Genomic DNA, 62,868 nt, shown 5'->3' with positions numbered 1-62,868 from the left:
GTTGTCCTCTTTCAAACACAACGTCCTTGTGGTGCCTGTCAAATGGCCGCGTCTGTTTTTCTTGAGCCAGTCGGTTGTACGTGGTCGCAAGCTCTCTGGCTTTTTGTAGTCGTTCACGCACTACCGTGAAATAGTTTGACTCTTCTTTGAGCTCTTCAAGCTCTCGGCGGCTGATACATCTAATGACAGGACCGGATTCCTACCACAGATCAAGAAGAAGAGAGTTTGACAAACCGTGTCTTGATACCCGGTGTTGTAACAAAATACAATATAAGGGAGGACATCAGCACATTTTTCTGCCCCGGCGGTATTCATGGCAATCATCTGTTTGTCTTATTGGCTCTTTCGCACAAGGCGTTTGCTTCGGGGTGATAAGCTGTAGTGGCAGCATGTCTGATGCCCCAATGTTTGAAGTATGCTTCAGTAGAGCACGCCATTATTTGAGTACCGCGGTCTGTGATAAATGTGGCTGGGCATGCGTGCTTTAAGAAGATCCGTCATTCGACAAACTTTTGGATGGTTGCGGCCCCTACGTTTCGAAGTGGTTTAGCCTCCACTAACTTTGTGAGGTAATCAATGGCTACAATGATGTACTTGTAACCTCTTGAAGTTTTGAAAGACCCTATTATGTCCATTCCAACTGTGTTAAATGGGTTGTGGACTTCTATTGGCTGCAATAGACCGTAAGGTACCAATGTCGACATCATCCTCTGATGAAGGTCACAGTGACGCACGTACCATCTGACATCTGCATAGAGCTTCGGCCAGTAATACTTAAACCTGAGTGCATTGAATGTTCGCCTGATGCCCATGTGGCCAACGTATCGTCCTTCATGCATTTGACGGAGTGCCTCAGCTTGTCGTTGTGCAGGAAGGCAGAGGAGAAATTGGCTGCTGACTGGGCCTTTGTCTATTTTGTACAACTCATCGTTATGTATGATGAACTTCTTCTGCACGCGTTTCTGTTCCTTTTTCGTGTCCAGCGCACCCCTAAGCATATCCAGGACTTTAGCGCAAAATGCATCCTGAGGCTGCTCACCACCAATGTTGTCACAGAATCACAGTGATGGACATGATACTTCAAGAATTCGTTCATCATCATCAACACTCGCGGATTCCGTGAAAAACACTTTGGTGCACTGGGCAGAATTTCCGATTTATAGATGACATCAAAGTCAAATTCTGCAAAATCAATGACCAACAAACAACGCGTTGGTTTCCTTCGTTGTAGCGCAAGACCCAGCACAGTGCATGGTGGTCGCTGATAACTTAAAATTTTCGGCCAATCAGGTATAGTCGTAGCTCTTCTAATGCTCCTTTTACTGCAAGAGCTTCAAGTTCTGTCGAAGAATAATTAAACTCTGCGCCTTTGAGAGATTAACTCAAGTATAGCACTGGACAATATGGTCCCTCTTCATCTTATTGCAGCAATAGACCTCCCAACCTAAGCCGAGATGCAGCTGTGTGTACTTGGAGACAAAATTCTGGTTTTTCAGAGAATAGCTTAAGGACAGGCGGCTGGCACAACGCGCGCTTTAATGTTTCAAATGCCACTTGCTGATCTTCTTCCCAAGAAAAAGTAGCGTTTTTCTTTGGTATTGATCGAAGAGGTGATGCGATAACGCTGTAATATATGTGCTTTGAAATATCTCATATAAACAAGATCAAATGACCAAGTATGATATAGGGCAAATAAATAGAGGTTGCCTATCTAAAGCGTGCTAATGTCCCTATGCAACAAGCTCTGTCATTCAAAATCACATACCATCCATTGAAACCAAGTGTTTTATGGTCGCGATAAAAGTAGTTACTGCTATCTTGCTAAACATTTGGCCTCTGCAAAGGCTATGAAGCAACCAATTTAGAACATCATAAAAATTTTGTGCCTGAAAGAAACATGAGAATATTATAGGCAATACATCTCCCTATTCCAATGAACTCAGCTACAATTTAGACGCAAAAGCTTTAGCTGGCCGTTCTACTTAAAATATTTATTCGTTCTTAAACAATACTTCTTGACAATACCAGCAAGCCAGCTTTGACCTAATGGCAGAGATTTTTAGCCAGAACGACGTTATAGTGGGGAAAATATCAGAGATGAGATCTTGAAAAGAAATTTATGCCTACTGTAAATGCAGCTGTGGCAGTTGCCTTGCGAATATAATGGACAAGTTTGTACACCAACAAGCGTAAGTCTTAGGCATTAAAACAAACATTTGTATTGGTACAGAACATACTTTATTGTGATCGGCTGCTACAGAATATAGAAAAGCTTTATTTCATCATCCTCTGCTTTGCCCTTCGCAAACTAGACGGGGGCAGCAGTCCGGGTAAGTTCCGTTGCCATTGACCTCAACGCAGTTCTCTAGCGAAGGATTGGGTGTACATCTGTGAAGAAAAAAAAGCGTGCTACTGTTACAAACAGTTAACTACAAAAACTATATATGCATTCACATACTTTGTATAAAAATGAAGGGGAAGTGTTCTACGTTCATTAGGCGAGGACTTGTGTTCGGAGAAAGTTGTTAACGATTAGGAGTACCTGGTACTCTCCTAAGGGAGAGTAACAAGCCGTCCCATGGGCCCCACCGGCAACGTGCAGTAGCACTGCCAGGACATTCCCCAACACCAAACACTTCAAATGCGTCGTGTTAACGTGTACTCGTAGATCTACACGTATGCTTACATGTAGGTACCTCCATATGTGTGTCTGTTGAAATGCGCACGTCAATGGTTGCTTTTGTGCACCGATTTGCTATGTATCAATTGTCATTCAATTGTTTTAATTTCTTTTATTAACGCTAAGCATACTTTAATAAATAGTCTGTTTATGAGAATAGAGTTGAATTGAATTGGATTCATTTATTCTGTATATAACAGAAAGGAAGCAGACGCTAAAGACGATGTGGCCAGACAAAGTCTTCTGCTTCGACGACAGTCCGGCGCGCAGGCCATACGTATACAAGTCATTACAAAATATACTGTATGGACATATTCCAACGAATAGTCACGAAATAAAAGAGTGGTGTACAAAAAAGTAAAAAAAGCGAGAATAAACACGTTATGTCTGCCAAGCAACAACAACAAAACGTTACATATTACACTGATAGGTAATTTTGCCTTAGTAAACAACTAAAGTTTGTAATTCAGACACGGATACACAGAGCTGCTTTGTCAGACAACTCAATATTGTGTGAAATGAGCAATGTTTTAAATGATTCATGGGGCACTTTCACAACTGCGTCGTGAAATTCATGTATTCTATTTAGTAGTGAAGATGCTTTTTAACTTTCCCATAATTCGTTCTTATTTTTCGTGTTTTAGATGGTGCTGCCGAAAGCTGTAACGCGGGTTATACAATTGAATACTTATATATTTTTGTGTGGTCATGCCTCGGATTAATATGAAGTAAGTTAGTCGGGAGTAAAATAGTGCGTAATAAAACAAAGTTTCCTGCTGAGAAGGAACCAAAGTTCTCAATCTGTATAGGCAACCAACAATTTATTTAATTCTGTTACAAATTTGTCCAAATGCATGTTCCAGACTAGAGCTTTCTGAAATCAAGCTCCCAGAAATTTTCACCATTTAGCTTTCTGGATTCTTCTGTCATCAAAAACAATAGTCGCGTTGCAGTTCTGTGGTTTATTAGTTGGGGCAAATTTCATATATTTTGTTTTTAATGTGTTCATTTGTGAATCGTTCTGTCGTATCCATGAAAATAGTTGCTTCATATTGTAGTTCACCTTCATATATATTAGTGAACTACTATATAAAGCTTCATATAGTAGTTCACGCCCAGAAAATAGCCTTATGGAAGTAAATGAGGTTTTGTGTTACTGTATTCAATAAAAGCATCCTTGGAATTGTCAAGACAACACAGCTTTCTCTAGGGTCTTTGGTTCTCGCAGCAACGTTCAGCAATGAGTGGCTTGAAAAAGCTGATCCCCTAGCCCAACGTCATTACTAACTACCTGAACAAGCACCATTATCAAAAGCTCATTTGCTGCCTGTGTTGCTCTGCAGTTACAAAGAATTTCGTTCTCTTCAGCAAAACTTCGTTAAGCGTGAACAAAAACTTCTGATATTTTGACGAAAAAAACTCAACCGACGCACACTCTTCCGGCATTCATCTCCTGCTTTGATACCACAGCACGCATGCTGGTTTCTCCAGTGTGGAACGCAATAATTCTGATAGGTGCAAGAAGGAGTACAAAGAGAGGAAGAAATAGTGATATTCAGTGAAATCGGGAGTCATAAAAAGATATAAAAGTAAGAAAGACAAAAAGAAAAGAAACAAAAAGAAAAGAACCTAGAACAACACGTAGGGGTAGAAAAAGATAGAAAAAAACAGTGATGAAGTATGAAGGAGAGAAAAAAAGACAGAATAAAGTAAAGTCAGAGAAAGGTTTAGTAAAACAAAGAGGGAGAAAGAGACGCAACAAGAGAGAGAAAGTAATAGAAAATAAAGAGCGAGAAACAGATGTATGGATAGAGAACGAAATCAGAAGGCAAAAAGAAGAAAGATACAGATAAAACAGCCAGAAAAAAGAACGATAGCAAGAAAGAGAGCAAAAAATAAAGAAAAGAAGGCAAGGCACTCGGCTTCCTTATTCCCTATGGCTCACCACTACTTGGTGGAAGTTCCCTAAATTGTTTGGAAAGTGGAGGGGGGGGGTGTTAAAGAAGAAATAAAAGCTCTAGGACTTTCGTAATTTCTTTTTTTCTTTTTTATTCATTAGCTTATGTCTCTAATACTTCAATTGATTCACAATCCTTTTATTCAATGAGTTGAACAAATTGGTTTATTTATAGCTCATGGATATTTTCAAACTGTATTGTGCGACGGAATGCGATTTTGCTCCTTCTGATGGGCTTCTATACATCAAGTGGGTAATATCTGTACAATTAAGTTAATAATTGAACGAATAATTTTGTTAAATCTTGTCTTTTAAACATGAAGTTTAGCTTCAACACACACTCTGCAGCTTAAAAACTGAAGCCTTTCCGCTGGCAACAAAATTTTTAATAACGTGCATATTATCGTATCAAGCAATTTTTTTCTCCACTATAAATGCACTTTTCTGTCCTGTTTTTGCCCTGAAAAATAGTCCTTGGTTTTGAGCACCAAGAAAGAGATTCTTTTTGGTTATAACCAGACAACTCACCTTCCGAAGTATATTTTATGAAAATCTGCATTGCAGAACCAAGCTTGGCAAGGTGATTCGAACTGTATACTTTGGTGGTGTTCTAGGGTTATGTTCTGGTAGACGCATTTGCCTGAAATGTAACATTTTCAGATAAGCGTCATAAAATCACGTTTTTCTTTTAACAAATAAAAATATAGTGTGAGTAAATACAGCTTAAACAGTAATATACCTTCTTGCAAACACCTAAAGATATAATTTTAATCATTGTTAACACAAACAGAAAGCAGTATCGCGAGCATAACCTTATGCTAATCATGCATGTCGGAATACTGAAGTTTATACTGAAAAACATTACGCTGACAAAACTTCAAGCGTATAAAAGGAAGGCTCCTGTTTGTGTTTCATGATTTCTTCTGCCTAATAATTCTAAACGAGTTTTAGTCCTGAGAAATTAGACGACGGTGAGCAAGGAGAATATTTTTACTTTCGCTTTCAAGATCGCACCCATTTTAGCATGTGCCATTACTAACTGGCGTGTAATGAAAAACACGTTACTACAAATCGTTACATCTGTAGAATCATAAAATCGTTTTCGAAAGCAGGAAACGAGTGACATGCTTAAAATGGAAGGACTCACCATCGACCACTTCTACAAATGTTTCTCCGCTTGTCGTTTCAGTAGGTTGCAAGAGTGTGATGCCCAATACGGCAGTAATAACCAGTAACCCAGCATTGCAGTTCATCTCGACTGGCTATAGACTTCGAGTGTGAGATGGTCAAGACGGGTGCGCTCGACTCATACTCCAGCACAGAACGGCCAACAGTTTTTAAAAAAAGTTGCAGCGATAATCACAATCATCTTTCCCGTAGCGTCTGCATTCGGTATCCTTTCCAGGAAATCACGCGTTGAAATCTAGAAACACGAGAACAGCGTAGCTGTGGTGCTAGGATATTGCCTCACAAACTACTTGGAACGTTGCTTATCGAATGGAGAAAGTCGTACTATCTGCGAAAGATTGCGTTCTTACGAACCAAAACTTGTTTATTTTTTGGGATAATTTTCTGTCACTTTCTAGGAAACACGAGTTCTGGAAAAAGCTGTGACAGCAGAAACACTCTGAAGTGGATGATCCGATTTCGTCTTGGTGATAAAGAAAAAAACGTCGACAAATATTTCAATTGGCGTTTCATATTATTTACCAAGGTATAATTTTCGTGTGACATTCATGCAATGATATTTCACTAACTAAGCACGCAATATTGCCGAAATTAAAAAAAACAGTGCTATATTCAACACAGACAAAACAAAAAAAATTGCCCGCAGCTTCCCTCGGGGGAACACTGAGGAGGATGCGGAGCATATAATTGGTTAACGGGGTGTTAAAGTGCGACTTACTTGGGTCGATGGCTAAATTGGTTAACGTGGTTGTGAAATGGGGTGTTAAATTGCGACTTACTTAGGTCGATGGCTAAATTGGTTAACGTGGTTGTAGGAGGGGGTGTTAAATGAGTGAACACGTACACACGTATGCGAAAGGGCGGCGCTGGTCGAAGGGACGTCGATCATTGTGTTTGTGGATTCGTTGGAATTCATTTCACCGCGACCTTGGACGTCGACGCGCCGTACAAACCAACCGACGAGCGGCAACTGAGCGAGCGAGCGCCGACCTTGAGTATATATACAGCGCGACGGCGCATGCACTGTCAGCTGTTGAATGTTCTCGAAGCGCGACGGCGCATGCGCGTCCACTGGAGAATCAGGAGAATTGTAGATGTCGAACGCGGTGTGTAGAGGAGGAAGGGTGCACAGATGGTGGAGGAGTGAAGCGCGCGCGGTGTGTAGAGGAGGAAGGGATGCACAGATGGTGGAAGAAGGAGGAGGAAGCTTGCGGACGGCGCCGCACTACAAGCCTCGAGTATTAGATGCTCCGCATCTAAAGCATCACACGAGGATGGACATTGTTCTCGCGTGAACCGTCGCAATGATGCAGTCATAAAATCCTTTATTTCGCGTACCCGCAACATGTTTCCTAAAGGTAGAATTTAAGAGCCAATTGGACTGTACTGTCAAGCTGAATTTTCACTCTTATTACAATTTATAGTTGGTACTTTTTTTGCTTTACACATTACACACTTCATACATTTCTAAGCACCATCTGACTGACTAGGCGAAAGTGAAATTACACTTTTTTTATTTACCACTTAAGTTGTTTACACTAAAGTCACCGTAAATAGTTCAAAAAACATGAGACACACAAAAAGGTAAATTTTGCGGTTACCGTGGACGCTAGCCTTGAATTTTAATTTCTTGCTTATTCTTTTGCCCTATAAAATGTACTGGACGTTTCGAATGAATTTAGTCAATGTAGTCTCAGAATGCAGCTAATTTACTACTTTCACCGACCATGAAGAGTTTTAACTTTCGAGGGCGACTCTATAAGTTATATTTTGCGTATTATCTTTACTGCACGTTGATTCACAATAAATCATTTTTAATTGGTTTGCAGCCACATCACTGGATCAATTTTTCACTCAGTCCTTCTTGTATGATTTCAACTTTAGCATCGTTGATTCACTTTATTTTCTGCTATTCACTTGTATCTATTGTTTTTACTCATAACCATTCAGCATAAATACACCTATTTTCAACTTCGGGAGGTTAATGATACCATTTGTGAACGCCGACACCACTCGCCGAAACAGGACACAAGAATTTGCGACTCATGAGGAGTATGCGAATAGGCGTACGCGCGCTGCCTACGAGGACACGAGTTGTAGCTGCGCTCCTATCTACCCCTAATACCTCATCCTTTCCCTACGCTCCCAACATAAGGGCCTCAGTGGGAGAAGTTGAAAAATAGCGAGGGCGATTGATGGACGGCGCTGAAAAGACGTCGCAACATCCTCCCCTCCACCGTGAAACTGTAGAACCCCGCGTGTGCTTGTGCTAGTAACGTTTTCACCTTAATTGATGTAGTGCTCATTTCACTACGTCATCTTAGATAAGTGACTGCACAGTTTCGAGCGACTATCAAAAAATTTGAACACTGATTGTGAGCTTAACAATATCTAAGCTGATTAACCCCACACCTATGTTCCGAAAACTCAGAGTCCCTAGTGTATTCACTTGGTGCGACTTGAAGAAGAAAGCATCTCCTTTTTGTTTTCAGCCGATCTGTTGATATTGCCGTGAAACTATCCATTAAATGTACACATAATAGAAACAGCGATTTGGTTTAAAATAAACAAACTGCACTCTGAGAGCTCAACTTTCATAGGTTCCACTATAATATGGTAATTATTGATTTGATTGATGAGTGGGGCTTAACGTCCTGATTTATATGTGGAGTTTAACTTCCCAAAACCACCATATTAATATGAGAGACGCCGTAGTGGAGGGCTCCGGAAATTTCGACCACCTGGGGTTCTTCAACGTGCGCCCAAATGTCAGCACATGGGCGTACAGCATTTCCACCTACATCGGAAATGCAGCACGACCTGCGGGTCAGCAGCCGAGTACCCCAGCCACTAGACCACTGTGGCGGGGTGGGCTTAACGTCCCAAGATCACCATATCATTATGAGGAATGCCATTGTGGAGGGCTTAGGAAATTTAGACCACCTGGGTTTCTTTAACATGAACCCAAAATGAGCGCATGTGCCTGCAGCATTTTTAGCTCCATCAGAAATGCAGCCGCCACTGCCAGGATTTCATCCAGCGACCTGCGTGTCAACAGCCGATTACCTTAGCCACTAGACCACCACGGCGAGGCCATATGTTAATAATTAGTGGACAAAATCAAGCTCAAAGTTAAAATCCTAAATTTCGTGCATAAATCCCTGCGCGTGACGTCAAATATTTACGACTATACTTTTCGCGTTTTCACAACATTTGGAAGATGGAATATGAAATTTTGTGAAACATCGTAGGCTATATCTCTCGTACCCATGGAGGGCCATGCCTTTAATCCATGATTTTCATAAACAACGAAGGACTCAGTAGACGCCTTATATGTCTATTACGTCACAGTGTTTGGTGCGGGAATCTCACGGTGGCATCAACAGATGCAAGTCCATTTTGGGCGTTCTCTCGCTTAGCAAGCGTCGCATTGAGGTAAAAGTGGTGTTTTGAGGATCGCGAGTGAATGAGTGAAAACATTTATTGAAAAAAAAGAGGAGAGGTGCAGCCCTTTAGGGGCTTTATAGTAGGTGGAGTCTTAATTCCAGGACCCATTGGTGACACTTGCTAACCTAGCCCTCTGTACCGGGGCCCTTCGGGCTTGAAAGTCCGGGCAACCCAGCAGGGTCGCCTCCAACTTCTCTCTGCTTGGATTAGGGTTTGAGGGAAGAGCTGAGTTGAGCTGGCAAGTCCAAACGATGTGGTAGGTGTCAGCCACCTGTCCACAGTCTTGGAACTTGCCAGTGAAGGAGGAATCGAAATGCTGCTTGATTGCTGGGCATAACAAAGTAATTGTGATAAGTCTCAGCAAGATGCGTTCAATAGCGTTCCCCAACCCCTTTGCAGAAAGTGGGTATAGACGATGCTGATTCCTGTAATAGGTCATAATATCTTTGAATATCAGCAGATATCCACCTTCTGGTTGCAGGCACTCAGGATCTAAGCGGGATGCACGGTGAACGAGTGCTCGGGCTGCCGTGTTTGCGGCTTCATTCCCCATTAAGCCGTGGTGGCCTGGAGTCCAGGCTAGGCAACAAGGGGTAGGGTGGATTCCCCGGTTGCTATAGTTCTGCAAAATTCTTTCCGCTAGTGGTGTGATCCAACTAGCTTCATAATTTCGACATGCCCCACGTGAATCTGATATTACACACTGAGATCGATGGCCGGAGGCAGCTAGGGCAATAGCTACTTTTGCGCTTGGGTTGTGCCAGGAGCTTTGAAAATAAGTCCAACTACTTGCTTTTCCTCGTGAATTACCGCTGCCGTATACCACCTCCCGCAGTCAGGACCAGCCACATCCACGTAGAAGGCTCTGAGTTTATTGCCATAGTGACTTTTCAAGGCGTCTGCCCTTGCCTGGCGATGACCACTATTGTCTTCTCTATCTATCTTTGTGGGGAGGGGTTGAACTCTGATTGCGCGTCTCTAGAGTTCGGGTAGTCTGACCTGTTCTTGAGTGTGAAAGTCGTGTTTCAAGTAAAGCTGCTTCAGCAGATGCTGTACCCGACCTTGTCCGTGTTAAACATGTGTATTGGTTCTCAAGGTGTGTTTCCTTAAGCTCCTGAAAGTAGTTCACTACTTCCAGCACGAGAAGTCACGCGTTAGAAGTTGTGACAGGTAGGCAAATGACCCTCTTAATGATTTTGTGGGCGATTGCCTCCACTTTTTCTGCATCATGCTTGCTCAGAGAAAGATAAGGGACTGCATATAAGATACGGCTAATGATGAAGGCATGAGCTAGTGGCACAGCATGCTTGCTTCGTAATCCCCCTCTCTTGTTGGAGACGCGTCGGACCATTTGGTTCACTTGGTCCCCAACCTTGCGAAGCTTTTGTAGTGTTTTGTCAACTCTTCTTTGACTGTGGAAGAAGATCCTGACAATTCGAATCTCCTTAGCCTCACGTATGGGGCCACGAGCCAAAGAGATACGCAGTTTTGTAGCGTCCTTAGGCGATGGCCTAACATGCACAAATTCTGGCTTGTTTGGCGCTTACTGGAGTCCGCAGCGCTCTGCGTACTGGTCCTCTACGTGAACGGCTGCTTTCAGGCTTTCCTCCACCTGCCTAATGTTTCCTTCCGTGGCCCAGATGGTGATGTCGACGGCGTACAGCGCATGCTGCACACCTGCATACCCCTATAACTGGACCGAAAAGTGTATCACCGCTAGGTTAAACAGTAGAGGGGAAGCACAGCACCACATGGTGTCCCCCTAGTACCGAATTCGTAAGGTCCATATTCATTGTCTTGTATTCTGATGAGTGTGACTCGATCCATCAAAAAATCTTCTATATAATTGAATGTGTTTGTGCCAAAATGACTCTCGTTCAGATGTGCTAATATAATGTCGTGTTTTCTGCTGTCGAAGGCTCCCTTCAGATCTAATGCTAGGAGAACCTTGTCGTTGTGAGGGTGCTCTGTTGGTTGTAATATGTTATGACTAAGTTGTAATAATACGTGTCGTGCCGACTTGTGTGAACGGAAGCCGAACATCGTGTCTGCAAATGTGTTACAATTTTCCAAATAATCGGAATGCCTATCTCGCACCATGGTCTCCATTAGTTTGCCCACGCACGATGTGAGCAAGATAGGTCTCAAGTTGCGTGTATTAATTTCCTTTTCTGCTTTTGTAATGAAAGTGACAAGTGATGTTTTCCCATCGAGCGGCACAGGTGTCTCTTCTTTCCATATCGCAATAATGTTGATAAGAAGAGCCTCATACTCGCGTTCAGGGAGGTTGGCCAGCAAATTCACTGTAACCTTGTCCCGACCAGAGGCAGTGTCTCTCTTCATTTTGGGTAAGGCTGCCTTGAGTTCTTAGAGATGGAAAGGCTTTTCCATCTCTTCGTTATCTCTGCCTGAATGGAGATTTTCTTGTCTTCGAGGTTCCTGTTTTATGCAGAGATACTTATCCTTTAACGCCTCTGCCTGTTGTGTTGTTGTGCCTTGAAAATTGTTTAAAGCATGTTGCAAGTGTTTCTGTGTTTCTCCCCGCAAATGAGCCGGATCTATTAAGCTGCGGAAAAGCATTAATGTGTTCTTCCCCGACATCTGTTGGGTTTTCATGTTGCAACCATCGATCAAGTTAGAATCAGCTATCGGAGAGGCATAATCGGCAGCCTGTTGGGTCAGACTTGTTATACGTCTTTTCAGCGTTCTGTTGTGATTTTGCCGTTTCCATCTTTTCGTGAGACTGCGGCGAACTTCCTAGAGATGGAGTAAACGGTTATCTACCACTGGGAGGTCCTCCGTAAACTGTATGCGTTTCTCATGATTCTTCAGTGTTGTCATATGATTTTGAGCCCATGAACTATATCCGTTCTCGATAAGACTGGTCCGTGGAAGGGACTTACGGAAACCAGTCTAGTCTGGCAGTTTGGCCTGACTCAGGATTGCGAAATTGTGCTCTTGAAACAAGCGGCAAGTCGTTTTCTTCTTTAGTGTCCCTTTAAATGCTCTTTACCTAACATAGCCTAGCACTGCCTCTAAGAGTGGAAGCCCTTGTTTTGGTCCTGCATCACCTCCGTGTTCCGATCACTTTTGACAAAGTTACGAAGTAATAAAATTGGAGTCATCATGTGTTGTTAGACTAACTACGCATTGACGTCACACACTTCGGTTACCTGAGACGTCTCCTGACATCAAAAGGTGATGCTATCAAGCCATAATGAACTTTTGCATCGCTTGTTTCAAATGGAGTGGGCACCGGCGTCCGAATTTCTGCTTTTATGAAAAATCTAAGACATTCGCATTAAATAGTCGCGAGCCCAAATGTAGTGAAAAAAATAAAACATCTATGTACACACAAGCCACACTCGGTGACCCGACCCCTTTCTTCATACGCTACCCAATCGTATGTGACGTGACCTTTAAACACTGTTTATCGTGGTGTTATAAGCACTTAGTCTGCTTTCAGTTTTTTTTTTATCTTGGCTTCCTGATACGTACGGAAGTTCTATATTCAGACCTTCAAGTTAGGACACTGCCAGATTCTTACTTTTTTACTGAAGTCATTTCATCAATTCACACATGTGCCAAGGTGGGCTGCGAAATAATAGTTTTAAAATTTTCATTATTCACGAAAACTAGAGGCACCTTCTTCAAATGTTTCGTTCAATAATACGTTGAATATTTGCTTGCATTGCTTTTTTCGATATTTTTATTCAGCCTTCCAATCACCATGTTCAGTAACCTGTCTTGAGGTACACAGTTGAGGAGAATCATGGGAACCTCAACCATATCTAAAAATCTTATAGCTCTATGTTCAGTAGCACAGCATCTGAGGGCAACAATCCGGATAGTCTCCTTTACCGCCCACCAGGTGGCAACCTCTTCCTGCTGCCATTGGAGAACATCTATAAAAAAAGCAAACACACGTGATGGTAAAAAAAGTGCGCTGGATGATACAAAGCAACGGAAAGTTAATTCTTTCTCCAATATGTACGTCATTCATTATGAAGCGTGCTAAACATTTATTTGAATCAAATAAACAACGTGGTAAATCGGTTGTTTTACCGTAATTGTATGAGCGCAAACAACGTGACAATAGAAGAACCAAGTCTATTGACAGGGTTGGCGCTGACTTACACTAGGATATTCATTCACGTTGAACGTGAATGTGACAATGTTTTTTTAACGGAGAATATGTAAAAACTTAAAATCAAAGGTTCTATGTACACTCACTTCGCCACAGCACTCTTGTGATAACAACACGAACATAAGTGAGGCGACATCTATACATTTTATTGTGCGCAAACATCTACTACATACCTACGGACGTGATCTATCGCGAAAAAACGCTTAGTTTTAGGTCAGACATGGTTCCAACATTGCCTGTTTCTTGAGTCACCACCTAGCTTTTGATACAGCACTTACCTTCATAATAAAGAAAACTAGGTTAAACTAATATTGTTGGCGTTAATAAGGTGAGATCAACTTTATGAAACATTTTGCCTCCTACACACACTATAGTTTGATTAATCGTATGCAAGACGGTGTAATTTGCAGGCACACAAGATTGTCAAGCAATCAGTGCTGTCAAGAATGTCAACTTTAGTCAGCCATTACGTAAGCGCTAATTATATTCATCATCCTCATGACCATCATTCATCTTTCTTTTAAATGCTATTGTTGGGGTATTGCATGACAAAAAGAGATTACACAAAGAAAATAAAGCAAAAGACAGACTGGGTCACAACTTCAAATGACGTCTCTCGCTCACAGATAAACGCAATGTTTCTTTTAGATGTCAAGTGGAACATTACAGTTTCAAAAAAGAACAAAATTAAAACGCTGCAAAGGTCGTCTAGCTGTAATTCAGCTGTGATTGCGTTCACTTCTACAAACTATTAGAGTTCGAGCAAATGTTTATTTAGTGAAGTGCGAAATTTACTAGGTGGAGGGGGATTAGAAGATGTCTGGCAACGCTGCCCAAGGAATACGTAAGGTAGTGGCCTGGGAGTTGTTGATGAGTCCTATCCACTTTCTCAAGGTTTCAATGAACATACGCTCTCCGGGTACTCCTTTGCTGCGCCTATTTCGTCTCCTCAAAAATTGGAACACTCATTTGAAAATAATATATATATATATATATATATAAATATATATATATATATATATATATATATATATTTATTTATTTATTTATTTATTTATTTATTTATTTATTTATTGCCACGCTGTGTTGGTGGCAGAAGACGAGAGCGAAGAAGTGAATGGCAGCTGTGGCTGAGTAAACAGTCCTCCACTTCGAGCTTCTGCCTATCGTTTCCTCTAGCGACAGACTGGTGGACGTGCTGGGTACTGTACTGCAACGTCTTATGCCTGCTGGTCCTGAACCAGAAGCAACCACCGCCAGTGCACCAGAGTCTGCTGACATCTATCGAAGCAGCCACCGCCTTCAAGGACTACCACCACAGTACGACCCCTTGGCAAGTTCCGTGAGGACAATGTTTACCACATCCGCAAACCAAACCAAACATGACCCACTCGCTAGCGTACCCTGTGTCATCAACACGCCTCGCACACTCAACCCATTTTATGGTGATGCCAGTGAGGATGTCGAAGACTGGCTTTCACCATTTCGACCGGGTCACTGCCATCAACGACTAGGACAATCACCGTAAGTTGAAGTACGTGTATATCTCCCTCTTAGACGCGGCAAGAGTGTGGTATGAGAACCACGAAACTTCATTCACAAGTTGGCAGGAATTCTATCGGCAGCTTCGCAAGGCGTTTAGTAACCCCGAACGGAAAGAGAGAGCAGAGCAGACACTTTCTTTACGATTTCAAATGCCGAACGAGCGTCGCCATGTTTGTCGAAGAAATGTCGCGATTGTTTTGACGGGCTGACCCCCACATGCCAGAAAACAAGAAAGTGCGCCTGCTAATGCGAGGCGTAAAGAAGCAACTTTTCGCGGGCCTTGTGCGCAACCCTGCTACGGCTGTGCCCGAGTTCATACGTGAGGCCACCATTATGAAGCGCATGCTTCGGCAGCGGGTGTCGCATAATGAGCGTCAGATGGCCATGTCCGCTGCGTTCTTGCTTGTACCAGGAGGTGATAACAGGGAGGTCCTCACAGAACTCATACGGCAAGTTGTACGCGAAGAACTTCGGAAATTTCATGCAGCGTCCCCTCCCAGTAGCGCTGCTCTTACGGACGTCGTTCATAACGAAATCAGGCAGTTCGTTCACTCCGCACCACCATCGCAAGTCGAAGCTCCCACGCTTTCCTACGCGGATGCCCTACGCGCCTCTACGCCGTCGACGGCACAGTTTGCTTATCAACCTACTGGGACCCCCAGACGCTTTCCAAGTCCTGCCCATCGCCTGCCTTCTCAGGCCGAATTTCGTCCTGGCCCGCGGAAGTCTACCGTCTGGCGTGCACCCGACAATCGTCCTTTGTGCTAAGATTGTGGCGAAGTTGGACACATGTACCGCGACTGTTACTACCGACGAATAGGCCTACGCGGATTCCCCCCAGATGCACGTTGTCCACGCTGTGGTGAGGGCCCACAAGAAATTGCGGATAACTTGGAAGGTAGTCATCACGCTCTTGTCCCGCCGCGACGACAGTCACAGTCACCATCACCCCGTCCGTACACATCAACGCACCACACCCGACCCGCCTTTTGGTCACCTGGTGTCAGTGGCGTAAGCCCACGCCGGGGAAACTGAAAACGGCGACCGCCGGAGGTGAGGCCACTGTCACGCGAACCGACAGATACCCTCCGCCGCTGCATTACGACGTGCCGTTAAAGCCTGTTTGTGAAACCGCCAACAGAACGTCCGCTGCCATTACCGTTTCTGTCGACTGTTATCCGGTGACTGCGCTTGTCGACACGGGAGCTCATTACTCGGTGATGAGTGCTTCATTGGCCACCCGTCTACACAAGGTGCTGACAACGTGGGACGGCCCTCAGCTAATCACCGCTGGAGGACACCTCGTATCCTCTATAGAAAGGTGCACCGCCAGGCTTGAGATTTGTGCGTGAGCTTTTTAGCATCATTCCTTGTACTGCCCAATTGTTCTCGGCCGGTCACTTTGGGCATGGATTTTTTGCAACAGTATGGAGCGATAATTAATCTGCGTGATTTGTTCGTCAGTTTTGTTAACTGTGTTTCTCCATATTCCGACATCGAGAACGAACATCGTGGCGTGGCCTTACGCGTTGTTAATGACTGCGTCACGTTCCCACCTCGCAGTAGTATCTTCGTGCTTGTTGAGTGTCCACGGGAGCAGTAAATTACGGGCATCGCCGAAAGTAACCTGACGTCATTGCTTGATCGGGAAGTAGCCATTGCTCGAAGTGTCGTTCAACTGCGAAATGGCCAGACTACGGTTTTAGTTACGAACTTCGGTGGCGAACAAAGGCATTTTGCGAAGCGCACAACAATAGCTTACTTGGAGGCATTGCATGATTTGGACGCCTACCCTTTGATTACAACGATCTCGACTGAGAACAGCTGCGATACTGACGTGACTAGTCGCCTCAACGTCAATCGCCAGTTGGAAGAACCTAAGAAGGCAAGGCTCCTCCATCTCCTCTCATCCTCTAGTGACTGTTTTGCCACTACTTCGAAAGTCCGGCAGACTCCTCTAATGAAGCACAGAATTATCACTGAGCCCAACGTGCAACCAGTGCGCCAACATGCTTACCGCGTGTCGCAGAAGGAGCAAGATGCTATCCGTCATCAAGTGAAACAAATGCTCGACGACGACATAATTCAACCATCGACTAGTCCTTGGGTGTCACCAGTTGTTCTGGTTAAAAAGAAAGATGGTTCATTACAATTCTGCCTCGACTACCGCAAACTGTATAACATAAACAAAAAAGACGTATATCCTCTTCCTCGTATTGATGACTCCTTGGATCGCCTGCGACACACCCGTTACTTCTCTTCCATGGATCTCCGTAGCGGATATTGGCAGATTGAAGTAGATGAACGGGATCGAGAAAAAACAGCGTTTATTACACTGGACGGTCTCTATGAATTTAAAGTTCTCTATTTTGGCCTGTGCTCCGCTCCACCGACGTTCCAACGAATGAGGGACACAGTTTTATGTGGCTTGAAGTGGTACTCTTGTTTAGTGTATTTAGACGACGTAGTCGTTTTTTCTACGACTTTTGAACACCACACTGAGCGGCTTGAGGCGGTTCTTCTGGCTATTCGCAGTGCCGGCCTCTCTCTGAAACCCGAAAAGTGTTAGTTTGGATATGAGGAACTCAAATTCCTTGGCCACATTGTCAGCAGCAGTGGTGTTCGCCCCGATCCTGACAAGGCCATGTCAGTTGCTTTGTTCCCGATACCGAAAACAAAGCATGATGTACGCCGCTTTCTGGGACTTTGTGCTTATTACCGCCGCTTTGTGCCAAACTTTTAGTAAAACGCTAACCCTCTACAACAACTCGTCAAGGATAACGTCGCCTTCGTCTAGGACCCCAAACAATCCGGCGCTCTCCGCGACCTTCAACAACGCCTACAAACACCACCGATCCTAGGTCACTTCGACACCGAAGCAGACACAGAAGTCCGCCCTGACGCGAGCAACCTTGGCCTCGGAGCTATTCTCGAGCAATATCGAGGAGGCGTGGAACGCGTCATCGCCTACGCTAGCCGCACGTTGTCATCTGCGGAGAAGAACTACTTGATGACTGAAAAAGAATGTCTGGCGGTTGTATGGGCCATAAGGAAATTCAGGCCCTACTTGTACGGACGCCCCTTCCGAATCGTCAGTGACCACCACTCTCTCTGATGGCTAGCGAATCTGAAAGATCCTTCAGGCCGTCTCGCAAGATGGAGCCTTCGGTTACAAGAATTTGATATAACGATGGTTTACAAGTCTGGTCAGAAACACACCGACGCTGACTGTCTTTCCCGCGCACCCGTCGAGGTCACTGAAGAAGACAATGATTAAGACTTCAGCTGCCTTGCTATTCTCGCATCATTAAACGTGGCTGATCAGCAACGCGAAGACTTAGAATTACAACCACTGATCGAATACCTTGAGGGACGTCGCCCACAACCCCCCCTCCCCGTCAATTCGTGCGTGATTTGTCATCTTTCTGTCTACGCCAAGGCATCCTCTACAAGCGCAACTTTCATTCAACGAAAACTGTTTACCTCCTCGTCGTTTCCGCTGCATTCCACAATAATATTTTGCGTGCTTGTCGCGACGAGCAATCGTCAGGGCATCTTAGCTTCGCGCGTACTCTGGCGCGGATCAAAGACAAATAATACTGGCGGAAACTTACGAAAACCGTCCGACAGTACGTGAAGACATGCACAGCCTGTCAGCACCGCAAAACTCTGACGATGAAACCAGCCGGTCTGCTTCAGCCTTTGCGACCCCCTCACGCACCTTTTGAAAAGGTCGGGATAAATTTACTCGACCCATTTCCGAAGTCTACGGCTGGTAACCGCAGGATAATGGTTGCCACCGACTACTTGACCAATTACTGCGAAACAAAAGCCGCCCAGCGAACAACTGCTTCCGAGGTGGCTGACTTTTTCATCAAGAACATCGTTCTCCGCCACGGTGCTCCCGCTGTCGTCATCACAGATAGTGGTACTGCTTTTACGGCAAAGTTGCTCCGACAGATCCTGTTGCTGAGCGGCACGACGCACCGAACAGCAACTGCCTACCACCCGCAGACTAACGGGTTAACCGAACGCCTTAACAAAACAATTGCAGATATGCTTTCGATGTATGCCGCCAAGGATCAGAAGAATTGGGATGAAATCCTCCCGTATATAACATTTGCCTACCATACGGCTTTGCAGGAAACCACCGGCTTTGCTCATTTTCGTCTGGTTTATGGCCGCGACGTCACCACAATGCTTGACACCATGCTGCAACCAACACTGCCGGACACGATTACTCCGGACGCAGATGTATTTGTTCAGCGTGCCGAAGACGCCCGGCAGCTGGCGCACTTTCGCATTTTATCACGGCAAAATCAAGATGCTCGCCAATACAACACCCACCACAGAGCAGTAATATACGAACCCGGTGACCTAGTCTGGGTTTGGACTCCTATACGTCAACGGGGACGTTCAGAAAAATTGTTACATCGGTACTTCGGACCATACCGTGTTCTTTATCGCCTCGGCGAAGTGAACTACTAAGTTGTCCCAGCAGACAGGTCACACCGTTCTCGCAGACCACGCTCCTCGGATGTGGTTCACGTCTCCAGGATTAAGCCGTACGATTCGCGTTGACTGCAAGTCAAGAACTTTGTGATGTGGCAGTAGCCTTCAACACAATTGTGCATTACTTTCTCGCTTCTTTATTTTTCATCTCGTCCTTTTTCTTTTCAAAGGACACAGACATTTCTGACTACGTTTCGTTGTTTTTCGGAGCCGTGGTATTCATGCAATGCTTCTTCTTCTTTTTTTTTCTTTGGGGAGAGGGTAATGCCACGCTGTGTTGGTGGCAGAAGACGAGAGCGAAGAAGTGAATGGCAGCTGTGGCTGAGTAAACAGTCCTCCACTTCGAGTTCCTGCCTATCGTTTCCTCTCGCGACAATATATATATATATATATATATATATATATATATATTGCGACGATCGAAATCACGTAGAAACTTTTGTTATTATTCACGAAGCGTTAGCCGCAACAAGCCGATTCAGGCAGGAAAACAGTAAGTACATGGTCGCCAACTCTTTCTTTCCCGCTGGCACAGAGCTGGCGCCATTATGCTCCGGTACAATTACTCCCCGCACAGAAAGGAGCCAACCTGGTGACCTAAGGAAATGACACGACAGGAAGGTAATAGCACAGCTTGAGGCGTGATACGTGAACTGTTTCACGCCCATGGCAGCGTTGGTCCGAAGGAGGATCAATGGGTTCAACTTTATAGTTGACAGGAGATGTTTGTAGCACCACACAGTAAAGCCATGATAATTCGATGAAAGCTTTGGGGAAGACCGGGAGGGGTAGACGGGACCCAGAGCCAAACCAACATTCCTTGTTTGTAGTGGTAACTATACGCAGAGGCATTGCGGTCAGTTTCCTGGCGCCATTGTTCTTGTGCGGTAAACGAGCGAGCGAGTTGACGACGCTCTTCGGCAAAAGCAGCTCCTTCGGAAACAGACGCTGCTTCGGAAGCATCAAGTCTGTAGGGAGAATGGTATCCATGGAGCATGATGGCTCACGTCCGTACAGAAGGAAGAAAGGAGAAAAGCGAGTGGTTGTTTGTGGCGCAGAGTTGTACACGTACGTGACAAAAAAGAGCACTTGGTCCCAACTAGTGTGGTTGTCAGACGCGTACATGGCAAGCATATCTCCAAGGGTACTATTAAACCGTTCTGTCATGCCATTGGTTTGAGGATGGTATGCCAAGGTTTTCCGATGGACAGTGCGACATTCCTTGAGCAGCTCGTTGACGGCGTTCGAGAGAAACACGCGTCCACAGTAACTCAGTAATTCACGAGGTGCACCGTGTCACGAAATCAGATGGTGAAGAAAAAAGGAAGTGACCGTCTTTCGCAGTGGTAGCAGGCAGCGCAGATGTTTCGGCGTAGCGTGTCAATTGATCGATGGCGACGACAATCCACCGGTCGCCTCGAAGAGTGTTGGGTAAAGGACCGTAAATATCAACTCCGACGTGGTTGAATGGTCTCGCTGGGCAGTTTAAGGGTTGCAAAGGGCCAGCAGTGTTGTGAGAAGGCGTCTTTCAGCGTTGACACGTGGCACATGACCGAACGTACTGGCAATTGTGCCGATACCTACTGCGCCAGTAGTATCTTAGGCGAAGGCAAGAGTAAGTCATGAATGCTCCAGCGTGGCCACACTGGGGGTCATCGTGAAAGGCAGCACAAATGTCCGAGCACAAATGACGGGTTATGACAAGGAGCCACCTACGGCCATCCGTCAGGTGATTGCGGCGATACAAGAAGCCTTCATGAACAGCAAAGTGGCTTGCTTGTCGAGAGAGGGAGCGTGAAGTCGATTGTGACGAACTTCGAGAGAGGACGTCGAGAAGAAAATCGATCCATGGGATCCTTGCGCTGCTCGGATGGCATGTCGGTGATGCTCAACGATGACGAATCGCAGGTGGCAGTTGGTAATCAGGCAAAGTCAGGAGGCAGCGGAGAAAGGGATAGGGTGTCGGCGTCTGAATGTCTGTGTCCTGAGCGATAAATAACACGGTTGCCGTATTCCTGAAGGTGTAAAGCCCAACGAGCGAGGCGACCAGCAGGGTCTTTCATTAACACTAGCCAGCATAAGGCACGGTGATCTGTGACATCAAAGTGGCGTCCGTAAAGGCAGGCACAAAATTTCCGTATAGCCCAAAAGATAGCCAAGCACTCCTTTTCTGTGCCGAAAGCGTTGAACACTGCCCTCGTTAGGGTGCGGCTGGCATAGGCGACCACGAACTCGTCGCAGCCATCCACGCGTTGAGCGAGAATGGCACCGAGGCCGACATTGCCAGCATCCATGTGAATTTCAGTAGGTGCGTTTGGATTGAAGTGGCGGAAAACTGGCGGAGACGTGAGTAGCCGGTGCAACGTCGTGAATGCGTCATCGCAATGGAAATTCCAGCTGGAGAGGTCCACGCTATTGGAAAGAATCTGAGTCAGAGGGCCAATTATAGAGGCAAATTGCTGATGAAACGCCAAAAATACGAGCAGAAGCCTACGAAGCTACGGAGCTCCTTTAGGTAGTAGACTTCGGGCACTCGGCAACAGCACACAGTTTGGCAGGGTCCGCCGATATCCCTTCTTTTTAGATGACGTAGCCAAGAATAGCGAGTTTGCGGGCACCAAAATGACATTTCTTGAAGTTCAGTTGCAACCGGGCTGCCGTAAGGCACTGGAGAATTTGTTCCAGACGGGAAAGAAGAGTTTCGAAACTTGCAGAGAATACAACTATGCCATCCAAATAGCAAAGACAGATGTGCCATTTAAGTCCCCTAAGGACACTGCCCATCATCCTTTTGAAAGCCACAGCCGCACTGCAAAGACCGAAGGGCATCACATTAAATTCATAGGAGCCGTCAGGGGTCACAAACGCCGTTTTTAGACGGTCTGGTTCGGACATTGGCACTTGCCAATATCCAGAGTGCAGATCCAGTGAAGGGGAAAAACTCCGCACCTTGAAGACAATCTAAGCTGTCATCAATGCTTGGCAGGGGATAGACATCCTTGCGTGGGATCTTGTTTAGTCAACGATAATCCACGCAAAACCTAATAGAGCCATCCTTTTTTCGCCCGAGGACCACTGGCGAAGCGCAAGGACTGTGTGAGTGTTGAATAACATTACGTTGCAGCATCTCGTCGACTTGTTGAGTGATGACGTCACGCTCAGCCTGTGAGACGTGGTAGGGGCTCTGAAGAAGTGGATTATGATGACCGGTGTCGGTATGTTGAGCGACAACTGACGTGCGTCCCAAGGGAGGTTTGCGTGGTCGAAGGAGGCGCGGAAATGGTCAAGTAGTTGAACGAGCTGATTGCACTGGTCGAGCGTAAGCCTGGTGCCTACGCTGCGCAACAGAACGTTTTCGTCAGATTTAGACGGTGAGGTGGCAGCCGTGACAGCATCGACACATCGGTGTCATATCGAAAGGGGCATCGAAAGGAAAGAACCGTCAAGACACCCAATATATTCGCCATGCAAAAAGGTAGCAGGACAAGAAAACGGATTGCACACATACATGGCACTAGAACCATCGGCAAGCGTTATGATGGCATACGGGACGACAAAGTTCCAGCGATGAGTGCATTCTTGCGACGGCATAAAAAGGGCAGTTGAATCAGGGACGGAGTTGCACAAAATACACAGCATGGCCCCGCCGCGGTGGTCTAGTGGCTAAGGTACTCGGCTGCTGACCCGCAGGGCGCGGGTTCGAATCCCGGCTGCGGCGGCTGCATTTCCGATGGAGGCGGAAATGTTGTAGGCCCGTGTGCTCAGATTTGGGTGCACGTTAAAGAACCCCAGGTGGTCTAAATTTCCGCAGCCCTCCACTACGGCGTCTCTCATAATCATAGAGTGGTTTTGGGACGTTAAACCCCACATATCAAAATACACAGCATGCGCGACCGAAAAAACAGAGATTACGACGTCAGCAGCAACGACCACCTTTTTTGGGTGAGCAAGGCAAAATAAGAATTTCGTGAAGAACGGAAACAAAACAAGTTGTGCATGAGCGCATTCGTTAACCGCGTGAATAGCGGAAAGAAAATTCCAAGTTTCATCCCAGGATGATTTCATGAGGCGCTTACAGAAGGACGACAAATCCAATGATGTAAAGCACTCTTCGAATCACAACACGAGCAGTGCATGTGGCAGAAGGCTCGCTCTGCCACACAGAAGGCTCGCTGTGCGTAAAGAAATGTCAACCAGTGGAACCGTCACTTTGTTCAGTTTGCGGCCTAACACATCACTGATTGCAGAAATTGCGGCACCTGTGTCGACAGGAGCAGTTGTGGCAAAACCGTCCACAAACACGGCAATCTCGATAGGGGGCGAAAGATGAGGCCTTGGAAATTTCGTCGGTGGCGCAGTTCTTGCCGCAGGAACTGCGACTTTTAGTTTTTCTTTTCATGCGCGGAAGCGTAGGGGAAGGAGACCGAAGACGGGTTGAAGGAGATTGACGTGGGCTGAAGTCTCGTCGACGTGAGCGTGAGTCAGGTGCATCAGGTGTAACATGCGATTCTGATTGCCGAGGGATGCCGCAATGCTGAGCATCGTTAAAATAAAATCTACGGTGACGACAGTAGCTCGCGACATGCCCTAGAATACCGCAGTTGTAGCAGACGGGCCAGTTATCCGGAGTACGCCAAGAGTTTACAAGAGCTTGAGGTGGCGAGAAGGGTCTGTTTGCCGGATAAACTGAATATGGCGACCTGCAGTACTTGGTGGCTGGACTGTATGAAGGGAGCGGCGGTTGGGCAAAAGGTCGGCGGACGGTTTCTGCATAAGTCAGCGGCACAGTAACTGATATTGGGGACGCGGGCGAAGGGAGAGCCTCGTCAACTTGCGTCTGAATAGCACAGCGAAGTGAGGGGCTCAGAGCTGTTGGGGTCTCGTAGTTGGAGGCCACAAAAGAAAGCTGTCGGGGAATTTCCTCCTGGATGTACTGTTGAATTTGAGGCATCAATACCGTTTAATCGGGGTCCCTGCTTTTGCACTGCAAAGCCGAAATATCCACTGTTTGCGTATTAGCGCTACTTGTAGAAATTGGCTGCTTGCGCAGCTCATCAAAACTTTGACAGAGCTGAATCACGGCCGTGACGGTCTGTGGGTCTTTGGCCACAAGCATCTGAAGATCGTCGTCATGAATGCCTTTCATTATATGCTTTATTCTGTAAGCCTCCGTCATCCTCGTATCCACTCGCCTACAGAGGCCGATTACATCCTCAATGTAGTTCGTGAATCTCTCACCGTTTCGCTGAAATCGTCCCCGCAGGCGAAATTCAGCGTAAAGTGTGAGCATGACTGCACGACCAGAAAACGAGGTCACGGTCTTTTTGAAAACCGACCAGGTGGAGATGTAGGCTTGGTGGTTGGTGATCCAAAGGATGGCCAAGTCTGTCAGGTAGAAATTGACTTGAATAAGCTTCGCAGGGTCGTCCGACTTGTTAATCGTGCTGGCACGCTCGTACTCCGCCAGCATTTCCTCGACATCATGATCTTCAGAGCCGTTGTAGACTGGTGGGTCACGCAGACGAAGTACATTAGGGCACATGACAGGCGGCGACGTGCAAGAGGCTTGCGGGAGATCGATGCGTTCGGTCATTGCGGAATCAGAAGATAGCTTACGGCTGCGGAGCTCCAAGACGTTACCCAGCACGTTTTAACCAAATGTAACGAGCGAGTTCACGTATAAACACTTGTTATTATTCACGAAGCGTTAGCCGCAACAAGCTGGTACAGGCAGGAAACCGGCAAACATGAGCCACACGGACGTCAAAGTCTTCTTTCACGCTGGCACTGAGCTGGCGCCACTATGCTCCAGAATATATATATATATATATATAGTGCAGATGAGAAGATAATTGGCAGAAAGTAATTAGTATTTGCTCACTACACTTAACAAAAACTATAAAGAACTTGCATTTTTAGTTACAAAATAGTAATGCAGCTGACAGACAAACGTGGGGACAGCTATAGCAAAATTGCTACAGCACCAGATGCTTTATTTCAGGGACGCATGTTCGGTCCCTTTCAGAGGCAAGTCATGGTATTGTCCACAATGTTATCTTAATGTCCACCTTTTTGCTTCGCTTTTTGCGTAAGAATACTTTTTATAGCGTCATTCTTGCTAGTCCGCATTTACAAAGACTGAAAGCAAAGAATGCACAAGTGAGGAACAGCAAAAAATACATTAAATTAGCAGAGATGACAACAAAAGAAAGAGAGGAGGAGACCAAGGCAAGAATAAAGATAAAGTAGGCGTCCGTCTCTTCATTGTCATCAAGCTTGGCAGCGCTAGCGCGAAGACGCTTTGTTATTTTATTTAGTGAATGAAGTTTAATTTACTACTCGTAAATATGTTTACCAGTACTCATCAAGCAATCGCAACACAAATGGGGCGTATGCTTGCGTGCTCAAATGGCATCTCTCAGTGCTAATTTCAAGAATGTACAAATTACGTGTTAATTTTTAAAGACGATAGTCTTTCTTGGGATACTTCAACGCAAAATTTTGGTCTGTCTGTCTGTCTGTCTGTAGTTTGACCTGCCTGTCTTTCAACCAAAACGATTCGGCTTCAAAGCTAAAGTTCCCCTATACACTTCCTCAAGGGCCAACAATTAGGATCTCCGTTCTGCGTCCGAACTTCTGTGCATTCTCGTGTAAAAATGAAATATTTCACTTATCTTGGGCACAATATCACCACGCCAATATTCCGTGGTGTGCGTCTTTATACTGGAAAACTCATACATAAGTACATCTAAGCACCACAGCGTTTATTACGCAGTGCGGAAAATGTGAATTTATGCATGGAAAGGTGGATGTCTACTACGCTTTGATAAGACGATACGATGCTGCCACCTACCCGCGGCCTTAGATTTTACAAATTGTGGCCTTCGGGGTGACACTCGCTCGCTGCGCACTCGCTATAACGGAGGCAATTCTTTCGTTCTTCAAGATTACTGCCAGACGGTGTTCGCGTCTTACGCAGCACTTCCGGAATCTCATTCACAATTTTTCTCGTGCAGAACACGAAAAGAACGCTTTATTCACTCTCTCCGGACTGAAGACACATTTGCAGTGAAACAAGCAGATAAGGTGCCGTTTTTCACTACCTTTAATAAAAAAAACCATAAACTGTGAAAAATGAGGTGCCACTACGCTTCCTCCCTAAAAGCAAGAAGCGGACTCAACTAAGACTTTCTAAATAAATACTTCTTATCGTAACCCGCTACCAAGGACAACGTTCCTGACATTGGCAGGGGTAAAGTAAGAGCGCCAACTGCATACACCACAGTTGTTCTGTCATTCCTTCCCCATGACTGTGGAGCAGCACCGTTATCCACATCTCACGAGCGGCTTTACTCATTGAAGACGCGGCTCGAGCCCTGTTCTGATTATGGCCAATTCTGCAAGACTAGAGTGGCTTGTTTCTAGGCATGAGGAGGGGAATACGGGGTAATCATTCTTTTCTTTCTGACGACTTCTCTCGACACAGGATGCGTCACAGTGAACCTGCGTGATGACACTATCTTTTTTTGATGCGCACTGCAGTTTAGTTATGTCCCAGTTTTTCATTTCGCGCGTTTTTTTATCAACCGGACAACATGAAACTGAGGCCTGCCTTAAGTACGTCGACAAATTTGAGCATGTAGATGCAATTTAACAAGCCTATGTATGTATCAATAATTGTTTTTTACTTATGTGAGTGCTTGTAGAGTTCCACTTCTGTTTATATTAAGCAATCAAACTTTATTTAGAAAAAAAAACTCGGGTGGCCGTTTCAGTGTACTGCGAACAGTAGTTCCTAGGTGGTCTTCATGTAAAACGGTGTAACTTTTTTTTCACAGTCATTCGGTGTGACAGTCAACACACGCTCTATATCTGTGACACTCATGGCACACCAGATAGATGAAATGATAGCAGTTGCTTTATAATATGTGCTCTGACTTCTATGAGAGAGCCAAAAGGCATCACTAAAAATTAAAAATATAAGCATTTGCTGCTAACTTGTTGTAGAAGGGCATCGTTTGACCTATTCGAGCGATTAATTCTGGAACACTCGAACAGGCCGAAGCGGTGTAAATACAAAAATAATACTGTTGCGTCACGATTCTCACAATATCACCTGTACTCTAGGCTTCATCATTGTATAAATTTCTCAGTGTGAATCTCGTTTTTAATTATATTTGTCAAATATGTAACTTCATAACAGTAACTACGCTAGTTCCAGGTGTTTGAGGACGTCGCTCTGCTGCCAAGCTCTTCAATCATTGCGAGTCGCCTTTCTGGTCATTTTTGGCGGCCACTGGTTTTAATTTATGGGATCGCGGGCAGTATTTCTTTATCTAGCGGGATGTATTTCCGGCTGACAATGTTGCTCACTGGTGATAACTCAGACATGCACTTTATCTACTCCAACTAAAAATTGGTGAGCTACTTATCCTCATGCTGGCTACGCACATGCATCACAAAATGCCGCAAACGATTGATGTACATTTATGCCCGCATAGCGAGCATTATCGTTTAAAACATAGCTATTCTCAAACTCATTTTCTTTATTACATGTGCTTGAGGAGAAGATGGTGCTTATACAAGGCTCCATCGCCTCCTCTTCTCCCACATAGTAATTTTCTTCATTTTGTAAACGCCAATACCAAGCTAATCGCTAAGAACCTAAAGCCGATAATCTGCATCAACGTATGTTTTGAAATATGCTACCGAATACTATTTGTTGATATATATATATACTTTGACAGCATGAGCAGCAACTCAAACGAGTTTTGGCTTGTGATGCTTGACAAAAAAAGGTAATGCAATGAATTCGTTTTTAGGTCTGTTATAACCTGACCATATTTGTGAAATACTATACGTTTTCACCACCTGATTTGTTATGTGTAATTTGTTATTCAATGTTTACGCATCACGTCTGAATATTGCGTGAGCAGCTGCCCCACTGCCTTAATATATAGTCTACTTTGACTTTAACCGCAACTTAACTTGAGATGTAGTGTGTTAAAAGCGATAAAATCAAAATCAAAACAGGAGAAGTCTCCCACTGGCACTACCTCGGAGGTGAAGATCGAGTGCCTATATATAAGGAGTGGTCAGTGAATGTGTGTGCAGCATGAGCAGGTGGTTTTGTTTTTGTTTCAATCAAGTTGATCGCTATCAAATGCTGGCTGCATCGGCTTCGTGTGAAGCCGCGGAGAATAATGCCTATATTATAGAGGAGAGGGGGAAGCAAGCATAGGTTAGAAGACGCTCCCTGTGATTATCAAGTTTGGACGTGTCAATTACTTTCGTCGTTCATTCACGTTACGTAATACCCAATGTGGTATATGTGAAGCTAGCGAAATAACCGTGAGCGCACCATGAGCGTTGCGTGTAGTCAATACTTAAATGGCTTGCATTTGCTGTTTTCCATGCTAGGGCCTTTCACTTATGTTCACCATGTAGCTATGTCATACCAAGACAGTTTTGAAATATGTCATGGGAACGAAACCATCGCGAAAGAAGCAAGCCTTAAAATGTAAATCATGACATTGATGACCGACATGTTTTGTCTTTCATGTTATAAACTCGTCACTTTTGCTCGTCATACAGTCGTGTTACGCCATACCAAACCAAACCATACAATACCATACCATGCCATACCAACCCTTCCACTCCTCTCCTGCACTAATTGCATTATGCTATTTTTTGCAATAAATATTTCATTCACTGATTCGCATTTTTGCGCAGTGCTGACATCTTCTTCAAACACATTTCCCGTATTGGTTCAGAACGCTGAAAGAGGGCCGCCGAGTCAATGTCGTCCTATTTGCGTTGACTAGAACAGCTGACGTTCGCAATATATTTTACCATATACTTGGAAGTAATTATCAAAACGTGTATAGATATTATTTATCAAATTTATCAGGAAAACATTTAGGCAACTGAAGTTGGCGGGTAGAAAAAATGTTGAAATCAAAGCAGAACGAAAGAGATCTAGGCTTTTACGGGCATAGTAGTGACTGAGTTGATGCAAAAAAGATTTACAATGAATTTTTATAATGCCTCAGCATTTCAAGGGGAATAAAAAAAGCAACAGTTTTTGCTAGTGATGATAATTAAAGTGATGATGATACTTTTTTTACTCACCCAGTTATAGACACAGAATTAGATTCGTGATCACATGTCCATTCTTCACAAGGATCTTGAAGGCTAATAGACTGGTTCACTCGAATAGCTCTTCCCTGAAATGTGCAATGACCTAAAACAATAAAAAAAGAACACGCTCTAGATTGGGTCTGAATGAAACTTCTATTTTCCAAGGGGAAATTTTATTTCTAGCTAGGTTTTGTTGTTCAAAAAACTGTTTTGAATAATTTTTTGTTTTTGCGACCAAAAGCCCACTGAAACGTTTCTGTTACGCTATTGATTACGTCACTCACATCGGCTGCTGGAGGTTCAATAGTGGCCTTCGGCTGGCGCATAAAAATTAATCGTGTGAAGAGGCATGACATAAGGCCCTAATTCACACCACCTTGACTATTGCTGCTCTGCGAAATCCTAACGTGAAAGTTGTAAGAATTGAAAATTACATCTCCTCTGCTGTCACACTGAAATAAAGCCATGCCCGTTTTCAGCAACAGAACATCACAAACGAGGTGGTTCATGAAACAGGCTCGTGTAAGGTGATAGTCTACAACATGGTGATTTACTTAAAAAGCCAACTTTCAATGAAATGTGCCTCTCCATCAAAGCCTCTTCGTACCGTAACCTTCGCTCCCAGTCGCGCTTCATAGTAAGTGCAGCAATATAGCACCATTTGTTAAGGTATTTAAAAAATTGAGTGATACTAAGCTATATTTCAAGCACCAGCCCGGTGAGATTCGTTCGCTGAAATGAAAACAGCACGGCATTCGGTGTAACCGGGAATGTAGAATTTAATAGAAGCATCCTTGAAGCCGGGTGACGTTATATTAGTGGCTGTTCCACTTAAGCTATACTCCACATTCAACTATAATGCTTGTGGTTTAGCAACAGCTTCTACTGTCAGTGACACGTAATCAATGAAAAGGTAGCGCACCGAGGTAGCTTTTTTACCTTAGGTGTACTAGTGTCGCCTCCGATGGAGGCGAATATGCTGTAGGCGCATGTGCTCAGAATTAGGCGCACGTGGCAGAACCCCTGGTGGTAGAAATATTCGGAGCCCTACTTTACGGGGTCTCTCATATTCTTACGGCAGTTTTCGAATGTTAAATCTCGCATATCATCAACTAGTGTTATGTAAGTCAACAGAACGCACACGTACCATTCTTGATTTCTACGGCTGCCCGCTGCATGTAGGCGTTGCATATCCCACATCTCGTGCAAAGAACAGCCGTCGTAATCAGCAGACACTTGTGTAAGGGAGACATAATCACCGACGTGTTCGCGCGTTCTACTTCTCCTTGTCCGCGTTAATACGGGAAAAGGAAAGGCAGCTGTTCGCGTTTTATTCAAGAATCGTTTTGAACACATAGGAAGTATGCTACGTACCATTTCTGCGAACCTATTCCTCGTGACGCCTTCAAAAGAGTGTCTGTTCAAGCACAGCTAAATTACGTAGACATTCGGGAGCTTTCAGTCACGACAAACAACACAGCTGCAACTTGTAAACTGTTGTGCTTTATGCTGTTTCTTTTTCAGGAATAATTTTGAGAACATACCGCACGTCCACAGGTGGCTACGCTCTTAGACATCCAATTTTCCATTTATTACCTTTCAGTTTTCAAATAGAGAAGCACGTGAAATTGAAAGAGGTTCGAGACCACAAACAAATGTTTCAAGATTTACACTTCGGAAAGCCATAAAGAAGTGCCGAAAGACAGCGGTAGTCAAAAAACGGCTTGTGAGTGGCCACCAAAAAATGCATGCCTGAGCGTGCAACTATTTCTAAAGCAAATCAAAATTTCAATCTTACTAATGAACTCAACCGTTCCAAATACGCGGGAGTTGTAAAATAAAAATAATTATTGCTGATAAGAACTGAAAAACGGAACAGGTAATAAACCTAAGTGAATGATAGTGCAGCGACAACTTCGAATTTCGCACTCTTGTACGAAACTTCAATTTAAAATATGAATATTCTTAACACGATGAACCGTGATGTACGATATCAGACACCTTGTGTGTCATCTTTTTTTCAATTGAGTGCTGCCAAAGCTGTCCCCGAGAATAAGGTCGCGCAAAAGGTACGAATATGGCACGGCAGCCGTATAGCGAACACGGAGCAGCCAAAGCATATTTTCCAAGCGAGAACCAGGAGTGTCATACCATAGCCTCGAGGTCACGATTCTTTGTTAGTTCCTTCTGTCTCTACATGGTTATTTCGCACAGCTTTTACTTCAATGAAAATGTGGCCTAGTCAGCATCCGAGGACGTCTGGTGACCACCTCTCCCCCGAAGTGCAAGAATGAATTCTCATGGTCTCATTTGCTAAAAAAATTACGTATGCAGTACGGAGGAGAGCCATGAAAGTCGCTTCACTGTAGAAGAGGTTTCATCTTTTGTGATTTGCAGAGAGCAGCAATATAGTATTGCTTAACAAACATCAAATAAAAAGTCGCCCAATCGGATGATTTTGTCATCTGATTTAAAGATTTATATACGTTCGTTTTCTTACGTGTTAGTTAATCAGTTAATCAGGCTTGCTAACTCAGCAATTATGCCGAACAAAAACATACCCAGAAACATGCATTTTGTCGCTTCGTCATAAAGTGCGTCGCCATATTTTGAAACTTCACTTCCAGTTACCTGGAACACATTGTATACGCTTAGTGCGTTCTTTGGCCAGTAGCTCCAGCATCGATGTTAGTTTTATGGAGCAGGGCTGGTTATTGGCGTTATTTGATTATTTGGGCTGTGGTAACCTGCCTCGAGCTGATTACGTATTTTATATACATACGTGTGTATGCAGGCAATCCGTACAGTCAGGGGCCTACCACTTTAACAGCAACATTGCAGTTCTGGAGCTCACGCATATAACGCGTGTTCTTGCTCAACCCTGTGGCAATGCAGGAACTTTTCAGCCTAATTGACCTCTGTCACTTCGACACCTCTCCCGTAGTGCACCCCTAATGCACATGAAACATACTACATTGTGAAATCGTCGTGAAACCGTTCTCAATTGAAGACGCTGTGACACTCGTATCGGCACCTGCTTGGCGACCCCAGCGAACCCTCTGGAGAGACGCTAGTCGCCAGTAGAGGCCTCCGAACAAGATCGATCCACCGTGTCACGTCCGTATGCTGCCAGACCTGAACAGGCAAGAGGAAACATGCTTACACAGCATCCGAATAAACGTCGAATAATTACTTTAGGAACAAGACTGTACTTTCACACTCACCATTGTGTGTCTGACGTAACATCGCAGAAATTTTTAACCTTGTCTTCTCAGTATGCACGCTATACACACCAAAGAAACAGTCTCTGAAGGCGATGTTGAATCACCAACGAGACACAAACAGGAAGCTGACACATATTCAGGGTCTTCTGCAAAGCCGCTGCAGTGTGTTATGTGCCACAAATGTGCTGCTAAGTTTCTTGTTGGCCACATCCTTGAATGAAACTTCACGAATAGTTGTTTTTACGTGTGTCGCCGTGTGTGTTGTGTGTCTATCAATGTATCAATTGTAATTATCACTCAGCACCTGGAGTAGCATTGAGAGCGAAAAGCGAGAAAAACATCTCTATCTCTTCTTTAAAATATTTCACTTTCTCTCTATGTAATATGAGGTCCTTTTTCGCGAAGTGTAGCGTGATAATCTTCAATTCTCCATGCTTTACGGACGGTGGCTTCTGCTGCCTTGTGGCTGTTCATATTGATGCTTACAAATACACTATGACGTGAACTCGATGAGCTTGTTCATTCCAGTGCACGGTATGCGCGTGCAATGGCATGCAATTCCGTCAAGAGGATTTTTTTTTGTTTTTAATGCAAGTATTGGTGAAAATGATTGCTGCAATGAATGCGAAAACTCCACACAAATTAGCTAGCTTGGTTGTTTGCTTTGGTAACAGTGCAGGTGAAATATGAGTCTATGCTTATTCAATGCAAATCTCATTCACGTCAAAGTTCTCAGTGCTGCGGTAAAACCAATGCGATGACGTCTGTGAAATTGAGATTCAACACGAATGTCTCTCCAGTTGAACACCACACCCCTCATATATTCTGAGCTAAAATAAACTTTCAATAAACTTGACATACTTTATGAACTAGCTATATAACAAGGATGTAAAGCGAGACATGTTGTATGACGCACAATTGTCGCCTCTTTCAAGAAAGCGCATGCATGGCAACGACAAAACTAATGGCTCCTGTAGAAAGTTTGCCCCGTGTAATAGGCACATGGGCAACAACACTGCTTTTTTCTAAAGCCCTCGCAACAGCCGGTACTGCACCCACGCTCGTGTTTAAAATGACTGCCGGAGATTCTGGCCACTTCATTAACCGCATGCTTGATAGTAAAACACACGCGACACCATATTCTTCTCCCCTAACGAGGTGATTTGTTTATGGTACACGGTTTATTCCGTGCTTCTTGCTTGACGTGAGAAATAAATTTGTGTGGGTCCTGTCTGAGCTGCGCTTTCTATCTCAAGTAAGCACACCCATTTTTTAACACACCTATATAAAGTGTAAACACACTAAACACGACCTCTCCATGCCTTGCAAATAATTTTAATCAGAACGAAAGAGTCACATGAGGACTCCAAAATTTCGCCGCATACCTTTGAGGCCATGGTAATATGCCAGCTTAAGGGATCTGCAAAGACAAATTGGGTGGTTTAAAAGTTTGCTAGAAAATGCAATCTCCGGTCAAATCGCGGAGCTTGGTAAATAATTAGCACAACAAAACCGACCTGGTAACTAAGATAAATGTCATGAACAAACGCAATTCCAAGGTTTTGATGAGTTTCAGCATTGTGGTTATGTGTGTTGTTCACCTCTCCCCGTGGTTCATGGTTTACGGATTATAACGCGAAAGTAAGAAAGTTCCCGCGTGCTGTAATGACCACGCTGTTAGACTTTTCGGAAGGTATCGCACCATAAGTTCCCTTTTCATAACTTTAGCGCAGCGTAACAACTCGCTAGCTGTAGGTTGTATTACCGAAACATTTTCGCCAATTTTTGCAACAGTATGTAGTAGTTAGGCAATATTTTCATTTAAAAATGTGTAGTTCACATAAATATTTCTTCATTGATGAATTTTGTCTCACCGTAGTACCAATTGTCAGTGATATTTTAAAGAATCAACTTCAGTAATAACACTTAGTATTTGAAGCCCCGCCGCGGTTGTCTATTGGTTGTTAAAGTCGTCGGCTGCTGACCCGCAAGTCGCTGGATGGAATTCCAGCTGCGGTGGCTGCCCTTTCGATGGAGCCAAAGTGCTGTAAGCCCATGCGCTCAGATTTTAGTGAATGTTAATATACCCCATGTGGTCAAAATTTCCGGAGCCCTCTACTTCGACATCTCTAATAATCATATGGTGATTTCGCAACGTCAAACCTCACATATTATTATCCCTCAGGAATTAGATATTTGGATAGCAAATGTGGACGCGTTTACCAATTGATTTCGCTATTTCTATGTTATAAGAAATTATCTCGTTTTTTTAACACAGAAAAAAGGTCGCAGTCGACGTTTATTATTACCAGATAAATTTATTCAGTTTTCATCTATCCCTAAACTTCGCGTAACATGCAAAAATTTAGTTTTGTCGGGGAACAAAAGACATATTTCAAGTTTCTCGGAAACTAATGCAAACGAAACCAATGGGAAGCTTCAAGATGTACAGAACATGTAAATGAGAATGAATAGTGTCTTCACCTCAAGAACACCTTCCCAAATTCAAAAAAAAACGAGACTAGAATGAGAGCGTTGACCTTTATTGCATGTAGTCGTTTGTCCAAGACAAATTATGAAGGCGTCGGCTATGGCCTTCCATATTCACTCGCTGCTTCATTTTATCGCTAAATGACTTCGGCGTCATTTCCCGTAACGCTCCCAGTCCGTAATACTGCCTGCCATATGGCTCATATACCAGGCTGTGTTAGTCGCCTACGCCGGTGGCTCATACGAACGTACAATTTCTGCTGTGAAACTACGTCCTGGTCAGCTCTAACCGTTATGACCACACTTATAGACACTTAGGATGGAACACTTCAATATTCCTGCAAATATTCCAGCAATATTACAGCGAGCACGCAGCTCGAACTACAGCGCATTCCAGTCCCATCCTCGCGCGCCTTGATGTTCGGTCGTTATAACATAAGACTGACTTTTTCATGCGTAAATATTATGTCTGGAGAAATGAATGCCCGTTCGCCATTTTGCAATGATGTCTGAGGCCGACAGGCAATAACGACAGAGCTCTTCTTATAGCATATCTCAGCTTTGCGCAGCTGCACAGCTATTCCCGATTTCGAATTTTGAGAAGATGGGTAAATTAGGATATACTCAAACAAGATCAAGGAAACTGCAAGGGCAAGCCTTCTTGGCGGACTCGAAGGTGAATGACATTGAAAAATCAGCGTGCGCGAAGGTTAGCAACCGTAATGTTCAATTTAAACTGATTAAACGCAAAGAAAAAAAACAGAATTGTGGTATGGTCGACCTCTAAAATCCACCAGCCTAGAAAAGTGATCTTGTTATGCTTTGTATGCTTTTGCTTTTGTGGTGGTACTTATTCCAACAACGTCAGCAATATTTACCTTAACATGTAAATTTTCGTCCTGGAATTGAAGCGTCCGAATGTGTGAGAGGACTGCCGAAGTAACTGTTTAAGACAACGTTATTTAATTGTCTTGTCACTAATTTTGTCATCACTGTACAATTTTTTGGGTATATCGAGTACAAATAAATGTGTTTAGTAAGATTACACAAAGTAACACACCAAAAGAAAGAACCAAGTGCGTCCACCCTTCTTTGTGCTTTTCTTATATACCTCTTCAGATTAGTTCGCAGTGTGTATTCGTGACTGGCGTAGAAACCAGCGATCATAAATTTGATAGCGCGCGATCCAGTGGAAACTGAATTACCGAACTGAATTACGCACGTTAATTAGCATGAGCAAACTCTGTCAGCGTGTTGTGGGGCACGTGTGCCTGGAAAGAACCACAATTTCGATTCTTAACATTGAAAGGCTTTATTGACGCACTAAAAAGCCAAGGGCACACTTCTGGTGCTTTCACTAGTTGTCGCAGTTGTGAACTTAGAAAGGTTCCTCATGCTGCTTGCTTAGCTTTCAGGTTCGACTATAGTTTAGAATGTACAGCAAATGTAACTACCACTATTTGTTTTTTAATGCGGCTACTTGCGAACAAATGATTTCAGCTGCTAAAGTTTACTTCGCCGTGCACTGCCAGTGGCACAATACACGTAATAATAAATCATTACATGTCACAGTACATTTCCTCAGCAAATAAGGTGGCTGTGACCTTTTCTTAGCACCGAAACACGAATCGCGCATTGGGTTAAGCAACAATTAAAAGTGAGTGAGCCACAGTGTTTGCCTTGTCATGTCTGCATAGTTGTCTGTTTCGCCTTCGTATACGAAAGATAAATACACAAACAACTATATAACAGGTAAACAAACTGAAACACTTCGACTTGCTCAGCGCCAGAAGTGTCAGTTAGGGTAGCTAATTTGGTATACACTTCTTAGATAAGATCGAGTCGTAGTTAACTTGGCAGGATGATTTACAAAGTTTCACGCCCCTGCTTCCCACATACTGCGAGCACGGCCACTCGCTCCGAGCAATGCTCTGAAGTTAGAAGAGGCGCCACGTTGTAATTAGCTACAGATAAGAAGAGGAAATGGACATAGGCCGGGCATTTAGCATGTAGACAGGATAACCGCTGGTCAATAAGGGTAACTAACTGGATTCCTAGACAAGGCAAGCGGGTTATGGGGTAGACAGAAGGTTAGGTGGGCAGATGAGTTTAAGAAATTTGCGGGTATAAATTGGCAGCAGCGAGCACAGGACCGAGTTGACTGGCGGAACATGGGAGAGGCCTTTGTCTTGCAGTGGACGTAGTCAGAATGATGATGATGATGATGAACTGTTACCACGGGGAATTCTATAAAGTGTACTTATATCGTACAGTGCAGGGACGTCTGGCATTTAGTCTGAGTGCGAACGCCGGAGCAGAGGTGTTACTCACGCGTTTCGCGTCAGTAGCCTAGCGCCACTGCCACACTACCGTCGCCCAGCTTCGAAAAAGTTTCCCAAGAAGATTACGATATTCACAGATTGGAACTTCCGGGCAACCCGCAACTTCTTAGTCCATCGTTTGATCTACGTTAAATAAGCAATCGAATCATCGTCAAACTTCCTTCTCAAACCTTTTCCGGTATTCTCAAAATGGATAACGCGCTTCAGAGGAAAAAAATAGTGGTTGCAAAAATACAAAATAGAGGGAAGAATGGCGCCTCTTAACGAAGCAACAGATGTCACTTACTGAATATTCTGTTTAGAAATGCTTCAGCAGACATGCCGCAGTCCTGCGCTCGTTTGGTTTAAAAAAAAACGAAAAATATTCAAGCCTTTGTATTTCAACATATGTGAGGTCTTCGTGTGTACATCTAGAACTCTCAATACTACCTCATTTATACCGTAATGTCGTTACTTTGACGACGCAAAACTTTAGGTCTGTCTGTCTACTTTTGTCTGTTTGTGCGCCGTAACAATACTCCTAACAGCTACGAATGATTCCCCAAACGACCAACCCTGTCCACAACAACCACCAATAGTGCTCAACTTTAGGCGTTCATACTTGTGTGAATGTCAATTAAAAACAATTATTGCGCATATCTGAGGCTCTATAAAAACACGTCAATTATCGGTATGTGTGTCTTTATACTAGAGAAGGCACACATAAATAATTTGAAGGACCGTAGCGTTCATCACGCTGGGCTGACAGTGCAACGCTATGTTCAAAAAGCCAAGTGTTTCCAATGCTTTGCTTAGACGACAAGGTGGTGGCACCTGCCCAACGCTTTGTGTTCAACACTTTATCGCCTCAAAGATGGGCGCGCACGCCTTTCTTCGTTTTCGAAGATAACTGCCAGATAGCGCTTGCGTCTAACGTGCTTGATGCGCTCGTTCGCCTTCGCTGCACGGATGGACACACTAACGGAGCACCTCCAGAATACAAATCACCAATTTTCTCGCGCAGAACATCAAATAAACATTTTGTTCACTCTCTCCAGACGCAAGACTATCGTCTTTCGACGACATTTGCAGTGATGCATGCAGATACGGGGCCAATTTTTAAAAATACATTTGTTTCCTCCTCCAAGTTGAAGCCTTTTTAATGCACTATTGAAAAACGATACGACTAATGTTCAGCATTTTTGTTGATTTTGAAAATCATGCGTTCGCGTGTGCGTGTGTTACCTAGAGTTTACCTAGTCGTTTGCGTCAATATTCGAAATTTGGTAGCTTTAGGTAAATGTGTCTGTCTTTGATTGTTCATTAAATGTTAATAAATTTAAAACCTATTTGAAACAGCCAATTTTCATTGAATTCAAATTTTGATTATCCCGCTGCGAGAGTTAGTTCCAGGTCATGATGTAATGAAGTACTCAAGATTATTTTAGACGATATTGGTTTCATTAGTGCACACTTGGCGGACTGTAGGAATTCCGCAGGTGGAATGATTAGTCCAAACAGGTTTTTTTTCATTGCATCGTGATGCCTGCTTTATGGTCCGCAGGAACAATAAAGTCAAATTTTTATCATCATCGTCATCAGCCTGGATGGTTAAAGCCAGGCAGTACAAAGGCCTCTCCCATGTCCCGCCAGTTAACCCCGTTCTGTTCTTGCTGCTGCCATTTTATACCCGCAAACTTCTCAATCTCATCTGCCCCCCTAACCTTCCATCTCTCTCTAACTCGCTTGCCTTGTCTTGTAATCCTGTTAGCTACCCTTAATGACCAGCGGTAATCCTGGCTACGTGCTGACATGCCCGGCCCATGTACATTTTCTCTTCTTGATTTCAACTATGATATCCTTTGACCCCGTTTTTTCCCTAATCCACTCTGCTCTCTTTTTCTCTCTTAAGGTTACACCTACCATTTTCCTTTCCGTTGCTCGCTACGTTTTCCTCAATTTAAGCTGAATTCTCTTTCTAAGTCACCAAGTTTCTGCTCCGTAGCTATGTACAGCTGTTATATACCTTTCTCTTAAGGGGTTGTGGCAATCTACCTGTCATAATTTGAGAGTGCTTGCCAAATGTACTCCACCCTATTCTTATTCTTCTAGTTAATTCTGCCTCATGGTTCGGCTCCGCGGTTATTACCTGTACTAGGTAGACATAGTCTTTTACAACTTTAGGTGCACTATTACCTATTTCGAAGCGCTGCTCTCTTCCGAGGTTGTTGTACATTGCTTTCGTTTTCTACAGATTAATTTTAAGACCTGCCTTTCTGCTCTCGTTGTCTAACACCGTTATCATGAGTTGCAATTCGTCCCCTGAGTTACTCAGCAATGCAATGTCATCGGCGAAGCGCAGGTTACTAACGTACTCTCTATTAACTCTTATCCCTAAATGTTCCTACACTAGGCTTCTTAAAACCTCCTGTAAGCACGCGGTAAATTGCATTGGGGAGATGGTATTCCCCTGCCTTACATCCTCCTTGATTGGTACTCTATTGCTCTCTTTATGAAGCACTATGGTAGGAGTTGATCCCCTGTGGATTTCTTCCAGGATGTTTATACATACTTCATTGACGCCTTGATTCCGCAGTGTCTGCATGACGGCTGATATTTCTATTGAATCAAACGCCTTCTCGTAATCTATGAAGGCTATGTATAGTGAGAATTGCTCAGTTCCCTGATTGATAGTATGAATGTGGTCGATGGTTGAGAAGCCTGTTCGAAAGCCTGCTTGTTCCTTTAGTTAATTGAATTCTAATGTTTATAGTGGGGCCTAAAATCCAGGATGCTTTATATTTTGAAAATTCAGGTCTCTTCAAGACGAGGCAGCTGCTCGAATAAGCCTGTAAATATACAGATCATTGTGCAATACTCCTATTTTTGCCTTATTATCACAACGAACTGTATAAACCACCAGAATTCCTAATGTCGTGTCACACCTGCACGCGCCTTTTCATGTCTGTGAGGAAACACATTGGCATTTGTCACAAACAAACGAAAAAAACGAGAAAACAAGACACACTTCCTTTTACTCGTGGGCCTCCCGACCTCGGACACGGGGCGCTGTACCTCGTGCGTTTCGCCGTCTTTCTAGAAGAAGCCGGTCACTCGGTACACCGCTCCCGCCTACACGCTCCGCACGCGCCGTCATCCTGTCGCCCTCCACGAGCAGCGTCACCTGTGGCTTGCTCCGAAGGTTTAAAAATGTTATAAAAACGTTGTCACGGAGTTAACCTCATCAGAAGCGAGAGCGATTTATTGACAACCTTTGCGGGACTAAGCAAGTGAAACACGATGTTTTTGAGCGAGTGCTTGTGCATGTCGATGGTGAACAGCCGCTTTTTTATGACATTAAAAATGAGGGGATGGCGCGAATCCTATATGTATGTTACTGGTGAAACGCGCATTTGCTGTGGCATTCTTGTCTTCTCGGAGCTGTCGGCAAGCTATCACCAAGCTTTCCTGTGCGTTTGTATACATAGGGCTCGTATTTCTATTATTTGAATGTCAAGTTTGCCTTGCGGTTTTGAAGTTATTAGGATGCCAGTGTGAAGAGACTAAACTTACGTCTGTCTTGTTGAGTCCCTGGCATCGATATACGCAGTGCTCAGTTTCATGAGAGTTTCACTTCTGCCTAGGTTTTCATGGCATGTTAACAAGGTAGTATCGTCAGTTGAATGACAACTTTGATTTCTTTCAGCTCCTTTAAAATTATAATTATGCGCCCAAACTTATTTATGCACACTTCTACTATGCATGTTTCTTGCAGCGCATGTTTCTATACGGATAATATCCACGCCTCCTCACGCAGCGTGTTCACTGATTCAAACGTCGAGTAGGTTGTTTTGACAGCTCGCCTGGTCGTAGTCATATCACACGATACCCACTAGGATCAAGCATGTTTTTAGTTACGCCGATTTTCGCCCCTGATAACCATGTCAAATGTTGTAAAACCATCAAAAATTTTCTATCTGCCTTGGTTATTTTTTCAACTCATTCCATATATCACCCATGGCTCGGGCGCATGCAATCATATAATATTTTACAAGCCAAAGCCAGCATATCATTAGGAAGCACGCCATGGTTTGAGAGTTGAGATTGATTCCAGCCACCTGAGCTATTCTTTTTTTTCAACGTGCACCTAAATTTCTTTCAAGTGTAAGACGCGACGATAACGGACAGAGGGTACACACACACTGAACGTCACTTCTATTTAAACTGAGCGTCATACCACCGTACGCTTGAGATATGTCCCACCATCACGCCCTGTCTTCCATTCTTGCACCAAAATCTTAGCGCACTGTTACTGCGTGTTGCTCCCGTAAAAATGCAGCTGGCGTATGCGGGATTCAAACTCATGACTACAATTCTAGCATCGCAACACCTCATCATGCTAACTTATCGGTGGGTGTTGCTTGCAAGACCTGTGCGAATAAACGCTCGACGTTAACCCGCAGCACGAATCTGTTTACACTGACTGGCGATGAGAAGTCTACACCGATCAGCTGAATAAACCAATTGCAGGGCTCGCAGACCGGTATTTTAAGTGTATTAGGCTAGCAAGCTCCACCACTTTCGCACTACCAGTGATTGTCTCGGAAAGCCAGCACCCAATCGCGAATTGTACAGCAGTTATCTATTTGCTGTAGTTTCAGTTTACAAACAAGCTTTTTGATGCGGAAGCATCTTATACTCGCGCCTTGCAGTGCGCCGTCCGCGCCGTCCGCACCGCTTCTCGAACATTCGACAGCTGACGCGCGCGCATGCGCCGTCGCGCCGTCGCCCACCATCTGTGCCACGCGCGCTTCTCCTTCGAGAACATTCGACAGCTGACAGCGCATGCGCCGTCGCGCCATCGCCATCTGTGCCGCGCGCGCGCTTCTCCTTCGAGAACATTCAACAGCTGACAGTGCATGCGCCGTCGCGCTGTATATATACTCAAGGTCGGCGCTCGCTCGCTCAGTTGCCGCTCGTCGGTTGGTTTGTACGGCGCGTCGACGTCCAAGGTCGCGGTGAAATGAATTCCAACGAATCCACAAACACAATGATCGACGTCCCTTCGACCAGCGCCGTCCTTTCGCATACGTGTGTACGTGTTCACTCATTTAACACCCCCTCCTACAACCACGTTAACCAATTTAGCCATCGACCCAAGTAAGTCGCAATTTAACACCCCATTTTACAACCACGTTAACCAATTTAGCCATCGACCCAAGTAAGTCGCACTTTAACACCCCGTTAACCAATTATATGCTCCGCATCCTCCTCAGTGTTCCCCCGAGGGAAGCTGCGGGCAATTTTTTTTAAGTATAAGTCTGCTCATGGCGTTGCCTTCAGTTAACAGCTTGTAATGCTACGCATGACGAAAATTTTTCGAAATAAGGAGACCACGGAGTATCGGCGAACTGCCGTAATTCACTCTTGACGCCTCTGCTTCTTGCAATGCTTGCATTAGAAACGCTAGAACTTGACGGGCAGTTTTCAGGTCTTCGTCTTGTTTAAATTTTCGTAGTAGCTTACAATATAGCAGTAGTGCATGCCTGCTTTCCAGAATGACGAAGGAGCGCTGCCCATACCGTGCAAAACTCGAGATAAGCGCTCCATAGAACACGTTTTCTGTGCGCGCAATGGGAAAACCTAGCAAGCGCAGCCCGTCCGACCGACCGGAGCTTTGCCCTCGCTCCGCTAGAGCGCTGAACGGCGCTGCGCAAACTTGAGCCTGTCTTCCCTGTAGGAGCTAATAAGGAATCTGGTGGCACTTGCAAAAAAACATTCTGCGTTTTATTTTTCCACGTGTGAGTGACAGCACTGTCAGCTTCTAGGAGAAAGCAAAACAATTCATACACATACGAAAATGCAGATGGTTATTACTCGGCTGCACATACCTGAAAAACAGGTTAGAAATAAACAGCAGTTTAGGACAGCCAAAAGATAGCTTTTGACACGACGGGTATGTCGCCACATTCAGCGCTATGGCCTAAAAATAGGGTTCTTTAAATGCATAAAGTGCTACGCAACAGCGTCTGATTCAGTGCCACATAAACTGTTATTCTTTCCAGGCAACGACATTCGGTCAACTGCGCTTACTAAGCTACTCAAAGCGCGAGTTAGTGCGTGAACTGAATTGATGCATCTGGAACGGATTTCTTCTCTTTTTTAGGAATGGTTCATTGCTTCCGCTAAAAAGCATGTAGGTTTCAAAACTATCAACCGTTTCGGAAACTATTCAATATTGAATGTCTGACTTCGTACTTATTTTTGGCTCTAAAACGGTCCAAAAGGTCATACAGGGTGATGACCCTGTGTACAGGGTGATGCAGGGTGATACAGGTTATACAGGGTGATGAAAATTTTTGTCGGCAGTATGAACGATCATGTAGGTCGTTGCGGAATGTTGACGTCATTCTTTATACGAAAAAATATAGATTGCAAGTCCTGTTCCTTCTTTTATAAACTCTACACAGCTAGTCGTAAACAACAAAATAGTGCTAATACTGCATGACCATACACAATATTTTTCTGAGGGCCCATGAAACAGGAAGCATGGCGCAATGTAGGAAACCTTTATTGACTAATCAATTCACTGATGGGATTCACTATGCCATCTGACCATCCAGAAAACGATTATGCGTGGTTTGAACTAAGCGCACAAGTTATAATTGGGCGCACATTGTACAAAGCAGTGATGCTTGCAGGAAAAGAGTGCATCCAGTAGCACTAGGTTGATAGCGTTTCACTCATCTATTGCTGCACGTGAACGTATTTCTAAACATAAAGCCTATTTCAAGGAAGCGATTCATGAGCAGAGCGACCATTTAGCGCTTTATATTCACGGCGCACGTGCAGTAAGGTTTGCGCCGATGAGTGCGAGTGCATATGCTTAACAATGTGCGAGATAGCCGGTGGGCATGAAAAAAGGAGCAGGCCGGCTAAAATGAATATAAGGAGGGTCGATCAGGACAAATTGCAGCGGGCATAAGTAAATGGCTATAGGAGAAGAAGACTACAATTACACGTGTATGTGTGTGTTGCAGGGTGCGCGAGCTTATGAGAAGATTAACACTTTAAATTGTCGTCGAGAATGAATAGGAAGGCAAGCGAAAGCCGGATGACAAAGGACACGCGCATAAGAGTTAGGATATGTATTTATGTTCACTGTTAAACAGTGAGCAAGCGTATTCATGCAGGTGTGCGGCAGCGTGTCATAACCATGTGGTCAGAGCATTGAAGTGAAACGGCACAACCGTTCTGCCGCAGAAAGACGACGCTAGGCTTTGCGATGCCCGTTGCTTCAATAGACCGCTTTAAATTACTTCGCCCTGAATCAAGTCTCACTTTGAATAGATATTGCTTTGGTAGCAAAGCCAGCCGGTTCTTGTGTACCACTGGAAAATTACTGATGGCACGCAAACAGATTCATGAATAAGCTGGTTTTAAGAAAAACTGCACAGCTGTAGTTTGTCAACAGACTGCGTTACACTTGAGTAGAAACTTAGGATGACAGTTTGCACCGATTTTATTAGTGTTCCTCTTTCTATCAATAGTACTACGCACGGCAAGTTACTCTTTTCGAAAGAATAATGCACGCATGGTAAATTGAATACTTAAGTGGACTTTGTTAACAGAGCGAAATATATGTTTTATGTATATAATGCATGATTCGCAGTTTGACCAAGGTTTGTGCAAGCACGAACAAATAGTTATGTGCTCGTGAAAAACAAGTGTTTAGGGTAGGAAGCAGCACCTGAAGATTTTCTGGCTTCCTAACTGTATTACCTGTAAATGATTCGTTTTTTAATAACCCCAAGTGTAAGCGACTAGAGACCGCTAATGCGGTCTGAAGTCTTAAGGTTATTGCTGCGATTAAAATACGCTTATTTATATATCAAGAAGCACAAAAAAAAATTGAATGCTTTCTTCATGAGAGACCGTGAAACTGCAACAGAGCAGTCTCGATGCGCCATCTTTTAACGAAGTATGCAAGCTTTGTGGGGAGCTTATAAAGAGAAAAGGAAGCCATCCAACACGAGAATCGATTTCGCTGCGCCTTAAATAGAACCTCTTACACCACAGGAGTTTATGTAACTGCTATTGACGTCTATGGGATTACGTTGGGTGGGGTTTTGCGTCAATTCCGACGATGCTGCCACGCTCAAGAATACATGCTTGACAATATTTTTTTCCCGTGGCGGGAATTTCGTCGGAATGTGAAAGACCCAGTATAACATGGGCGTTCTCCTATAATGTAACACCAGCGTTCGAGGCTGGTGTTTGGATGTTTCGTGGGAAAATTAGGCTGAATAAAATCAAAAGATCAGCACTTAAAAAGTAAGCGTAGAAGCAAACACAGTCGCAGAACAAAAAAAAAGAGTTACGACAGCAACGAAAGTATTTAAATACATCCTGACAGAAAGCCACGAGTGTTACTGCTAGTCGCAGTAAATTCTCTGCGCCCATATTCTGATGCAAAGCCCGGTTAATATATTGAACCATTATTTGGCGACCCCAAACTTCTCAAAAACATACCTTGCTACTTCATTTCTATATGAGAAAAAAATTGATGCAGCGTCCCTGTTTTGTCTGTTGAAAAGAGCATTTTCTCCATTGGCAGCAGCAAGTGTGCTTTTTTACTTTGCCATAACATGAGGACATACTGCTCCCCCATACCGGAGCTAGCGCATTCACCTAACGCATTCGGTACTTAGAGAGGAGTGAATTAGGCCCCAGGCTCTTTGAGGCAATATGTCTTTTTTGTTCATGCGATAAAAAATTATGGTCAATCTTTTCCTAATAGATTTAAAGCATTCAAGTAGCCACTACTTACGCAATTCGCATTAGGTGACAGCACGTCGTTACGGTAATGTCACACGTTAACGTGGCTCCTTGGTAACAATTAAAATGATGCTTGCGAGGTAACCACTGCGCCATAAATCACAGCTTTAGTAAAGATAAAAAGAGTGCACTGGGCCATTATTTGTCATTACGCTTAGCAGGGTCGTACCCACAAACACCTGTCAGGAGTCGAGTGCACTTTGTTGAGGTTGCGTCTTGTGACAATCAAGAAATATGGCTGAACATTTTGTAATATCTTGAAAGCATTTGAAGACACACTCGTTACGTAATCCATATTCTGTGAGACCTTGTTGTTATCCGCAAATCATTTGTGTCTGCATGTTATCTGCATGTGATGCATACCAAAATAAGAGTTACCTGCTTGCACTGAAAAGAATACCCAGCATTGTCAGGCCTAGAGCGCATCACGACAATTCCCTTTTGTGACCTTGTTACACTTTCGGCCACACAGACATTATCTGGCAGAAGTTATTCGAAAGTCAGTGTTGACTTTACATGAGCCTTGGCTGGTGATTAACGACCAACTAGGCGGTTTGCTACAGAGGTGCCTCTAAGCTTCAGAAGTTATGATGGCTCTCTCCCTGGTGATTTGGTTCCCCTCATACAGAATATAACAAGCATTTTCTTCCTTAATGTGTTACGCAATTTGCCTGTAAGTACCAAATTGCTCTATGTGGAAACGAAAAACTTTCAAACAAGCGCAAAGAGTCTTAGACATGACCCTTGGGTTCTGAAACGTATTACTGTACCGGCGATCTGGACTTGAGTAGCTAAAAACGGGGGAGACGGCTGGAATGATTATGATAAAGAACGAAAGCGATTCTTAATTGCATGGCGTGGGAACCGTAGTTCGCAATTGCCAACCAACCCTTAGAACCTGTGCTGTGCAAGAAAAATTGGATCTATGAGGAAATCGCTAACACTGGAACCTTTATTTTTTTCCCATGAAGATTCGCTGCAGAATAAGCGCACGAAAAAGACATTCCTGTATTCTGGCAAAAAATTGCTAGTTGTCCTTGAGGCTAATGGCGCAAATTTGGTGAGTTCTGCTAACTGTAGGCACAGAAAGAGAGCTTCCAGGGTAAACACAAATTCAATTATTAATTATTCAACTCACCGAGTTCGATTATATAAAAAGGAGTGGTGTAACTGGACAGATATGAGTGATTTGCCTTACTCAGACATCAAAGAAAGGTAGGTGATATCTTCATTGGTATTAGGAGTGAAAAGTTGGCATGGCTCATCACATAATTCACGTGGTGGATAAGCGATATTCCCCGCGAACAACGCATTAGGTACCAATTATTGAGAAGTGCAGTTGGGGCCACCAGACATTGACGTGGGGCCATCAAAGTCAGGAACTTTCAGGTGCAATGTGGAATGACTGGCGAAAGATTTCGTAATTGGGGGGTTGGTGGGAAAGGCTTTTTTTTCAGACATGTCATAATATTCATAACAAAAAAATAAGCAGTATTTTGCGGATTTACACTATATGGATGTTTCGTAGAAGAAGTCGAGGGTTAATTGAAAATCTAATAAATTTTAGAAGTTCAGTCTACAAGAGTGACCTGGGCGGCAGGCATAAATATTTCTTAGTCAGCGATACAAATATATTCGTTTCACAATAGTTTAGAAAAAACTTTGATTTGAGTTGTACTGCCAGAAAAGTTTGTGTTCAAGACATTTTCAGGCAGTCCATGAATACAGGCATAACCCATACATGGGCAAATGATAATGTCATGTACAAATATGTTGCAATGTTTTCTTATACCAAGAATGCTAACGATTGGGCAATTTCGTTCATGATACTTAGCCATTTATTGTGCAAACAGTGCAGGAACTAAAAGAATAGTCGATAACCCAAAGAGCGAAATCTCACACTGACATCCTCTCATTTTTAAACCATGTCTTGTTTGACCATACCAGCAGTTAGATTCCTGATCCAACTTGCCAGCTTTATTTTTGTGTTTCTTGGATGTTGTACGGAGGCAAGAAAACGCATTCAATGGGGGTAGGTTTTGCGGTTGCACTACATATCTGTTAAGCAGGAACGAGTCTTGCTAGATACTGATGAAAAACTATACGCTATACTCCATTGATGAAAACATTTGGAAGCTTACAAATGTTACACTGATGTGCGACCGTGCCGCGGAAGTCAGTCTTGAATACTTCGAGGGTGTTACCCTCTAATTCAGTGGCACAGGGTGGTAAACATCGCTGAGCTGCACGTGTTACAAGTAGTGCTTCAAACTTAATTCAGCCTTTTGACGTTCCCTTTGCTTTCTAGCCCAACTGGTTTACTGCAACCGGGCCACAGAGCTGTTACTGAAACACTGAAAACTGCCACCACGGAGTTGTTTCATTTCAGTTGCAACCCACACGCGCTCGAGTACACGTCTTAAATAACGTAAACCCAGTTTGAACCATTGAGTATAGTCACTTCGAGTCAAATTTATAGCTAATTCTTAGCAGTAACTGTGAAGCAAGTAGTTGTCTACACTTTACCTCAAAACACATCTTTCACTGGTTATACCCGAATAGATATAATGTTATATTTTTCTGCTAAGCCTGTAGCTTAAATTATAAAAAAAGTATTGTTTTTTCCCACGAAAGCGTGCATCTGTATGACTATTCCTGAAGTAATTTATAAACTGCATCTTTCGATGCCTGCGTACCTATATAGAGAAAACACACTCGCACCTGTGATTAGTAAAAAAATAAACAACTGTAATATTGAAAGCTACCTTTTTTACGGTATAAGAAGCAAGCTAGCGGCATTTGCGAAAAAAATAAACATTTTAGCTTGTCACGTGTGAGTCACCAAGCTATCATTTTCCAGAATGTAAAGAAAATTTAATTAAAATGAAGACCATAAATAGCGGGCTACTCATACATACGAACGTGTTGGAAAATGTAGCTGTTAAGGGCAGCCAGATAACGTCTTTCGACACGTCGTGGTTGCCGCCACCTTCACGCTATAGGTAGGAAACAAGGGCACACCACCTGCGTAATCATAGCTAGTGTCAGCGTCTGATTCCGCGTGAGAGAGGCCGTATATCTCATTTCTGGCAATTGAAATTCCGCGAACTCTGGTTATTAAGCCGCTCAAGGCGTGAGTTGCTGCGCGCAACAATGAAAGCTATGGAACCAATTACTTTTTTTAAGAGAAATGTTTTAATACTCCCTCTGAGAAGTGTACATTTGCAATAACTCGGTACGGCGAGCTGTACAATGCTCTGTTAATGAATAGTATTTATTGATATGCGGGGTTTAACGTCCCAAAACCACCATACAATAATGAGAGACGCCATAGTGGAGGGCTCCGGAAATTTCGACCAGCTGGGGTTCTTTAACATGCACCCAAATCTGAGCACATGGGCCTACAACATTTCCGCCTCCAATCTGTTCCCAAATATGAGTTTGTTTTTCTCTTAGTCGGGGCTAGAAACCTGAACCTGAGAGCATGACGTAGAAAACGTCTTCCTCTTCTAGCCTATAAACCATTCTGTAAACTACTGCTGGATGTTGGTATATTCTCTCGCGCTGATGATTGATTGATATGTAGTTTTTAATGTCATAAAACCACCAAATGATTATGAGAGACACCGTAGCGAAGGACTCCTTAAATTTCGACCACCTGGGCTTCTTTAACGTGTACCCAAATCTGAGCACATGGGCCTACAAAATTCCCGCCTCCATCGAAACATGCTATTCTCTCACGCGTTGTATATAGATTGTGACTTACAGAAATGTCAGTTTGCCTTAATAAATAGAACAAAGGTCATTGTGAGTAAAAGTGTCTTCTCAAATATTTTATGACCAAAAGCCATATCTTTGTGGCAAACTGTGAAGTGGAAAAAATGGTGCAGTGTGCGAAACTTTCATCGAGTAGTAACTCCGCCGATGGAGCTCACACAGACAGCTGTCCAGCCAGCCAGAGGCTGTGAGTGGTTTCAAGTAAGCTTTCAATTCAAAATTATGCGTACATTATACGAAGCCAGGGTGCGATTTGGAAAATGACGCCTTCAAATGCACCAAGTTTTTTTTGTTTCATTTGTGTATGACACCGTATATTGTGTAGTTCGATGCAGTACTTCACGAACAGTGCTACATAACGCTTTATATTTAATTCGCAAGCGTAAGGTAGAGTACGTTATTAAACACGAGTAGATGTGTTTAAATGAAGAATAGACGGAGAGCTAAAGTGTAAGTGAGTATACAAAGGGAAAGCTGTGTCGAATAAGGTGACTAAATAGAATGGCGAATGGCGGTGATTGATGGCAGGCACCTGCCGCCGTGTGCCGCCGCGTCATGTTGTACATCTATGTGCTTGTTCTAATGAGCGAGAGTTCGCGAGAATTTGACGCTGGTAAATGTCATCGCGAGCATAGGAACGTATATGAGTGTCGCAACTGAAAGTACGCGTGAATCATAGAGAAAATAGGTATCTACGTTCAATCTCAGACGATGACAAATGTGAACACTCAATCGTGTGGCAGAGTACCATCTCAGCCTTTATCAGTGCATCAAAGAGAACGCGCGCAGCGTGTTGAAACGCCTCGCCGCGATTGAAGCGTCGGTTTTAGTTAACATTTCAGGAATGACGAAGGCAAGCGGCACTTGTACATAACCTTTGAAACGCAGCTGGCATCCAAACGCAGAATCGTAAATCCACTGGTGTTCAGGAAACTCGTGTCATGACATTTTGCGAGAATAATAATATATTATACCGGAGCAGGAACTGCAAATCAGGGTTATGTGGCAGAAACGGTTAGAACATTTTGAAGAAAAAGTTTAAGTTCAAATTGCTGCTGTTGTGCAGCTATACCGTCCAGATTTAAGAACTCCCTCTGAAGCGTTTATATATATTTGCTAGAGTCTGTTATACTAGTGAATTTGATGCCATTCTTTGAGTTTTCTTCCCCGAAGGACCGCAATTTTAATCTACAAATATTTAAATTACCCGCGATTCTAACGGTCTGTGTTAAAAAATTATGTGCCACTGCTTGTTCGAATGTCTGCGCTATGTCCACGTGATGCTAGTTTAATATATTATCAACTAGCCGCCCTGTTTCGCCGATGTACCATTAGTCATAATCTGCACATTAGGTCATGTAAATAACATTTAAATTGTAGTGCAAGTAAGTATGCATTTCGTATGCCTGACGTAATCAGTAATGTACGTTTTCACTATAACCTCAATTTAAAGCTGTTTGCAAGTCGTGCACGCATGACCGTAGGATCAGGTAATATTTGTTGGGTAAGAAATTTTCTACGCTCGCGAATACTAGCATGACTAACGTTTTAGTTGGCAATATTGAATAAATCTCACTGAAGGTATTGTCCTCGAAGAGGCATTGAAGTACTTTGTTAAAAAGGCTTGTGACTGGATCAACTTGATCGACTGTATTTAGAGGCGTCTTGTAACTAGGTTATTTCCTAATATTTATACGCTCTCATTTGTATGGTTACTAATTCAAGCGGGTTCATTCTTCAAGCTAAAGTGGCCTGTAGGTTGTTCAAGGGCCGATGGTATTGACAGGTGTCTCTAGAGATGCTTCCTTCGCTCCTCGCTTGTCCGTCGGAGATTCTTTGCTTGCTCTGTGGCAGGTGATGACTAGTGTAGTCTGGGTAGTGCAGCCTAGCAGCCTCTTCCTGTGTCACCAGCTTTTTGCTAGCTTTTACCAAATATCATGAATCGATGGGATATTATCTTTTATAATCTATTTCATTAAAACAATCAAATTTCACTATTATATAAAATTCCTAAACAAGTCACATCGATGTGTACACGCGACTCTTGGACATGCAAGCATAGTGGGGGGGGGGGAGGGTAAACAACAAGAGGGAAGGCAGGGAGGTTAACCAGCACATGCCCGGTTTGCTACCCTACGCTGGGAGAATAGGAAGGGGGCATAAAGATGAGAGAGAGAGAGGAAAGTGAAGAGAAAGAGAGAGAAAAAAAGGAGGATTGTCAGTCAATCGGCTGGCGCGTATGCAGCGGTGTCACTACACAAAAGTTAAAGGTGGTCACATAGGCCTGTAGTCCTCAAAAAGCACAAGACAGCTTTGACTGCTTTTTGAGCCGACGAAAGGCGATGACGGTGTTACAGTAGCATCTGCACAGAGAGTGGCCGATCGTCCAATTGTCGCAATGCGTCCGAAAGCTTCTGTCTTTCAGAGACAAATCGAGGGCAATGGCATATCAGATGGTCGTTGTCTTCTTTGGTGCAGCAGACGTCGCATTCCGCATTGTCGGTCAATCTGATGAGGGTTCTATATGCTTTTGTGAAGGCAACCCCCAACCAAAGGCGACAAAGAAGTGAAGCTTCATGTCGACGAAGTCCGGATGGAGGTCGAAGTTCGAGTCGAGGGTTTATTTGGTATAGTCTCGTATGTCTTATGCTTGGGGTGTTCCACTCCTGCAGACTCAGACTACGTGCCAGGTGACGAAGTTGCTTTGCAGCGTCAGTTTTTGACAAAGGAATTGGAAGGGTGTGTTCTTCTTGGTGCGATGTGCGAGCTGCGTTGTCTGCGGAATCATTGCCACTGATCCCACAATGGCCAGGAAGCCACTGAAACTTGACCTCGTGGCCTGTTTCTGTGACGTGGTGAACGAGCTTGACAACTTCGTAGGTAATTGTTCATGGCAACCTCGTCGAAGGACTGACTGCATGCTCTGTAGGGCTGGTTTAGAGTCAGAAAACACAGCCCATTTACTCGGTCTTTGGGATTTGATGTACTCTATGGCGCCACGCAAAGCCGCAAGTTCTGCCGCTGTGGACGTAGTGACATGTGACAGTTTGAATCACAGAGTGATTCCTCTAGCTGAAATCACCACCGCACCACCAGAACCAGACGCTGTGGTTGAATCATCGGTGTATATGTGCACATGGTTGTTGTACATTTCGTGCAGATGGCTCAAGCTCAATTGTTTTGGGGCTGATGAAGGCAAATTTGATTTTTTTGTATTTCTGGAATTGAAATACGTACTTGTGGAAGTGCCAGGCACCACGGAGGATACACCAGTTTCTCAGCAGGCGTAAAACCTGACGTAAACGACGCACGATGAGCACTGACAATTGCACTAAATTTCGTGCGGGGCCTCTCAGTAGCGAGGGTTGCCAAGTGGTGGGAAGGATTCCTAGCACGTTGCCTGAGGTACGTACGCATCGTTTCAATGGTGATGTGCGTCATGATCGAGTAGTCCTGTGCAATGGCAATTGTTTCAGCTGTCGATGCGCAACGGGGTAAACCAAGGCATATCCTAAGCGCTTGGGCTTGAATATTTTGGATTGTGCGCAGGTTCGTTTTGCACGTGTTAGATATAACAGGTAGGCTATACCGCAGGAATCCAGTAAATAATACCTTGTACAGCTGTAACATAGACTCGATAGACATTCTCCAACTTTTCCCCGCAAGAAACCTGAATAAGTGACAAATGGCAGTCAGCCGCTTTTTCACGTAGTTTACGTGGGGTGTCCAAGACAGGTTTCGGTCGATTACGACTCCCAAGAACCTGTGACTCCGGCTGCATGACATCAACTGCCCGTTAATTGATATGCCGTAAGCGGACATTGCTTTTCTGGTGAAGGCCACGACTGCACATTTCTGACTTGCAATTTCAAGCCCTTGTTTGCGTAAATGGTACGATGTCACTGATTCTGCCTTCTGAAGTCGAGCGCGAAGTTGAAGTCGAGTCACACCTGATGTCCACACACAGATGTCATCAGCATAAATGGTAAGTCGTACACTGCTTGGTTGCTTGCCAACTAGTTCAATGAGTGTTAGGTTGAACAGCGTCGGCCTTAGCACTCCGCCTTGCGGGACTCCTCGGCATCAGTAATACTCGGGTGTTGCGCCATTTTCTGTCTGCACGTGAAATGATCTATTCTGTAGGTACCTCTGAACCCACGTATATATCCTGCCACCGAGTCCCACTCCTTCTAGTGCGCTGAGAATGGCTTCGTGCGTGACATTGTCGTAGGCCCCTTTAACGTCAAGAAATAGAGCAGCAGATAACCGTTTGCAGGCCTTCTGGTGTTCTACATTAGTCACCAAGTCAACTACATTGTCAATTTACGAGCGGCCTCGTCTGAACTCGGACATGGCATCTGGATGTATTTCGTAGAACTCTAAGTACCATTCCAGACGCTTTAAAATCATCCTTTCCATAACTTTTCCCACAGAGCTCGCGAGGGCAATCGGGCGGTAAGAGGAAATGTCTAAGGGTGACTTGCCGGCTTTGAGAAGTGGAATCAGGCGACTTGACTTCCATTCCTATGGAACCACGCCAGTTTGCCAGGTGTCGTTGTACAGCTGCAAGAGTGCCTGCCGAGCTTGATCTCCTAGGTGACACAGAGCGCGGTAAGTGATGCCGTCAGGTCCTGGCGCTGAAGAACGTCTACACAAAGCAAGTGCAACCTTTAGTTCGTCCATTGAAAACGGGGATCACGTGAGGATACAGAAAAGTTGAGCGTCTTTGTCCCAGTTGAATTTGAGCCGCAGGCAATCCTTCGACAGAAGGAATCTGCGACATCAATCTCTTCGCAGCGTAAGTAAAGTGCCAGAGATTTTAATGGGTAGCGCTGAGTAATGGTTGTACGAAGACCCCGGACAGTTCTTCAGATTAGTGACAGGGGTTTTCTGGGATCCAAAGACTCGCAAAAAGATACCCATCGTTGCTTGTCCAACTTGTCCATGTGATGCTGTATTTTTTTTTGTGTGTGCGTCTGGCCACTCTCAGATCATCAAGTGACCTCGTGCGTCTATCATAGCAATGCGTCATTTATCAGTACGAAATCGGCTCGAAGGAACATCAAATAGACGAACAGGATGTCGGATATCTCGTAGAAATGCAAAAGTTGCCAATCACTAACCAATCCCACCAACCTCTGCAAGAAAAATAAGAACCTAGGTAGATTTCAAGAGTTAAGCCCCCTTTACACTAACGAAAAGAAATATGGTAGAAAATAAGGAGGAGCTTAAGTATACACTGTAACAATACTGATTGTTGGCCTTGTAGGTACTTGCTTACTGACATGATTCGGCCACAAATAATACGCACAAAGTAAAGAAACATTCAAGGACAAGCATCGTTGAGTTGGAAGTGCCGCTCGTGCTTTTCGATGAGTGTTTCTTTACTTTGTGTGTATTATTTGCGGCCACATCATGTCAGTAAGTATACACGGCAGACAATTCCGTATTGCAGCACGCTATTTACAGTTGTCTCTACAGCTCAAGGCGTGTACTTATTGCAGTGTACTTCTTTGTTTACATTCTAAAAAAATACCACAGTAAATGTCAGCCAAGCTGTAAACTTTGGCTTGAAAGGCAGTAAATGAGCCGTGTATGATATTTCAAGCACCAAGTCACCAAAAGTAAGCGTGCATTTCTTTCAGGTCAGCGGGAGGACAAGTCTGCGTCTCGTGAGCAAGCGTGAGCGAGCAGTGAACGCGTGTGCAGTGGATATCACGCGCTTACAATACTGCGGCGAACATGCGCATACGTGTACCATCACGTAATTACAAATCCTAATAGGGGAGCCGCGATAGGCGGCGTGGTCTGATTGAAGGGTGAGCATGCGCTCTCGCAACCATGAACGTGACGAGGTGCATAATCATGTGCATGCGCCCTCTCCCCGCGCCCCATGAGAGGAATACGAAACTTCTTCGCGGAAGGCTGTCGAGGAACGTGCGTTTGAGAGGCTGCTCGCAGCCATGGTTGTCGCGGATTCAGCAGAGGGCTGTGGCGATGTTTGCTCATTGCAGCGCAAAGATTTTTGTCGCGTTCATTTCTACAGACATTTTTGGCGTTCAACGCTAGTGGTCCAAGCACACCAATTGTTATTGTGTCATGTTTTATGAGAAAATCTACCCCGTTCTGAGGACATGGGAGGAGTATTTTTGCACAGATGCTCTAAATACTGAGACAGCTGAACTGCCATTTAGACACGATTGAAATATAGGTAAGAATATTTGTCATGTTTCGCTCGTACTCTGCGACAGCAAGCATTATTGATTTGCAACAGTTTCTTGATTACTTGTTACATGTGGGGTAGAAAAGGTGCCTTAATGACGCATTTCGTTTAGCTGAGAGTGATAACCTGATGTCGGAGATATAACAACGTCTGTGTCTTCACTATTATATATTGACTTTCATGTTTTTCTTATCAGCCTTAAGGCCGAACCAGCAAAGTTCTCAAAGATGTTTTGTTTCAATGTGTGTCTTTTTGTTAGAGTTTTCTGGCAGTTATGTGTTCTTAATGATCACTTGCATCCTCGCTTATATTTATCAGCACCCAAAAGAATATTTTTTTACATACACACTCAAGGGACCCACTAAAACCTTGAAATTTTTAGGAAAGGAGAGCTCATTTTTAACTGCAGTGAGCACAAAAACATTGAAATAATTGAGAGTATTTTCGAAAGAACGCACAAGAAATTGGCGTAAGTCTGTAATACATGAAAAGGTTGACATATCTGGCAAATTATGACCAACTGCTGAGCTTCTTTCAATCAGAAAGAATCCTGCGCTGCCGACAGGACTTTATGTTGCAGAAGCAGGCTGTGAATGCGCTCCTGCGCTTCTTGCGGTGAACCGGCCTGTCCAAACGACGGTGATCGGAACTCCCTGAATTGTGCACATGTGTTTTTTTCTAGTTTATTTTATATTTCTCTATGTCTATCTTCTTTCCGACCCTTTTCCCCACCCCCGTACAAGGTAGCAAACCAGTTCGTCTAGGTTAACCTCCCTGTCTCTTCCTTTTATTTATTTCTCTCTCTCTCGTTCAGTCAGTCATAAAACTGGGGTGAAGCAAAGAGTCATCACCGACACAAATAAGAATAAAGAGTTCGATCACTGCATTGTGCTCCCAGATTGAACCTTAACACCGACTGCAGGTCTCTTTCGAGCACAAAAATAGCTCGGCTGTAAATTCTGTAATTTCTGGTTTAGCAATAGCTTAGAGGAGTGCGTTTTCTTGGAGTGTTATTACATGAATAAGAGGAAATGTTTTAGTCGTACGACTTCTGTCGCTTGTAATCTTCGCGTTTCTTGCAACAAAAAGCCAGATAAATATAATGTCATGACGTAATATGGTCCAGGAACAGGGTGTGGTGAATGCTGGACGGTATAATACTGCCCTGTTGTTCCCTACATTGTGCTCGTGGTTCACTGTATACAAACGCCCAGCGCGGCACAGCAAGTTTGTTATAGCAATTGGGCAAAAAAAAGGTAGTTGATAGTTTACACTATATATTGCGTTGCATTCTTGAGATGAACTAGGACTTATCCAAACCATTTATAAATACAATAGCTTCAAAGCCAATGGCGGGAGTGCCTTGTGAAATCTCTCCCCAGGACTCGAGCATATGTTTGTTCTGAGATAGTACATTTATGTCAGAGATATGACGTTTATGCTGTTTCCTTCAGTTATCATTGCTTAGTCTCGTTTGAGATAGGTAGAAAATGCAAAAAAGGTTGCATGGAAAACATGAAAACTGAATACTAAGATTAATACGCATGAAAGGTTTGTTGATAAGATAAAGAAGTAAATTGATAATTTTATCATACACTTGCACAAAGAGGAACGCGGCGGAAAAGTAGGAATAATTTACACAGACAATAAAAAGGATAAAAATCTAAAGTGCTTGCCACATGCAGTATCAAGCTCGAAAACAGGAACGTGAGCTCCTGGCAGAGCACAGATCGACTTTCTTGGTGCATTGTAGCAAGGACTGTCACAGAAAATGTGCTGTGATGTCTCCTTTCTACTACTGTTGTCACAGAACGAGTTGTCAGCCACTTCAATACGAGATGAAAAGCACTTCGTGGGAGCCGCTCTTAGCTATAAACGACAAAGTAGGGTGGTGTCATTTCGGCGTAGTCTAGTGGGCGTCCGCAGTCGTAAATTGTTTGGGCTGTTGTGAAGTGTATTGGACAGACCGCTTGTATTCCAAATGGAGAAACTGATTTTCCTTGGGACCACTCAAAGTTGGCCGGCAGCATCGGTCCTTGATAATGGTATTGTCTCAAGCCTGTCACTTTGAAGAGCTGAATGAGCACAATTGCCAGCGTTTTCCTTGCCTATCACGCAGCAGTGACTTGGCAGCCCCTGAAATCTGACGTGGCGACCTTTCTCAAACGCGGTATGGAGGAGATACCGTACCTCAAAGAGCAGCTGTTCGTATAGTCCATGCCGCACGGCTGACTGTAGAGATTGCAGAGCTACCTTCGAATCACTGCAGACATACCAATGTCGAGGCTGCTCGCAGTTCACTACGTAGAGTGTAGCGCGAAGAGCAGCGAGCTCTTCAGCCGTCGTTGACGTTGCGTCTGTCCTGAGACTGATGATATTAACTGAGGCGTGGAAAAAAATAACGCATACCTTGAGCGTTTAAAAAAGCTGAAAACGGACGTTTAGGTAAACATGGGAGTTTTCGGAATGTAGCAGATGGTAGCTCTGACGCCAACACAAACTCGTGAAGAAGCTATAGACCGCATTGGGTGCGATAAAAGAAAAAAACTCATGGTTCAGTTATGTTCAGTTGATTTTCCTCAAAGGCACCGTTTATAGGGATGGTACATACGAGGTAGAGCTTTAATACAATGAATACAATACTAGAAAAATAATCATACCCAAAACAAAAACATCCGGTAAGTGATAAGATCGTACAGAAAACGATAATTGATTTGGCAAAATAAAGGACACACAGACACTGATCATATGGTAGGTATTTGTAGATGTAACATTAGCAGATACGAAGTGATTAAAATGGTTGATTATTAATGAACAATGGGTTTTATTCTCGCTCAAGTTTAGAGTGAGGAGTTGAAATTGGTGGGTCTTAACATAGCGCACCTGTTGTAGATAAGCGATGGTCCATGAGAACAACAGAATGCATACCTAGAGATGGCGAGTTCAGTCTAGGCATGCAAAGAGAGCCAGACGTGATCAAATTAACCAATTTGCGGAGTGGTACATTGGCCCAATCTCCCGTACTGTGAGAATCGATGTTACGCGAAAGGCCATGGTTATTACTATAGGCTGCTTTTCTGTCTGAAAGTAGCAATAGATTTTGCGTCAAGAACTTCAATTCTTTCATTTGTCTTAATTGTCAAACTGCACCAATTAAAAAAGGTAATTATACAATCTTTTCCAATTACCTTTTCAAATGACGTCTTCAACCTACCTAATATGTCTGCCTCTACATAAAAAGCAACTATGAAGACACTGGGCTAACCGCGTCTTTTGCCGATTTTTAAAGAATATTGGACACGTTTCTTTCAACACCCTGTATAAGGAGCAAATGAACAACACTGTCTGTCGCGCCGTATGTTCTACGTAAATGTGAGACTATGTATGCGCCGCCAACAATGCGTGAATGTGAGTGGCGGGCCACTCCGTGGTGCGCAAGGGCATGGTAAAAGCAGCCATATGGCGAGCGCTTCGGACCCTTGGAGTGAAGCGCGTACTTCGACCGAGAAGGCGTGGTAATTCGCGGTCGCGCGTATAGGCACCCGGCAAAGCAGTTTGCAATGACCGATGGTAGCGCCAAAACACTCAGCCTAGAGACTGTACACAGCGAAACTGGGCCCGCTGAGGGACTCGCTCGCTGGATTTCGTGCCGACCGGTTGTGACCCCGCGATGTCCGACGACAGTGCAGCTCGGACCGACTGGGCTCGCTTTACGCCATCTCCTGACGCAGACAAGAGCTTTCGCTGAGTGGTGCCCCGTCCTCGGACACCTGCAACCGTGTCCATCTTTCCTATGTTCTCTTTACTTCAGTTGTTCGCTGTACCTGCGCCACGCTCTCTCCTTCCTCTCTCTCTATCTCTTTACTTTTCATTCCTATTCTGGCAAACCCTCCTTTAACCCCACCCCTCGTGAGCTACTGTTAAGGTGCCCTTTTTTGAGAGACAGTTACGGGGCTCACTTTTCTCTTCTTTTCATTTAAAATCACCCCCCCCCCGCCACTGCGTAGCCTAGCAAGTAGACGAAGCGAAAGTGGACTTGACAGGGTACGTTTTTAAAGACGATAGTCTTTCTTGGAAGTCCGCGCCCTGCGAGGCCGGGGACTTCCTACACGCCGGATGTATAAATAAATGTTATTTATCTCTCTCTTTTTCTTGGGGACCTTCGACGCAAAAATTTTGATCTGTCTGTTTGTACAATTGTCTGTTTGTACTCCCTTAACCGTATCCTAAACGGCACCAAAGTGACCGAACTATACTCCAAACGGCCAACCCCATCCACAGCACCCACCAATATTGCTTAAGGTTTAGCGTTCATACTTGTGCGATTGTCAATTAAGAAGCAAGTATTGCACTTATCTGAGGCACCATAACAGCATGTCAATAATATGTATGTGTATTGTTTTAAAAAAGGCATACATAAGTAATTTTAAGAATTGTAGCCTTTATAACGTTGCGCTGGCCATGCAACGCTTGCACGAAACGGCAAGTGTTTCAAACGCTTTGCTGAGACGACACGGTGGTGACACCTACCCATCGCCTTGTGTTCTACACCTTATCAGCTCAGAGACGGTCGTGCACGGCGCGCGCCCAGTTTTCCAGAATAACTGCCAGATAGCGCTCATGTCTCACGAGTGACGCTACTCGATGCGCTCGTTCGCCTTCGCTGCACGCTAGAGGCACTCAAACGCAGCGCCTCCAGAATACAATTCACCAATTTTGTTGCGGAGAACATCCAATAAACGTTCTGTTCACTCTCTCCAGGCGCAAGACTAAGTCTTTTGACGACATTTGCAGTGTAACATGTAGAGGCGGGACAGTATTTTTTTTAGTTGTCAACAGAGGTTCAAGCGTGAACATGGAAGCCTTTGAGAAGCGTTCCTTGAAAACGTGTCAAAAAAGGCACTGACCCTTCAGCATGTCGATGACACTTCAGCAGCGAGAGTTTCATTTTCATGGTATCCCCGGCCATCAGTAAAAACAATGCTGATGTGGCCCAAAAGAGCTCCGTCGCGCCCTCTGGTCCAGTGTCGGGTGCCTATCGCTGAATAGAGTTTATCAACGGCTGATAGCTTTATGCGTGTTCTGCTCTTATTGCAAAGCTTTCATGAAGCATAGGCAACACGATTCGCTCACTGCCGCAACTTTTGCTATTTTTTCTTCATATGCGTTCCCAAATTTTCGCTATATCAATAATGCTTCGCTCTCATGGTTTAAATGTAACTTTTTTTCAGGAAAGTTTCCGGAAACATTTTACGCACACAGACATGAGTTCTTTTTCAAATGATTGTTTTTCCACTTTTCTGAATAATTAGGCCACGAAACTTTGTTTTTTTTGTAAAATACATTCACCAATTCGTACGCAATGCCGCAATAAAGCCTTCGAATGCCCATTCTCCTTCATTTGTAACGTTCGTATTCAACCCCATAACATCGACTTTCCATACAATTGGCTATCATTCTCTTGAAAGATAGTCTGGTGAGGGAAGAAGTGTTTATTATATATATCGTATTGCTGGTAAGAGTTCAGGTCAAGGACCTCCTGCCAACGTAGTCTACGAAATGGTAACGGTTCTCGAGATCCGAAATCGAATCCTTGCCAGGCGGACACATTTTCTAAAGGCGAAAATGCTCAGGGCTCGTGTACTCAGGTATAGGTGCTACTTAAATATTTCCCAGGTAGTTTAAACTTCCGCAAGCCCCCACTACGGCATCCCTTATAATCACGTTGAAATTCAGGGACGCTAAACGCCAAAAGTGATTGTGATCATTGGTCTTGTAAGTTACATAATGTGTGACAAAAAGCAATTGGTGGAAGTTGTAGCACCAAATGGTGCAACAAGACAGCAATGAAGATTGATGGCGTCGTTTATCACTCGTTTACTTCTAGTGGCGCCCTTTTGGAGACGTTCCATCGTAATGCACTGCACGCCAACTCATAGACCCGTAAACATTTGTTCATAGCTCTCCAAAGCGCAATTCGCTCTGTAGAGCTATGACACGTCACGTTTATAATGCAACCGTACCGATTCTTAGAACAAAACTGTCCTATGCAGCTGCAGGACGTGCACATAAAAAAAAAGCCATGAGAGGCAATTGTTTTACAATGAAGCGAGAAAAGTGATTTTAGATGCTCTAAAAGGCGCTGAATTTATGAAAAGCAGGCGCTGGTGAATTCATTGTCGGATAAAGACACCGCCTGGGAGTAGAAGAAGAAGCCGAAGTGTGCGAACGCTTCCACTACGGCTCCTGCTTTTTTCAACGTTTTTGCGACGCCACTTTGTGATTTCAGCGTCATATTAGTGCAACGACTTCCAGAAGACACAGGGACTCTGCCGACACAATTTGCGCGCAGTGAGTGCTTGCTTCTTGCATTTTATTT

The 62,868-nt window shown here is 44.1% G+C and overlaps 1 protein-coding gene and 1 long non-coding RNA gene across 2 annotated transcripts; both read right to left on the bottom strand.

Annotated features, from left to right (window-relative positions):
* Window positions 1-2,215: 2,215 nt before the first annotated feature.
* On the bottom strand, window positions 2,216-5,969 carry LOC142784653 (complement inhibitor CirpT1-like). Its single transcript, XM_075883081.1, has 3 exons — window positions 5,785-5,969; window positions 5,166-5,277; window positions 2,216-2,388 (listed from the first exon to the last, which is right to left on the bottom strand). Exons 1-3 carry the CDS (start codon window positions 5,888-5,890, stop codon window positions 2,283-2,285), a joined length of 324 nt encoding a protein of 107 aa, XP_075739196.1. The 5' UTR covers window positions 5,891-5,969; the 3' UTR covers window positions 2,216-2,282.
* A 6,982-nt stretch (window positions 5,970-12,951) lies between these two features.
* LOC142784652 (uncharacterized) lies at window positions 12,952-29,721 on the bottom strand. Its single transcript, XR_012888710.1, has 2 exons — window positions 29,608-29,721; window positions 12,952-13,177 (listed from the first exon to the last, which is right to left on the bottom strand). It is a non-coding gene; the product is annotated as an uncharacterized LOC142784652 (long non-coding RNA).
* Window positions 29,722-62,868: the final 33,147 nt, after the last annotated feature.

The sequence above is a fragment of the Rhipicephalus microplus genome, unplaced genomic scaffold (assembly GCF_043290135.1).
Source record: "Rhipicephalus microplus isolate Deutch F79 unplaced genomic scaffold, USDA_Rmic scaffold_15, whole genome shotgun sequence".
Classification (NCBI taxonomy): Eukaryota; Metazoa; Arthropoda; class Arachnida; order Ixodida; family Ixodidae; genus Rhipicephalus; species Rhipicephalus microplus.
This window is presented reverse-complemented; position numbering and strand designations above follow the sequence as displayed.

Coding starts and splice junctions, on each gene's coding strand:
- LOC142784653 (XM_075883081.1), bottom strand. CDS start 5,890: ATGAACTGCAATGCTGGGTTACTGGTTATTACTGCCGTATTGGGCATC. Junction 5,278..5,784: donor ATTTGTAGAAGTGGTCGATG/GTGAGTCCTTCC, acceptor GTTACATTTCAG/GCAAATGCGTCTACCAGAAC. Junction 2,389..5,165: donor CATAAAATATACTTCGGAAG/GTGAGTTGTCTG, acceptor TTTTCTTCACAG/ATGTACACCCAATCCTTCGC.